Source organism: Bubalus bubalis, chromosome 3 (assembly GCF_019923935.1).
Source record: "Bubalus bubalis isolate 160015118507 breed Murrah chromosome 3, NDDB_SH_1, whole genome shotgun sequence".
Taxonomy (NCBI): domain Eukaryota; kingdom Metazoa; phylum Chordata; class Mammalia; order Artiodactyla; family Bovidae; genus Bubalus; species Bubalus bubalis.
The window spans coordinates 36550052-36619255 of record NC_059159.1 but is presented as its reverse complement, the minus strand read 5'-3'; the positions used below and the strand labels follow the sequence as shown (position 1 = coordinate 36619255).

Here is a 69204-nt window from a genome sequence, read left to right as displayed (position 1 = left end):
GATGGTTAATTTCATTAATATGTATCACTTTGGCTAGGACTCACCATTCATTACCATTTTGTCTCATTTGCTTTCTCACTTTGTCTCTCTCTGTTTTTTTCCTGAACCATTCGAGAGTAAGTTACAGACATCACATCTTTTCCCTCCAATATTTCAACATATTTCCTAAAAAGCAAGGACATTTTCTTACCTAACTGTAGTATAGTTATTAATTTCAAGAATTTAATATTGATACAATACCATTATCCAACTCATGGTTCATATTCCCATTTTGCCATCTATCTGAAAAGTGTCCTTTATAGCTTTTTTCCCCCAGTTGAGGATCCAATGCAGGACTGTATCTCTTTAATTTCCTTTAGTTCCTTAACCTGTCTTTATTTTTCATGACTTCGACATTTTTGAAAACCGTCATCCAGTAATTACACAGGATATCCCTCAATTATGTAGATATTTCTTCGGGTTAGCTGATGTTTCTCATGATTGGATTTGGGTTGTTTCCTGGCAGGAATATTAGATGAGCAATGTGTCTTTCTCAGTATATCATATCGGGAGATATACTATGTCAATTTGATCCATTACTGGTGATGTTAAAACCTCCTGTGTTTGGTTAAGGGGAATCTACCCATTCTCTCCATTCTCATGATACTATTTTTCAGGACTTCCCTGGAGGGCCAGTGGTTAAGACTCCGAGCTTCCACTGCAGGAGCTGGTTCAATCCCTGGCCAGGGAACTAAGATCCCACATGCCTTGCAGCCAAAAAAAAAAAAAAAAAAAAAAAAGGATACTATTATTCCTTTTGTAACTAAGAAGCAGTTTTGTAGGGAGGTACTTTGATAGCATGTGAATATCCTGTTCCCAAACTTAAGCCACAATCATCCATTGATGATTTTTGCACAAACCAATTGTGGCCAGGAAGGTTGAGAAACTTTTTTTTTTAATTTTTTTAGGTGCTTTAACTGTATTCCTTTTTGATTGTAATCAAAAGACCCCGACTACAACAAAAATTAGAATCAGAAGTGGGGTTCTCATGGACCTGAACCTAAGTATCAGCAGGTGGAATGGAATGTTTCTATGTAGTATGTGTATGGTAAAGCCACTAGCTGGGCCAGTCCCTGGGGCCTCTTGGACTCTAAGCATGAGCACTCCGTCGGGAAGGTTGTCATGGTTTGGTGGCTCTAGCTCTGAACCTCTTCTGGGAAGGATGAGTATTTGTTCTTTGAGCTCCCTAGACTGGATTAGTTACTGTGTATAAGTTCTGCACAATCCTGCCAAAGCTGTGGTGATACTTTGTTTCAGTGTTTGTCTACCCCTCTAGATGGCGAGCTTTGGGATAGAAGGCACTCAGAAACATAGCCTCTACCTCTAAGAGGTAGAAACTGTTGTATAGATTGACCACATCAAATAAGACACTGCCTTGGCTTCTGTGTCTCATACCTACCTTTTATATGCTTCCTCTGGTGTCTTTTTATTATAGTCTTAAGGATTCTGCCAAAATTATTATGATATGTTTTACTACCTAGCAGGGTGATTCTCTCTTTTCTTCTCTTTTTCAAAGCTGATGTAACTATCCATATACCTCTGTACTGTCATACACATTCTGGAATAGGTTTGTCAAGTTCTGGAAAATTTAACTTATATATTATTTTAGGGAGGATTAACATCTTTATGGGCTTCCCTGGTAGCTTAGATGGTAAAGAATTTGCCTGCAGTGCGGGAGACCTAGGTTCAACACCTGGGTTGGGAAGATCCCCTGAAGGACGGCATGGCAACCCACTCCAGTATTCTTGCCTGGAGACTCCGCATGGACCGAAGAACCTGGCAGGTTACAGTCCATGGGGTTGCAAAGAGTTGGACACAACTGAGCAACTAAGCGCAACATCTTTATAATATTGACTTGACTCATCCAAACAAATTGTTGATCTTTCCATTTATACCAAAATTTCATATCTTTTTAACAGTTTTAATTTTTTTCCATAAAGGCTTTACATAAATGAAAAGAACATTCTTAATCAAGTTCTGAATACTTTATATATTGTATTACTATTGTGAATGATGTTTTGCTTTCTGTAATTCCTAATGGAGAGCTATTAGCATTAAATTTCTCTTGTAGTGATCGAAGTCCCTGACTCTCCTTTTGGTTCTAGTAGTTTGCTTATCGTTTCTGGTAGATTGTCTACATAGGTGATCATATCATCACAGGTAACAATGGGTGTATCTTCTCCTTTCATGTCTGTGTACTGCTTATTACATTTTCTTATCTTAGCACATTGGTCAGGACCCCCAATATTGTGGTAGTGGCAATTCTGTCTTGTATCCATGTTAACCAGGAGGGCATCATTAAATACATTAGTTATGGGATTGTTTTGTTTGCTTTGTTTTCTTTTTTGTTGTTATTGTTTGCGGTGCTGGGTCTTTGTTGCTGCTGGAGGGCTTTCTCTAGTTGCCTTTCTCTAGAAGCCTGGTTGGCTTCTCTTGTTGTAGAGCACAGTATCTATGGCACTCAGGCTCAGTAGCTGTGGCGCATGGGCTTAGCTGCTTTGAGGCAGGTGGGATTTTCCCAGACCAGGAATTGAACCCATGTCCCCTGCATTGGCAGGTGGATTCTTAACCACTGGACCACCAGGGAATTCCCTTGGAAGTTTTATAGATTAAAATTAGGCATTGCACCCTGACCATCTCCTATTACAAAACACAATCGTGTGCTCTTCCTCCTTTAGTCCACTAATGCAGTGAATAATGGTGGTAGATTTTCTGATAATAAACCATTTGAACTGGTAGATATGGTCTCCGCTGCGTGTAACAGAATACCAGCAGTTGTACCTTAAATATCTAAGGGCAGTAACTTTTTTTTTTAAAGTTTATTAATTAACTTATTTATTTATTTTGGCCATACATTGTGGCTTGAGGGATCATCTTAGTTTCCAACTAGGAACCAAACCCATGCCTCCTGCAGTGAAAGCATGGAGTCCTAACCACTGGACCACCAGGGAATTCTCAAAGGACAGTAACTACTTAACGAGCAGGCTGGAGAGGGTCCATCTCAGGTTAATCCAGCACTTGATGGTGTCCTCCAGTCAAGAGTCTCTTTCTGTCTTGCCGTCCTCAGCACACTGGCTTTTTGTCCTCACGGCACCCTCAGGGGTGCAAGCTGACTGCTGCATCCAAAGACACAAATCTGGTGATGAACGGGAGGGAGGGACAACAGAAGTGCTAAACTGCTTTACATCAGTGACTCTCCTTTCACCAGCCAAGGTTAGACTTCCACCGACACCGCCTCCCCCAGTCAACTTGTCCTGGTGTCATAAGTCAGAAATGGATCTTGGTGCTTCTGACTACAAGGGAGGTTTGCATTCTGAGTGTCTGGCAGGGAGCAGGGCATGGCTGTGACTAATCGTGACTCATCCCTCAGGGCTGGGGCACGCGCACTGCCTCCAACAAGCTGGGGTTCTGTCAGGAAGGAAGAATGTGGGGTGGCAAACCATCCTCACACCCCCAGGGCAAACTTGACCTCATTAGATTGGAAGATTCCTTTTCAGTAAACTTCTGGATTCTGTTGGCCCATATTTCCTTTGGGGTTTTCACATTTATGTTCATAAATGAGTGAAGCCTATACTTTTATTTTCTTGTCCATCCTTAGCTGGAGTAAAATCTTCATAAACCTAGTTGGCTTGACTTCTTTTGTTTTCAGCAACAGATTATACAAAATACAGGTGATCCATTCCTTGAAAGTTTGGTAGAACTCATTCATAAAGCTACCTGGTGTGGGTTTGCTGGGAGGGGAGATCTTTCATTACCATTTCATCACTAGCTATTCTTTATCACTGCTCCTTTCTGCTTCAGTTTACTGATATTTCCCCCTTATTTGGGTAAATACAGTCAGCCCTCTGTTTCCATGGCTTCTGGGTCCACATGTACAGAATGCCAACTGTATTTAAAATTAACTTTAAAAATTATAAAACTGAGTTGTATGCTCTATTAATAGTCCTCTATTGAGCATTTAAACAATGTCTTACTTTTAAAAAATGCATTTTATTTTATTTATTTGGCTGCACCAAGTCTTACTTACAGCATGTAGGATCTTTAGTTGCAGCCTGTGGGATCTAATTCCCTGACCTGGGATCAAACCCCCTGCATTGGGAGCATAGAATCTTAGCCACAGGACCACCAGGGAAGTCCCAACAATGTCTTACTTTAATTTTTTTAACTAATAAGCTTTTTTTGTTTGTTTTAAATCTGTGCCAGGTGGCTTATGGGATCTTAGTTCCCCAGGCCCTTGGCAGTAAAAACACCGAGTCCTCCCCACTGGACTGCCAGGGAATTCCCTAAAAACCTTTTACATTGAGCAATAACTTATACACAGAGAAATGCACAGATCTGAGGTGTACAGTTCTATGAGTTTTGAGAAATATGTCCATCCATGTAATCACCACCGCTATTAGTATAGACATTTTCATTCATTCCCTTGTGCCCCTTCTGGTCAGTCCTCTCAGCCAAGCAACTGTTGCTCTGGTTTGTGTGCAGATCTTTTACAAACATAAGTTTTTCTCTTTCTTGGATAAATTCCTAGGACTGGAATTCCTGGGTCAGATAGGAAACATACGCTTTTAATTTTGTAAGAAACTGCCAAGTTCCCAAAGTGGTAGTCTATTTTACACCTGACTTTAAAAAAATTGAGCTCCACTTATTTTTAATATTAAGAGCGTAAATATTAAGAGTGTTAGGAGTCAAAAAAAGAGTTTAGGAGTATGAATCACTGGATATAACCCACTTCATTTTTTAAAAATATTTATTTGTATTTATTTATTTGGTTGTGTCGCGTCTTCGTTGCAGCAGGTAGAATCTTCCATTGTGGGCATGTGGGATCTAGTTCCCTGACCAGGGATGGAACTCTGGCTGCCTTCATTGGGAGCAGAGTCTTAGCTGCTGGACCACCAGGGAAGTCCCTAACCCACTTCATTTTATAATTGCCTTTTGCCTCCTACTTGCTTGAGGAATTCCACTTCATCGGGCTAGTAGGAACTGGGAGTTCTTAGCAGTTTTTCTCTGACTCAGTAATTTTTTCCCTGGACCTTCAGCATCTGTGAAATCCCAGGGATGCATCTACAGTCAGATCACCTTCTCTGAGGCCAAGCCCATGAGGTCGTAGAAACTTGCTGTTAAGGTGCTCCCAGTTCTTGACTGATACTGAGACTTCTCTTCATGATTCGTTTTCTAGTCTTCTGTCCTGAAGTGAAGTTGATTGGAGATCCCCTTTAACAAGATGACTAGTATGGACTTTCTTTCCTGTACTGGTAAGTCCCAAGGACTTGTTTATCCAAGATGGGACAGACAGCAATGCCTGGGGAGAGTGAGTCCTTCACCCTGGACCTCTGGGAGCCCCTGGATCCCCTAGGGTGCCCCATGGGACAGCTTCGCTCCCTCCTTCCTCTTCCTGTGTCTCTCCCTTTCTTTCCCCTCCCCCTCTTTTTTAGCCACATTGCTGGGCTAAAACTAAGATGTGAGATCTTAGATGAAACACACACCCTCTTCATTGCAAGCGTGGAGTCTTAACCACTGAAACAGCAGGGAAATCCCCTAGTTTTCAACATCAATATAATATTTTATCTTCATTGTATTGCAGATTCTCATATATTGGAACAGATATTATTTTGTTCCACTGAAATGAATAGGCAGTTTTCAAAAAAAGAGAAAGAAAGAAGAGATACACATAGATGGATAAACTATCTGCTTAAAAAAAAATCTCAATTTTCTTCATCAAGACATGTAAATTGGACTTCCCTGGTATCCAGTGGTTTAGAATCTGTTTGCCAATGCAGGGGCCATGCGTTCGATCCCTGGTCAGGGAACTAGATCCCACATGCTGTGGAGCAACCAAGCCTGTGTGCTGTAACTACTGAGCCTTTGAGACTAGAGCCCGAGCTTGCTGCAACTAGAGAAAGCCCATGTGCAACAGTGAAGATCCAGTGCAGCCAAAAGTAAATAAATACATTTGTAAAAAGACATGTTCATCAAAATAATGAGACAGCAGTGTTCATCTCTTGGTTTGGCAAAAAGTCTTAAATTTGATAATAGGCTGCCTGGGGAGGGTATGAGGAAACAGGTATTCTTGTGATGTGTTGGAGTGAATGTAAGTGTGCGCATGCTTTTTGGAGAACAACATGACAATAGGCATCAATAGTTGTTTTTTCTAATAAACTCTTTGCCCTGGCAATTTCACTGCTAGAAATTTACCTTATGGATCATTTGCAAAGGTCCAGGAAAGTTAAATGCATACATAGAGTTGCATAGTATGTGATCACAAAACCCAAAATTGTTAGCTTCTTCAATGTCTGTACACTGGGCAATGCGTTATCTATGACTTACATGCATGCAGTGGAGCACTGCAGCGAGAAGGAGACTGGGGAAGACTCGTGTGTGATGATACGAGCCAATCTCTACAATATGCTGAGGGAGAAAAAGCTACCAAATAGTAAACATATTCTGATGCTTCTTTGTATGCCTGCATGCTCAGTCCCTTCAGTGGTATCCAACTCTTTGCGACCCCATGGACTGTAACCCACCAGGCTCCTCTATCCATGGGATTCTCCAGGCAAGAGTACTGGAGTGGGTGCCATTTCCTTCTCCAGAGGATCTTCCCGACCAGGAATCGAACCTGGGTCTCTTGCATTGCGGGCAGATTCTTTACCCTTTGAGCCACCAGGGAAGGTTATATGTGTATATACATACATACATTCACACACACATATGCCAGACTTTGGTCTAAGAGAATTTAATTTACAGGGAGCTGTTAACCTTTAGGAAGAGGAAAGTTTTTGATTTTCACTGTGTCTTTCTGGACTCTTCCATTTTTCTGGTGATGGCAGGTATTGCTTTTTTATTGTCAGAGGCGTTTTCCCGGGCATTATGTTATGGGACATTTTTGTTTTCTTTGTATCACTTTATTTTTCTTACATCTTAAAATTTTTAAGCCAAGGAAAGGGAGATGTGCTGGTAAGGTACTGTAGTACCTCATTCAATCAAAGGAATCACTGGGCAACTAGGCTGCAGGAGGAGACAAGCACAGCTGGGCCTCAGGAATTTGTGGAGCCAGGGGCTGGGCGGCTGGAGGCCTTTTCTTGTCTTTACTCATCTTTGTATATCAGCCGCATTCTCTCTCACTCCATGGAAAATGCGAGGAATGAATGTGGCTGTCTCGTGCAGCAGAGAGACTGACCCTGAGTTCCTGTTTAACAGAATTCTCAGGAAAAACTTTCTTTGGCCTGGCTTGGGTCAGGTGTCCTCCCCTTGGCCCATCAACTCTGGCCAGGGTTGTGGAGGTTGGGGGGGGGCATCTTTAAGGAGCTGGTAGCTCCTCTGTGGTTAGGTGATTGGACAGGAGTACTTCTCAGTAGAAGGGAGGGTGCTGGGAAGATACACATTCATTTGTTCTTACTTATTCATCCAGTAAACACTTATGGAGCCTGTTATGTCCTGGGCTCTGGGCCATGTGCCGTGAACAAGGAACCCAGCAAGGTTTCAGCCATCCAAGGGTTTAGGTTCCAGAGCCAGAGACAGGCTAGAAATCAGTGTCTGCCACACCCCTGCCCCATCCTGGCTCAGTCAGACCCATTCTCCAGGTCCATCAAAAAAGAGGAGCCCCTCGGTTGCCAGTGGCGGGGCCTCAGCCTGGGGATGTTGCCCACATGGGGTGCTGATGGCTGAGGAGCAGAGCTGGCTGCCTGGGCAGCGCAGCTGTTCTGAGTTGCCAGCCAAAAGCCAAGAGCCTGGAGGTGAAGGGAGTGGCTTCCTGTTGAGCTGAGATCTTTGGCTCCAGCTTGGAAGTCAAGGCGTCTCCAGAAACTGCCAGGCAGCCCACTGAGCTTCTGTGGAATTTTTAGTTGTCCTTTTTATGGACAAAACCAGCAACTTGCCTGGAGGTCCAGTTGTTAAGACTCTGCACTTCCACTGCAGGGTCCAGGGTTCGATCTCTAGTCCGGGAACCAAAATCCCAGACGTGCCTCATGGCGAAGCCAAAAAAAGTACAAAATCCAGGCCTGGATCAGGTGCCTGACTCCAAATCGGCCTCTCCATCCTTCAGGCGATGTTCATCCAGAGCAAACACTGGAAAGATGCTGGCTCAGCTCTGGGCTGGCACTGGCGGGTGGGGTGGGGCAGGGGTGAGCGAGGGTGAGAGCCCCTCCTGGGGACTCCCCCAGGGAAGGATTTTCTGATGTGCTGACTCTGCAGGAGATGCCCCTGGGATTCACTGGTGTTAGCAAGATCTCCACCCGTTAAGTTACCACCCCGCTGAGACTCTGCAGTAAAGCCCTCTCCTGGAGAACATGAGAGATGTCTGGGGCCAGCGACCCAGGCTTCAGTCCCAGGTTTGGGATTACGATTCCTCCTCACTGTCCCTCCACCCCAGGCTACTCTCCTACATGCAGGTTGTTGGTCCAAGTGTGGGTTTGCCCCTTTATGTGTCTTACATGACGTCTGTGTGTGTGTGTGTGAGAGAGAGCTGTATTGTTTATACATGATGTAGTGCTGGTGCTTAAACTGAGGAGTTAGTCCATCGTTTGGAAAACGGACAGAAACCACACCTGGAGGAGGTTGAATGTAAACCTGAGGACACTGGACTCTGAGGTTGAGAGCTTTTTCAAAGGGCCCTTGTCACCATCAGTCTTGGAAGTGAGACGTTTCAATCCTGGCTGGAAGGGTGTGATGCATCTTCAATTGTGGCTGTGAGAATGGACTCATGACAGGGTGTCCTGGTAACTAGATATGTAGGAGGCAGGCTGGGTTGGTAAGTGATGGATGGCACTGGTCGTGTGGCCATGCCCACCACCCTGGGTAAAGGGGGGCGTCTTTGGCCCATCCCACCACCTTTCTGTGCCTGCACCCACAGCATCATGGCATCAGGCAGCAAAGCCTGAACTGGCTGCCTCTGGAGAGAGGTCAAGGCTGATGTGGGGCCAAGACTAGGGGTGAGATGCGGTGGAAGACACAAGAGAGCAGAGACCACACAGTAGGAAGAGGACGTACGAGAAAGAAAAAGCAGGCGTGAGAGGAGCCCAGAGCAAAGGCAGCAGTGGCCAGTTCCCAGGGCTGCCTTGAGCACTGACAGTGGTCCAGGCTGTCCCAGTCTATGTGGAAACCTACAGGGGACCTCGCTCGTGAATCTGACTCTTGCAATGCAATGAAGCTAAGTGACACGGGACCCTACCCACACCTTCTGCTCGTCACCTGTAAAATCTCTTCCTCCTCCTTGGGGCCGTGGGTTATTCATCTCTCTAATCAGAGCATCTGGCCCTGTGCAGGGAAACTTGTAGGTGCCTATTAATGTTTGAATAAATAGCTGCATTTATCACAACAGTCCTTGGCCCAGCCTTTGCCCAGAGGCTGTGGAATGAGCAGCAGTGCAGATTTTAGACCCAATACCCATATCAGCCATGTGCAAGGAGGTGAGCTGGGCCAATGAGATTCTTTCTGGACGACTGAAGTCTAAAATGAGCAATGAAAAGCATTACCAGGAGGAGCTGAGGTTTCAAGGGTGTGTGGGGAAATGGAAAAGCTGTGTGGACCCTCAGTGTAAGGTTATGAAGGACCTTACAGGGCAAGGAAGGAGACCCCACAATGGTGGACGTGAAATGGTTCTGTGGCCTGTAAAACGAACACAGGTGTCCATGATCGATAAAGCTGACTGTAAGTCTCAGGCGTCGTTGCCAATCTACTTGTGTGACTATAAAAGGGAGAAGAACCTTTGTTTTCTTTTACAAGTTAATCACTAAAGGGATGTTGCCTATAAGCTTAAATTACACATAATGGCCCATTTCCGGGACACTTGTCACCCAGGTAATGAACACTAAGCTAAAATACCTTTGTTTAGCTCACGAGGAAGCATCTTCCGGACCAGGCCCATCTGTGACAGACTGAAGGCAGGAAGAAATTCCTCCAGGAGTCTGGCCAGAACCAGGACTTTACTCCCTCCTTTTAGTGTTACAAGAAGCCTGAATTCTAACTCAAGGAAGATGGTTCATAAGGACACAAGTCCGCCATCTTCTCAGGCTGCTGGCTTTCTGAATAAAGCATTATTCCTTGCCCCAACAACTTGTCACTTGATTTATTGACCTATTATATGGCAAAGCAGTATGAGCAGCCAGTCTTGCTGCTTGTGGGGGATTTTGGGGGTAAGGACCTAGCAGCTGCCCAGACCACTCATCCTGAGGATCTTCCCCTTAAAATTCCCTGAAGCTGCTCTGGCTGCCCCAGCTCTTAGCAGGTGGAGCAAGGAATCAACAGCTCATGCAGTAGGTAAGTCACTCCATGTAACAAATGGAGATTTTATTTCTTCTCCATTTGGGGCTTCTTTCCTTTAGAATAAGCCAATTTGTATTTGAGTGGAGTGTGTGTGTGTGCGCTCAGTCGCTCAGTCGTGTCTGACTCTGAGTGACCCCATGGACTGCAGAGCCCACCTTGTAGAGCCCACTGTAGGCTCCTCTTGTCCATGGAAATTTTCAGGCAAGAATACTGGAGTGGGTTGCCATTTCCTACTCCAGGGGATCTTCCTGACCCAGGGACTGAACCCCTCGTCTCTTGCATCTCCTGCATTGGCAGGCAGATTCTTTACCACTAGCACCACCTGGGAAGCACATTTGAGTAGGGCACCATGTTGGAAAGAGGATAAGAGGACATAGTTAACGGACTTTTACGCAATTTGTGTGAATTGGTTTGTTTATTTGGATGCTGGCATTTGCGTGTGCTGTTTGTCTTGTATTTATGTCTTTTTAAAAAATGGGGAATGGGGGGTTCCATGGTGATCTAGTGGTTAGGATTTGATATTTTCACTGCTGTGGCCCAGTTCAGTCCCTTGTTGAGGAGCTGAGATCCTGAAAGCCATGTAGTGTGGCCAAAAAAAAAAAGGGGGGGAGAATATTTCAATTATGCCTGAAGAAAGTCCTCAGAGGCATATTTTGGATAAGTGGTCTGATTACAGCTATGAAACCATGACTAAGAAGTTGAAAATGTGTGGCCCAGTACCTGCTGGGATCTCCACAAGGGGTTCATTATGCAGGGTTATCCTGGACCCCGTGTACCATGTACTGCTGTCCTTGCTTTGTTAATTACATCACGTGTGGTCTCCCATGTCATTGGTATCTGTTAAACCCCAAGACCAGACTTGAGGGTTTATTTAGGATTTTTGGTTTACCCTTTAGGTTTTTGGTTTCATATTGTTTTGGTAGCATTTCTCCAGTTACAGCCAAAACAGTTTTATGATATTTGAAACCCCTACTGATGTTGAATGGAGGAAAGGAATAGAAAAAGTCTGTTCTTGTCTAAAAGTGGGACATTCCCAGGGCGAAGAGAAAGATTCCACTTGGTTCCTAAAAATCAACAAAAGCCCTGCCCCAGAATTCAGTCTGGTTGGTTGATGCTAAGGCAAAAAAGCATCCTTTGTATTGTTAGAGATGACCAAATGCTATATGGTTTTATAGCAGTTTTTGAATGGCTCCATAGTTATTCTGTGAAGAAGCAAGGGAAAATGATGAAATCCTCCTATGGTGTGTGGCTCAGTGGTAAAGAATTTGCCTGCCAATGCAGGAGACTTGGGTTCAATCCCTGGGTTGGGAAGATCCCCTGGAGAAGGAAATGGCAACCCACTCCGTTCCTCTTATATGCAAGCTCTTGGCAAGCTCTTGTGCTACTGCATCAGGGTGGGTGGGAAAATGTCAGACAGCTGTTCAGTTACTAGGTCATGTCAGAAACCCAAGGGTGGGACTTCCCTGTGGTTCAGTGGTTAAGACTGTGCTCCCAATGCAGGGGCCTTAAGCTCAGTCCCTGGTCAGGATGCTAGATCCTGTACGCTGCAACTAAGAGTTCAAATGCCCCAACTAAGACTCGGTGCAGCCAAATAAATATTTTTTAAAAAAGAAACCAACCCAAGGGCAGGGTGAGGGAATGTTGCTCCAACCTTTGGTCCAGCTGGCTGTCCCAGCTGCTTCACTGTTATGCCACTATATACACCCCTTCCACCATTTCTTGCTCCTATTTGGCCCCAATTCTAATTCCTGACTCTGGGGCTCAGAAAGTGGTCAGACTGGCTCCTTTTCCTTATAGGGATCAATTGGAAAATCCTCTGTTAGTTCCTGAGGCACAGGGACCTGGTCTGGTATCAACAGCTAAGACTCAGCAGGGAACCCAATTTGGGCCAAATGCCACTCCCTGGCAGAGCAATTTGCCTTGCACGTTATCCCCCATTGACTGTGGGGAATTGTAATAAGGAAGAACCTTTTGTGTTCTATGACGTTAATCACGAAAGAAATGTTGCCTATAAGCTTAAATTATACATAATGGCCCATCTCTGGGAACTCTGTCTCTTAGGGGTTATGTCATATGCTTAGTAATGTCATTACTGAGCATTAAGCTAAAATACCTTGGTTTAGCTCACTGGAAACATCCTGACCAGGCCCACAGGTAAGTGGCTGCAGGAAGGAAGACATTAACACATACCTTATAGAGTGTGGCGGGAACCAGGACTTGGCCACCCGCCCCCCACCCCCCCAACTTAAATAGAAAAGGAATCTGACTTCTGATCCAGAGAAAATGGTTCATTGAGACACTTGTCCACCATCTTCTCCATGTGCTGGCTTTCCAAATAAAGTTGCCCAACAACTTGTCTCTCGATCTATTGGCCTGTCATGTGGCAAGCAGCAGGAGCTTGGACTCAGTAACATGACCTTGGACCTGACCTGGAGTCCTCTTTGATACGTTTAGGACAATGGCAACTGCTTTGCTGTACTGGTGTGAGGAAGAACATGTATGTGTAAAGAGTGCTTCCTACCCCATAAGGAAACACACGGGAAATTTCTTAAAGCAGATTCCTGGCCCCTCCTCTGTGTCATCTTACTAAACTGGGATTCTTTGGGAATGGAGCCAAGGAAACTGCATTTTAAACAAGTATCGCCAGTGATTGATTAGGGTGGTCCAAGAAGACTGGTGGCTCAGATGGTAAAGCGTCTGTCTACAATGCAGGAGACCTGGGTTCGATCCCTGGGTCGGGAAGATTGCCTGGAGAAGGCAATGGCAATCCACTCCAGTACTATTGCCTGGAAAATCCCATGGACAGAGGAGCCTGGCAGGCTACAGTCCATGGGGTCGAAAAGAGCCGGACACGACTGAGCAACTTCACTTCACTTCAAGAGATTTAGGAAAGACTGAAAGGTGGGTTTTGAATGCGGTGGGGCAGACAGTAACTTTCAGATGTGGCCACAAGGTGGCAACAGAGAGATGGAAAACGAGGATCTCTGTAGGTGCCCACCCAGACAGAGCTGCAGGTGGGCAGACACTGGGACTGGCTCTGGGAGGAGGTGGGCCCTGTACTGTGGCACCGTCTCTTTTGCCACGTGGAGTTTGTTATTGCAGGCTAATCCCCTGTGGCTGCCTGTCTCATTACTGGATCTTTATGGACACTCTGCTTTTGCCGAACTCTGCTGGCGGAAACTGCATTTGTGTGACCTTGGCTGGGCTATGGGTGGTGCTGAGTGTAGCAGGCAAGGGATGTAACCTGCGCAGGGCAGCTGACTCAGAGGATACCAGTGCAGTGTTGAAAGCAGGACCTTCCACACCCCCTCTGCCAGGTTTGTGGTTCCAGGTGTTCTTAAAGGACCTGCCTACCAGCATCGAGCCTGCTCCAGTCATGAGAGGATCGGGGCTGGGGCTGGACAGCTGGCCAAAGCCCAAGCAGAGAAGGCTGGGATGGGGTGGGGGCAGGGAACTCAGGATGGGGCAGCTGCCTCTGGAAGCAGCCAAGATGTCCCTGGCTGCAGTAAGGGTAGTCAGAGCCCGGAACTAACACCCTCCTCCCCCTCACTCACGCACCCTGGCCTGCCCCCGTCTGAGCCTGCCAAAGCTCAGAATAACCTGGGGGACCAGACAGCGGAATGGCAGGGGCTCTGCTCTGCGCCTTGCTCCTCTTGCAGCTCCTCGGTATGGGCCAGGGTCGGGGGAAGAGGTGGGACGCACACACACAGGACACTGACATAAAGGGACAGGACAGAGACCGACTGAGATGTAGACAGACATATTTGGTCCTCAGGCACAGTATCACTAGTTCGGCAGACAGACATGGGAAAATACACAGCCTCAGAGACATACAGAGAAGCAGAGACCTGTAGACCCGGAGGCAGAGCAGAGCGGCTCCCCAGCCTCTCCCTGTCCTGACCCTGCTGCTTGGCCCCATCCCCAGGCAGAGGTGAGGGGAAGAATGAGGAGCTGCGCCTTTACCACTACCTCTTCGACACCTATGACCCAGGACGCCGGCCAGTGCAGGAGCCCGAGGACACTGTCACCATCTCCCTCAAAGTCACCCTGACCAACCTCATCTCCCTGGTAATGTACCCGCACCGGCACCCGAGTGCCGTCTCGGAGCCTAAGATCCCACTTCTGGCCCCAAGCGCTCAACTCTCTCCTAAAGCTCTCCCCCATCATCTTCATCTCCCGCCCGCAGAACGAGAAAGAAGAGACCCTCACCACCAGCGTCTGGATTGGAATCGTGAGTCGAGGCTGGGGAACAGCGTGAGATCTGGTCTAGGGGACCCTTTTCTCCCAAAAGCCTCGAGGCGGCGCAGCACACGTCCTTCCGTCCCCTCCCCCGCCCCTAGGACTGGCAAGATTACCGACTCAACTACAGCAAGGGCGACTTTGGGGGCGTAGAAACCCTGCGGGTCCCTTCAGAACTCGTATGGCTGCCAGAGATTGTGCTGGAAAACAAGTGAGGACCGGGCCAGACTGGAGCGAAGCCGAGGTCTGGGGAGGGGTGGAGGCTGGGCTGGACCTGGTTGGGGCAGGGGTGTTGCTTGGGGGGTGAGGGAGCCGCAGATCTGGGCCAACTCTCGGTTTCCTGGAGCCCACAGTATCGACGGCCAGTTCGGGGTGGCCTACGAGGCCAATGTGCTGGTCTCCGAGGGCGGCTACATGAGCTGGTTGCCCCCGGCCATCTACCGCAGCACCTGCGCCGTGGAGGTCACCTACTTCCCTTTCGACTGGCAGAACTGCTCGCTCGTTTTCCGGTGGGAAGACTTGTTCGCAGGCCCGGACTATTGAGGGATTAAGGGGTGGGGCCAGGTGCGCGGGGGCGGGGAGACCTCTAATCCGGGGCGGGGCTTTTGTGCTGGAGGTGGAGCTAGGCATTCGAAGGCGATAGCGCGCTCTAAAGGATGAGAAGTAGGGGTGGAAACCCAGGCTTGGAGGCGGGGCTTGGTGATCGGGTGGAGCGTAATTCCCCTGCCAGAACCCAGCTTCCAGGGCGGGGCCTGAAGCCCGGGTCCCAGCCTCTGGGGTCCGGGTCGGGATCCTGGCTCCGCAGCTCCCAGACGTACAATGCCGAAGAGGTGGAGTTTGTCTTTGCGGTGGACGACGAGGGCAGGACCATCAACAAGATCGATATCGATACTGAGGCCTATACTGGTTAGGCCCCCCTCCTGCTCCGAAAAACCCGCTTCTAGACAGATCCCGAGAGGGGACTTGCACAGTGGGGTTGCCCTGGGCCCTCGATGCTGGGACTGACTTTGACAGCCCTGCTTTAACTTGAACCTTCCCTGAAATCATTCTTGATTGTCGGCCTAGTACTCCTTCCTCCCTTGTGGTGGTTCCGTAAGCTCCCTGGGAACGCCCCTTTCTGACCCAATTACCAGCCCACCTGCCCAGATGGCTTTCATCCTCTCCTCGCCTGGAATTGCAGGGCCCCCCCCCCCCCCCCACCCCCCACACACACTGTCAGATGTGGGGACGGAGAGCAGAGCAGGGCGCCACATTCCCCGAGAGCTGGCTGACCGCGCCTCCCGTCCTGCAGAGAACGGCGAGTGGGCCATCGACTTCTGCCCCGGGGTGATCCGCCGCCACGACGGTGACTCTGCGGGTGGCCCAGGGGAAACTGACGTCATCTACTCGCTCATTATTCGCCGGAAGCCGCTGTTCTACGTTATTAACATCATCGTGCCCTGCGTGCTCATCTCGGGCCTGGTGCTGCTCGCTTACTTCCTGCCCGCGCAGGGTATGGAGTCGCCCAGACCCCAAACCCGGGGCCCCTCCTGGGGGGCGGGGCCTGTCCTCACCAGGCACTCCCTCCAGCTGGCGGCCAGAAATGCACCGTTTCCATCAACGTCCTGCTCGCCCAGACCGTCTTCTTGTTCCTGATTGCCCAGAAAACCCCTGAGACATCTCTGAGCGTGCCGCTGTTGGGCAGGTGAGGGACGGAGAGGATCCCGGCGGTGGCTGCGCGGGGCGTGGCTAGCGTGAAGGGCGGGGCCAGACGAGCACGGGGCGGGACTGGGGGGGGGGTCTCAGTGGAGAGGGCAGGGCCAGTACTTAAGGACTCCCGAGTAGCCTTAACCGTACGGTCCCCACCTGGGCTTTATTTGGACGTGGGGCGGGGCTGGGATCGTGGTGGGTTCTTCGGTCCTCCGTCCTCTGCAGTGCTGCTGGACACCAACTTGAGGCCTCCGGAGTATCTCTGCTGGGGGTGGGCCGGCTCAGTGCCACCCAGCCGGGACGCCTCTGGCCCCCAGCTCTCCCCTCATCTTGAACTCACCGGTTCCCCAGGGGTTCCGAGGTCCAGCTGGCGTTGCCACTGTTGCAGGAATGAGGCGGACCCCTGCAGACCTCGTCCACACAGGCATAGCCAGGCCCCCTGGAGCAGGAGCCGGGCGCTCGCGCCTGCTGCAACCCCCACTTGCAGAGCCCCCTGCCCCGCGGCCTGGGCTACTCGGGCCAGGGCTCCACCCGGATCCCCATCGTCTGGGCCCGGACCCGGGCCGCCGTCTAGTCGCCGTAGCTCCTGCTGCACCCACAGGGCTGAGATCTGTAGTGGGGATACAGAAGTTGGTGGGGATGCAGAGGTCTCGGCTCCCCAATCCCCTTTCCCGACTCTCTCCTTTGCGCCCCGCTCCCCGGCGCCCCACCTCTAACAAGGTGGCCCCGAAGTTCACTACGCTGGCCGCGGCTTCTCTTAGCACTAGCCCCAGGGTGGGCTTCCGGGCAGGCGGGTTCTCCGGCTCTCGAGGCTCCAGGGACTTCAGTTCTCTGAACCTCTGCTCCAGATATTCATGGGCTGCGGCCGCAACGAGCTCCAGGGAAGACAAAAGCGGGGGCTGGAGGGCCACCTGGAAAGGCACAGGGGCAGCGGGGTCATCGGGACATAGGGCAGAGGTCACCGGGGGGGGGGGGTGTTTGCTGGAAACCTTCCCAGAGCGTCTCGAGGGTGTAGGCGCACCTCCGTGGAGCTGTGGAAGTGGTAGACCCACAGCAGGGTTTCCAGGGAACTGGGAGTCCCCTTCATGGTTGCCACTGGCCGTGCGAGGGCGGGGAGAAAGACCAGGCCGGGGGGCGGACCGTCTGGCCCTGCCGGGAGGAGCAGCTCCACGCCTGCGGAGAGGTGCGTTTGTGAGGTCAGAGGACCCGTGGCCGCTCTGTGGCTCATGGGCAGCGGGGAGGCTGTGACATCACGAACTCTGGGCTCCTCAGGTACCTCATTTTCGTCATGGTGGTCGCCACACTCATTGTCATGAATTGCGTCATCGTGCTCAACGTGTCATTGCGGACGCCCACCACTCACGCCATGTCCCCGCGGCTGCGCCACGTAAGCATCGGGTGGGTGGGCTTCGGGAAGGAGGTGGGGCTTCAAGCTAACCTCGCCCCGCCCCACCTCGTCCCGCCCACCCCAGGTGTTGCTGGAGCTGCTGCCCCAGCTCCTGGGCTCCGGCGCGCCCCCCGAGATCCCCCGAGCTGCCTCGCCCCCAAGGAGGGCGTCGTCCCTGGGCCTCCTGCTCCGCGCAGAGGAGCTGATACTGAAAAAGCCGCGGAGCGAACTTGTATTTGAGCAGCAGAGGCACCGGCACGGAACCTGGACCGGTGAGCGGACTGGCCCAAGTGGGCCAAGGGGGGTGCCTTCAAGGGCGAGGCTCTTGATCACACACCCCGGGTCGCCCCCACCAGCTACCCTCTGCCAGAACCTGGGCGCTGCCGCCCCCGAGATCCGCTGCTGTGTGGATGCCGTGAACTTCGTGGCTTCAAGCACGCGGGACCAGGAAGCCACTGGCGAGGTGGGACGGGAGCACCAAGGTGGGGTGAGGCGCTGGGGGCCCTCCGCCATCCCTGACTCTACAGCTTTTAGGGACTCAATTTGTGCCTACCCCTTCCCCAGGAGGTGTCCGACTGGGTGCGCATGGGGAAGGCCCTTGACAGCATCTGCTTCTGGGCTGCTCTGGTGCTCTTCCTCGTGGGCTCCAGCCTCATCTTCCTCGGGGCCTACTTCAACCGAGTGCCCCAGCTGCCCTACCCGCCATGTATGTAGACCTGAGGCCACAGCCACACCGACAAGAATTCCCACCCGTCTCCAGGAGGATATTTGAAAAACACCTTGCTACCACTGCTTTATTACTATCCTTTCCCACTGCCAATGATAAATCTGTATTCAACTTCACAAGGAGTCATGTGTGCACACATGTGTGGGTCCGGCCACCTGGCTGGCATCAGAAAGAGCTGCAGATGGTGCAGGCAGGCTCCCGCATGTCAACCCTCCAGAAAGCAAGAAAGGCTCTCACTTCAGTCTTCCTGACCTCCCAGTGTTTCTTGGGCCCCAGTCCTATGTGATCCTCTCAGAGGCTAAACAGGAGAGACCCGTTTCCAACACTTGCACGTTAAAAGGCTGAAGCCAGGCACCTCTGTGGCCTGGCCAGGCTGGAGTGGGTAGGAACCAAAGGGTCCCAGCTCAAGGTCCACAGGTTTAAGGCTGAGGAGGCCTGGGCCTTCCCTTAGTTGTTTCTTGTAGGTTCTCTTAGCCCAGCACTGCCCATCCACCCCCTCTCCACTAAGATTCAGGGATTGCAGATTCCCACCCCCTTCATCCCAGCCATGCTGGTGGGCCCTGGCTAGAACCCGGGGTTATGAGAGAAAACAGAGTAACCTAGGGCCTGAAGTGGTGGGAGCTGGTTGAATTGTCTTTATTAACAAACGAGATCTCCAAGGCCACTACATTGAGGAGGGGTGGGGGCAGGGAGGGGGCGGGCTACTTGCTGCTCACACTATATACAGATGCAAGCAAGGGGGGGGAGAGGGTGAGAGCTCCCTGCTCTCCCCTCCACCGGGGAAGGGCAGAGGCTAGAAGAGATGGGGGTTGGAAAGGGGTAAATGTTTTGGCTGCCGGGGTCCCCCCTCCATTCCCTGGGGTTTGGGGGGAGGGTAATCATTAAAGTGCTTTCAGAAAATGAGGAAATGGTCCCTGCCCCTGGAGTGGCTGGTGACCCCCCTAAAACCTAGGGCCCAGTGACCCCCCCCAGGGTCTGGTACATTCAAGGGGGGAGCCGGCTCCCCTGACGTGCAAATGATGGGGCCCAGGGCCCTGCCAAGTCAGCAGCAGTGGGGTATGGGGTCCAAGCCCCAAGCACTCTCCTTGTAAGTGGAGAAAGGGGGGTGGGGCTAGGCCCACTCAGTTCCTGGTAAGGGGAAGCTGTGCCTCTCCCTGAAAGTTGGGACAGGCACAGTTCTGGGGAGAGAACATGTTAGGGAAGAGGATGGTCACGTGATCACAAAAGCATCAGGGGTCAGAGGTCACGTTCCCAGCAGGCTCCAGTGAATCAAACCAGTAAAAGCAAAAGCCCAGGGAGGGAAAAGAAGGGCGGCCGGGGAGTCTGGCTGTGGGGGGTGAGCTGGTCCACAGAGGCCAGCCCAGCCCAGGGCCCCGTCACCAGTTCATGATGCAGTTACGGTTCAAGGTCATGAAGTAAACTTGGCTGCTGCCCCCGGAGCGGACCGAGGCGAAAAATACCTGGGTGGGGAAGACAAGAAGTCACCAGGGTGAGTGGGGCAGCCAAGGTGGAGGTACCTCAGTTAACTGGGAGGAAGGAGAAACTGCAGGATTTAGTCCCTCAGAGTGCCCCCATTCCCCTCCAAAAGGCAGGAACATGCGGCATGAAGGAGCCCAGACTTCTTTGAGACTGAAGGTGGGGGAAGGGCAGGCTGCCTCTCAGGAAGACCTATCACCACCCCTCCCCCAGCTCTGCCCAGGGGCCCAGGTAGGGGTGGGAGTAGGGGTGGGGATGGGGCCCACGCTGTGCAGGAGCCTGGGCGGCTTATTACTCCCACCTTGTCATTCCGCTCACACAGGAACTTGAGCCTCTGGGCTCGTTTGTGCATGAAGACCCCATCCAGATGGCCCGTCTCCACGGAGCGGATCTCAATGGCTTTCTCTCCCCAGCCCATGATCTGGTTGGAGCAGATGTAGGCTTGGGGGGAAGCGGAGAGGGGTGGTAAGTGGGCTACAGCCCGGCTGGCTCGGGGACACAGGCCAGGGGGGCGGGCCCCTCACTCACCCACAGAGGTGGGCATCTCTCCCCACTGCAGCACCACGTCCTTGATGATCCGGCCGTATGTGTTGACGTAGACACCCTCATCCTCATAGCACAGCAGCATCTCCATGCCGTCCGTGTTGGGGAGGAAGATGATGGCGTGGGGTGTGATCTGGCTCTGGATCTGGGGAGGAGAAAGTGGGTGGGAGGCCCCAAGGCTGGGCCCAGGCCAGGGGCCCCACTCCGCCCGCAGCCCTGCCAAGCTTACATGTACAGGGATGTAGATGTCGTAGCTGTTCCCCGAGTCCACATCCACAGCGTGGAAGCCGGCGCTGGAGCCATAGATGACCTTGAGCCGCTGGCCCTCCTCTACGGTCAGGTCCACCAGCAGAGGGCGGTGCGGGAGGTCAGCAAAGGACTGTGGGGGAAGAAGGGGCTCAAGGTATGTGGGCAGAGGAGCCAGACCTTGGACCAGTGAAGGAGGTTGAGGCTTGGGTTACCTTGAAAGCCATGAATTTGTGGTAAGGTTTGGGGGCCCAGGCATACACCTCCACAGAGTTCTTCAGGGCGATGACCAGGAACTTGATGCGTTCATATTTCACTAGGGACAGGAAAAAGGGGGGATGCAGACTCTTCCCTGCTTGGGCTGCAGCCCCTCCCCTGGGTCTGTCTACATCCCCAACTGCAGGCCCCCCCACCATCTCTGGCCTTCAAGGCTTTCTCAGCCCAGGACCCCATCTCTTTATCTCTTCTCATAAACAAATGTGCCCTGGCCGCTGTGTTGTGACCTCCTCACCCACGCGGTAGTGCCCGCAGCCCTCCATGTCCCCCACAGTGGTCCAGCCTTGCTTCTTCTCCACTTCCGGGTCATTGTGCAGAATCTTGTTCCGGAGCCAGGACAGGTAATACACTCGCAGTTTGTTCCTTTTCCCTGAGGGACAGAGAACCCTCGCTGAAGGCCCAGCTTCCACCTCCTCACCACCCTGCGTGGACCTCGAGGGGTGTGAAAGTGGGGCCCCCATCTTCCAGTTCTGTCCTGAGGAACAGGACTGAGCCCTCCCCCCAGGCACTGAGCCCTCCTCCTGGCCACCGCCTCCCCCCAACCTGAGATGGTGATGAGCAAGTTGAGTCCCTCTAGCACGTCCATTTGCTGGAAGCGCCGCCGCCCGATGAGTCCATACACCTTGCCCTGCCCGCTGCGGTCCAGCAGCATCAGGCCGTTCTCCGTGCCCACCAGCAGGTTGACCCCTGCAAGAGGAGCCCTTGGGCAGATGAGAGGCAGAGCCAGACCCTCGCCTGACCGGGAGCACGGGGGCACACCAGGCCCCTCTTTTCCTTCCCCACCCTGGCTTACCCCAAAGGGCCGCACAGAGGATCTCGGAATTGAATCGCTTCTTGTACTTCCGAATCTCGGGGGTTTCGCTGTGGGCCCGGGTGTTGGTGGGGTTCACGTTGACTACAGAGCCTTTCCTCACGTCGTACTGTAGCTGATCCAGCCGGCTGCCCTCTCCACCCACCAGGGCTGCAGGAGGAGGAGAGGAGAAGGGAGTGGGCTGAATCCTGTCACTCTGTCTCACTATATCCTATGCTCCAGGATACTCCGAACCAAAGGGAAAGACTAGGGAATGGACCAGGTGCCTGGAGGAGTCTACACAGGGCCAGAAGGCCTGGCAAAGCCCTCGCTCCCTCATGCAGGTCCCTGGGTCACCTCTGAGCATTCTGCCCCGCCTTGGGTCAAGGCGGCCCCAGAAGCCCTTACTGCCTTCATGCCAGGGCAGGTGCGGGCCACAGGGGAGGCTGTGACCACTCAGTGAAGCCTGTCATCAGAGGCCACCCGACCCCTCCCCAGGCCTCCTGTCTCACCTGTAATGGGAATGGTGTCCCCACTGCCTCCGGGCTGGTAGATCCCCAGGTCCACAAACATCGTGAACGAGCTCTTGCCGGGGGCTTTTACCAGCCCACGAGACTGGTACTGTGGGGTGGGGGTGGCAGTGAGGCAAATATGCCAGACCCTAGACCGGGCCCACCCCTCCTGTTGCACCCTGGCCAACCAGCTCCTCAGGGCTCCCCCTTGCCAACCACAGTGCCCCAGCGCCCCTGCGTCTCCTGTCCATGGCCAGTGACCTCTTCTCGCCCCGTGGAGCCACCTCCACCCACTTACGTCACTGCCTCCGTCCTTCAAGGGGGGGCTTTGACCTTTGCTGCTCTCAGTGGGCGAGTGGCTGGGCTGGACCACGTCTGGCAGGTTTGTGTAGCCGTTGCTGTCAGCATGCAACAGGCTGCGCTCCTCCTCGGGGGTCTAAAGGAACAAATGGAAGGGGGCCAGTGCTGGGGCCGAGGAGGGGCAGGGCAAGCTGGGGCAGAATGGGGGAGAAGGGGCACTCACTCGCTGGACCACCATAGTGCCACCCCCGTAGGGGGTCTGGGGCCCGGCTATCTCCTCCACGTCGTGGACCACCATGGTGCTGACGCTGTCTGTGTCTCCATCGCTGCTATGGAGAGAGGAAGGTCAGGAGGCCCTCCGGGCCCTGCCTGCCACCCAAGTGCCACCTGAGTGCCACAGGGAGCAGATGAGAGCTGGGGCACAGGCACCTGCAGTGTCTGCTGGCACCCAGCAGCCCCTGCCCCACACTGGGGGAGCGCTGGCTGTCCTGAAGAGGCGCTCATCTCACAGGACAGTGAAGGACAGCGGGGGACACCAGCCCCCAGGCCTGAATACCATGCTCTAGGGAAGGGTAGGAAGAACGGTCCGGCAATGACAGCCGAGGCCCCACTCGGGGGAAAAAGGGAACTGCTTTCCCTCAAACTTGACCCAACAACCCCTCCTCTAGCACCTGTTTTTCAGGCGCCTCTGGCAGGGACGTGCCCCTGCCCAGGGCGCCCCCATACCGGGCCCCAGGGGCGTCTCTGCTCCCCTCTGACGGCTCGCCATTGCTCTCCTCCTCCTCGTCCTCGCTGCTCTCCACCTCCTCGCTGGACGACGAGTAGTCCATCGCCTTCTTGGGAGGGCGGGGGGCCTCGTCCAGGGTCCGCTCTTTCAGCAAGACGAAATCCTGCGGAGGAGGAGCTGCGTGAGGTGGGGAGGGAGGGGTGCCGCGGAGGCCTGAGAAAGGCAGGGAACAGGAGGGGCTGCCCACAGCCCTGCTCACTAACCTCGCCAATGGCTCGCTTATAGCTCTGGGAAGGGCCGCAGGGGAAGAAGGGCAGCCAAGAGGAGGCAGGAAAGAGGTTAAGAAAGGTTAGTAACTGGGAAGGGCCACCCTGTTAGCCCACAGACCCTCCAGCCTCAGATTAATGATGGCCCTGCCCCTGGCGCCCAGCTCTATGGGGCTCCAGAGGCTCCACAGTGGCCCCCAGGTCACAAACCATGAGAAGATGGGAGGGGGCCATGTGATGACTTACTGCGGGCCGTCCTGGCCGCGAGCGGTGGTCATCAGGCTTGGCTTTGTTTCCGGGGGAGAGCACAGGGGAGTTGTCCAGTTTGGAGGAGGCTAGATGTGGCAGGGTGGGGAAGAAAGGAGGTCACTGACACCGGCCCAGGGGCTGGCCTCAAGTCCAGCCTGATGCCCATGCTGCCCAGTCCAGAGCTGCCAAAGGGGGGGGGGGTCCACCCTGGGGAGACTGCCCCCGGGGCTGGGCTCACGTACCTCCCACCCGGTTCCGCTCCAGCGAGCCGGCTTGTGGGAGGTGCCCATGAGAGGCCGGGAGGACGCTGTCTGAGCGCTCCCAGCCGGGGTCGCTCCTCCTGAGGTCGGGGTTACTGTGAGAGGGGCGGAGGCAGGGTCAGGGTGATGGGGTGTCCGCGCCCCGGGAGGCTGAGCTGCACCGCAGAGGGAGCCATCACCAGGGGGGTACAGGTGGCAGAAGTGAAGGTGGGAGGGAGCAGGGGGGACAGCTCCATTACCTACAGGCGTTGGGCGGGCCGGGGGGCGGAGCGGGGGGCCCTGGAGGCTTGGGGCTGCCCCGCTCTGCCCGCCTTTGCAGATAGATTTGCCAGGCGGAGTTGCTGCGAGGTCTGTGGAGGGAGCACAGGGTGCCGGGGCGGGGCGGGGCGGGGGCTGAAGTGACTGGGGCGGGGCTCACCCACCCCTAAGTGGGCAACCTGGCACACTGCCCTCTGCCGCCCGCCCCGAGCCCTAGGCTGCCACCCGCCCCCAGCCAGGCGTTACCTAGCACGGACCGCCTGCGCTGGCCGGGACCCTCCGGCCCCACTGGTGTTAAGGGCAGTGGCGATTGATGAGGTCCTCTGAGGCACCTGAGGAGGGAAGGAAGGGGTCAGGGCTCCGTGACGGCATGGCGGACACCAGGCCCCTCTTTGAGACCCCAGAAGGGGCGCCCCCCCCCCCTTGATGGAGAAGCAGACTTAGATTGGGGAAGCTGATGACCTTTGTCCAAGGTTCCTGAGGCGGGGAGACAGCAGAGCTGGGATCTGGCCAGCAAGTCTGCCCCTGGTGCTCCCTGAACCCCGGGGGCCTCTTCTGCTCCCACACGCACCATGGAATCACCTGGACACACTCGCATGCCAGCCCGCCCCCCAGACATCAGGGTGACCCCTGCGGGATGGGCCAGGCCGGACTCCTCACCCTTCTATTCCCTCCAGACCCCCAAGCTCACGTCCACCTCGCCCGCTGACCACTCCCGCTCTATCCCCCCCATTCCTCTGCCCTCTTCTGGCTCTGCGAGGCTGCCTTACCTTTGGAGGGGCCTCATTATCAGGCCGGACCCAGGCTGGGGGGTTCGGGCTGGGGCCAGGCCCTTCGGAAGTGGGGTCTGAGTTCTGCCGGATGACGGCTCCTCGGGCACTCGGCGTGGCGGTGGGTGCGGGCACGGCAGGGTCAGGGTCGTGGGAGGCGGGGAAGGCAGCCAGGTTTCGGGTGGGTTGGTCCTGCAGGGACTGGGAGCGGGGTACAGGCGCTGCATATGGCTTCAGTGGGACCCGGTGTGCCACCAGGCTCTGCGGGGAGAGACCAGGGAGGGTGGGCCGCCTGCTCTGTGGCACGCCCCCACCTGGGAGCTGGGGCCTGGGCAGGGAAGAAGGGGCAGGTCAGGCCTCTGAGTTCCAACTATCCATCGAAAGGGGTTCCTGGAGCCCCAGAACAGGTAAGACAGAGAGACAGATGCGTGCCTGTCTCTGCCCGCATGTCCTGAGGTCTGTGGCCCCTAGCTCTGGGCATGTGCATCTGTGTGTACATGCGAGGCGCCCCCCACCCCCGTATCTGTGTGTGAAGACAGGAACAGGGAGAGACTCACCTTGTGCGGTCCCTCCTGGGGCTCCACCGGCCTCTGCATAGGAGGAGTTTGGGAAAGGGGTCCTGGGGGCCCGGGGGAGGCCTGGGGGACGGGGGGCTCAGGCCCTGTGCTGCCTGGCTTGCTCTTGGCCAAGGGAGAGTTCTGCTGTTTGTTCATCCTTGTTCTCTCTTCCACCTGTGATGCGACAGGACGCCAAGCAGGACAGCTTTTGTCCTGTTCTCCAAGTCACGTCCCGACCTCTCCAGCACCGCCCAGACGCACTGCCTGCCCTTTCCCCTCTCCGGGGCCTCCCGTGCGCAATGACCGACGGAGTCTCAGGCAGCACAGGAGGTGCTGAGTACCTCTCGGGCCCAGGCTGGCTTGTCGGCAGGGTTGACGCCCCGACTGTAGTGATACAGGGGCTTCCGGTCCCCGGGCAGGATCTGCTGCTGTTTCTGAAGCTGCTGCTGTTGCTGCTGCTGCTGCAGGGACTTGAGGTAGGCGTGCTCCTGCTGCAGCTGCCTCTGCAGGCGCTCGGACTGCCGTTGCTCCTCCAGCTGCTTCCGCTTGTATTCCTGGGCCCAAGGGTAGGGAGAGAGGGCTCAGCAGGGTAGGCCCTGGAAGCCAGAGCAGGCACGCCCTTGCTCTCCTCCAACTGCCTAGAGAGGAGAGGTCTCTTCCCTTGATGCCCGGGTGACCCCTTCCCCTGAAGTGCTCCCGTCCCACTGCGGCGGAGATGCTCTGAATGCGCGTCTTCCCGGGGGAAGCTGGGGACCCCATTACCAGCAGCAGGGCCTGTTCCTGGAGCAGCTGTTGCTGAAGGATCTCGAGCTGTCGCTGCTCCTCCTCTAGCCTGTGACGGATATACTCCTGGGGGGCGGGGTGGGGGGCAGAGGGCAGGGAGAGAGGGAGAGGCAGGGGGGTGGGGGGCGGCAGCGGCGGCGAAGGAGTTGGAGGATGGGGTCAGCGGGGTGAGGATGAGGAGGCCGGGGTGGGGGAGAGTAAGAGAGAGTCCGGGGTGGGATGAGCCCCACGGAGGCAGGGAATGAGGGGGACACCGGGGCGGAGGCCCCATGAGGGACGGTGCAGGAGGCAGGAGGCAGGGCAGGGGGCAAAGAGATGGGGAATGAAAGCACAGAGACAGGAGGAGGGCAGGGAGCCGGGGTGGGGGGTTGAAGGGTGGGAGAAAACAGAGAGAGAGAGTGAAGCTGGAAAAGATAGGAGGAATTCCAGGGGAGGGAGAGAAGGGGAAGGGGCCTGGGGAGCAGGGCAGGCAGGCAGCAGGAGCAGGAGGGGAGGCCAGGGCGGGAAGGGGTGAGTCCGGTGTGCACTGGGGGCGCTGTACCTGCTCGCGCTCGGCCTGCCGCCGCTCCTCCTCCCGCCGCAGGGCCTGCATGTCCTCCAGCCGCCGCTGCTGCTCCTTCTCCTGCAGCTTCCGCTGCTCCCGCTCCCGCCGCTGTTGCTGCAGGTGAGGGGACAGGCAGCCTGAAGGCCCGCACCAGATAGGGCAGCACTGCACGCGGAAGCAGGGGCCCACCTCAGCCCGCTTCTGTCCTTCCTGGGCTAGGCTCCATCTCACTGGGGATGGTGGTGAGAGTGGGTGGCTTCAACTTGATTCTACAAACCTACCTACCCTCACACGAGAGCCCACAGTGGCCTGGCTCGGGAGGAGCTGCTGTCTAAATGGCTGCGGGCTTGGGATGGGAGCTGCCAAGAGGAGGGGGCCTAATTGGATAAAACCGTCCCCTATCCATTCCGTCACCAAACAGACAAAACCCGGAGTCCACAACAGTGTCCCCCATATCCCAGCTACTGGCCTCTCAAATGAACCTGGACCCTAATGGCCAAAGGGAGTGGGCTGCAGTGGCAGCCTTCAGCCACAAGAGGGCACCAGGTGCCCATGCACAGAAAAGTGACCTAGCAAGCGACCCCGGACACCATCAGTAGCCCAGGTCACATGCACTTAATAACTTTCACAATGTGCCAAAAAATAAATAAATAAAGGAAGGAAAGAAAGAAAGAGCACAAGCCCTAAAGATACATCAGGCCTTCTCCAGGAAACGTAGACAGATTTTGGTTACCCTGCTACCTGAAAGCCATATTCATTAAGAATAGTTTGTACTAGGCTCTCATGAGCAGCCTTTGTTGAAAATTATTTTCATCCAATGAAGATAGGGGCCCACTTTAGGGAGCAGTACACAGGTAGTGTGGAGGCTTCCGCCTATCTCCTGCTGCTTGAAAGTGAAAGTCACTCGGTTGTGTTCGACTCTTTGTGACCCCATGGACTAAACAGTCCATGGAATTTTCCAGGCCAGAATACTGGAGTGGGTAGCCTATCCCTTCTCCAGGGGATCTTCCCGACCCACGAATTGAACCAGGGTCTCCTGCATTGCAGGTGGATTCTTTATCAACTGAGCTATCAGGGAAGCCCACTGCTTAGATAATTTTTAAATTAAGCTCCGCCCTCCATGAACTTTGGATCATGTAATTGTTTCAACAAAAATCCCATCGTTAAAGGCAAAATTTTAACCAATCTACGTCTCTTCTTCCCCACCATGCCCCCTGCAAAATAAATACCTTTATACACACAAAGTATTTTTTAAATTGGGATTTAAAAAACTGCAGCTACTTAAAAATAAGATTCTCTATTAATTAAAATTAATTTCTGCCATCCACCTCCAATTAGTGCGCTGGACAAGCTTGTAGGAAGCAAATCTAAGGCCCAACAACCATAAGTAAAAGGAGGGCCTTTTGAGGGATCTTATTCACCTACAGACTGGGCACCTGCTGGAGGGACAGGTGCCCAGGACATGGAGGGGTTTGAGCAGAAACCCTCAGCCTCCCCGGGTCTGAAGGGAAACAGAGCAGGCAAACCCCAGAGCTGAGGTTTACATATAGACACGAAGAAGGGGTGACAGTGACTTTTTAGAAAACTTCGCTCTGAAGGGACGCTGAGGGTACCACCACCCACACTAGCCTGGCGGGTGCCTTAGGGGCCCCTCAGAGAGGACAGAGCCCTTCCCTGCAAGTCTGAAGGCGGGGGGCTAGCCCCCCTCGCTCCCTCTTCTTCATGTTGCCCTAAGCACACCAGCAGACCAGCAGTGGGACCAGGACGTGGTCAGGTCAGGTCCTTCCAGGAGGGCCCGCCCCTCGACGTGCCCCGCCCCCACACCTCCTCAACCCGCCGCCGCTCCTCCTTCTGCTCCTCGATGCGCCGCTGGCGCTGGTGCAGGAGGTGTTTGATGTGCGCCTCCGGGTCTCGCTGTTGCTGCTGCTGCAGCTGCTGCTGCTGCTGCTTTAAAGCCTCCGAGTTGCTCTTGTTCTCCTGCTGGAGCCGGAGGAATTCCCGGCGGAGGGTCGACTCCCCCGGCACGTTCATGATGGAGCTGGGCAAGATGGTACACGGGAGTATCGAAGTCAGAAGTCACCCTCCCCCCTGGGAGCCCTGAACAGGTGCTTCAGCAAACCAGACGGGGGTCGCTCCCGGATGACCGAAGACCTGTCCTCCCTCTGCCCCGCCTTGGGCCCGCACTCCTTCAACACCCCAGCCTGCAGCCCTGAGTTCCCTCCAGTTCCTGCATTCGTTCCACTCCGTCTCAGCACACAGGGCCTCCGTCCCATGGGTCCACCTGTCTGTGTCCACCACCCCCAGGCTGAGTCCCCAAGCCAAGGGCCACTGTTGTCCCTCAGACAGTGACGGTCCCCCACCTCCGCCTGCCAGGCCCACCTTGGCTCCCCTTCCTCTCCGTGGCTGTTGTCCTCCTCTTCGCTGCCGCTGTACTCGTATTCCGTCTCCTCTGCAGGGGGGAGATCACTGCTGTTTCTTCACCCAGTGCCCCAGACCCCACCCTGGGCTAGGGAAACCTTGGATGGGGATAACCAGGAAGGTCTGTCTGGATGGCACGCCTCCTTGGAGCAACGGGGGTGACGGCGGGCGGGTCCCAGGTTCGGGCCTTGACAGAGATGGGGAGAGGACCCCACGGTGGGCGGGATGTGGGTAGGAGGGTCCGCGCATTCACACATGCGCATGAGCAGTTCTAGACCTCCCCAGGTAAGGTGGAAAAAGCCCTCTGGGGTTGGAAGTTTGGGAAAGGAGATCTCCTTGGACAGGGAGAGCTGGGCCTGGAAGGGGGCCTGAGGGGGAGCCAGGGCTGGTGAAGAGGAGCAGGGGCGGCGGACGTGTGTTCCAGACCCTCCACCTCCCTCCCCGCCCACTGACCTTTCTCGCCTCGCTTCTTCCGGGATCTGTCTATGTGGTCCTTGAGCTGGATGCGGACCTGCCGCTCAGTGGGCTGGTCGCGGATGAACGGGAACTTGAGCAGCTGCTCGGTGGGTGGGCGGCTCAGGTAAGCCTTGATGAGACACGTGTCAATGAAGTCAATGAACTTCTTAGACCTGGAGACGATGGTGGCTCATGTCGGAAAGGGGGTGGGTCCAGGAAGAAGGGGGGACTCATTCATCCAAAAGTCACCCACTTCCTTCCCATCTCCCCCTGTCCCCCACACCAGGCGCCCCCCCTACCCACCCCCTCTTCTGCAGTTGCAGACCCAGGCCTGGGGGTAGGGGGTAACGTGGAGGCCTTGTTTGCGGGGGCCTCCTTGCTAAACGCCAATCCCCCAAGACGTACCATTTCTTGGACTTGAGCCTGGGCGGTGGGTTCCGGGGGATGAGGAAGAGGGCTCGCATGGGGTGCATGTCACACAGAGCTGGAACACAGAAGAGGCACCATCAGCTGGTCCCACCGGCCTCCCATGACCCCACCGCCTCCCTACAGCTCCTTCTGGGCCCTCCCTTTGCTCCCAAACCCTGCACTTACGGGGGGCTCCCTCTGCCATCTCGATGGCTGTGATTCCTAGAGACCAAATGTCACTCTGCAGAGGCATGAAAAGAGGGACTGGTGAATGCTGCTGACCACTAACTCCCCTCTCCCACTATCCCCAGCCTCTCCTCCCCCGGTTGCTTCCTGGTCCATACCCTTCCTGAGGCCCCTCTGCTCCAACCCTCACGGTCCTCCAGCTCCCCCACCCTCCCTATCCGTACTTTCCTGGTCACAAACCCTTCCCCAGCCTCTCACTGCTACCACAACCCTGGGCCTTCATTTCATTCCCTGACCTGCTCAAGCTCCCAATATTTTCAACCTGCCCATTGCCCCCATCTCACTTCCTACCCTTGGCTGCCTCCCTGCCCGTACCCTGTAATCGTAGGTGGCATCAGGGTTCTCATCACAGGCGATGACCTCGGGGGCCATCCAATAGGGGGTCCCGATGAACGTGTTCCGCCTGCCCACGGTGCGGTCCAGCTGTGCGCTCACCCCGAAATCCACTGGGAGGGCAGAGGCAAAGGCCATGACGGAACACTGCACCTGCGGCCCCCTCTGGGCTGTCCTGTGTGAGCCCCACCCGGCCACCTCTTCACCCCATCAGCATCCATCCCAAAGGCCCTGAATTAGTCTTCCTGTGTCTGGGGGAGAAACCAGGGTGAAAGAACCAAGGGACAGCATTCCAGGCAGAAGCGGCCAAACAAGCCCATCTCCCCAGAGGGGCTGGCACAGTACCCGGACACACCAGGGAGGACACAAAAAGCTCCTCCAGCAGTTTTCAGCAGAAGGCGGGGAGCAAATCCCCCAGCCTGTAGACAGGTGGGCTGGAGCCACTAGAGGGAATGAACAAACGGGTCCCCAACTCCGTGCTAGAGGTCAGAAGGCATCGGCGTACCTAGCTTGACCTCAGCATTCTCTGTCAGCAGCACGTTCTGCCCCTTGATGTCTCGGTGGATCACCTTGTGGGCGTGGAGATGGGCCAGACCCTGGGGCAGGAGGGGTGGGGGGAAGTATTCTTGGTGTTAGAGGACAAGGATGTGAGTCGAGGGGCTGGAGAGGCACCTGGCTGGGCTGGGGGAGCTGTCCCTCTCCACCTGGGAGCCAGGAGCCCAAGTTAAGGCTCAGCTTTGAGAGGAGTGTCCTCAGACTGGAGGCTCTGGAGGATCCAGCTGCAGGGCCCCAAGGAAAGGGCAGAGCTGGGAAACAGAGGCGCTGGGTCCCTCTGAGGGTTGTCCACCCGCACCTGCATCAGGCCATCTGTTCCTTCAAGGGGGCACAGTTCCAGCTCCTTCCCTGTGAGTGCAGGGAAGGCCCACTTCCAGGGAGATGGGAGGAGGAGGCAGGGAGGGATCTGGCGCTCACCCGGAGAATCTCCCTGCAGATGTAGGCTATACAGTCCTCCTTCAGGGCGTTCCCTTTCGTGTTCTTCACCAAGTCCGTTACAGAACCAGCACCACAGAACTCCATCACCAGCTATGGTCCCAGGGAGGCACCGGAGGGAAAAGTATCTGTCAGGCAAGGCCTCCTTCCCATGCCGGGCCCCTGGGGGAGGACTGGAGTCCTTGGGTCAGAATTGGTATGAGCTGGAAAGCAGGGGCCATGAGACCCCTAGTAAAAGCCACAGAACTTGGTGAGATTAGGAGAGAAAGGGGAAGGAGACACAGTTGGGAGATACAGGGCAGGTGGGCTGAGGCAGGTGATGGTCTGGGTCCAGAAGAGGACCCCAGGGAATCCCTGAACTTGCAGACAGAATGACATGGGTTTGTGCATTTTCCCTGGGGCAGGGGCCAAAGCTTCCATCAGATCCTCACTGGGACCCATAAAGCCCAGAGAGTGAAGAACCACTGCTCTGGAGCAGGGGTCCGGCAATCTATGGCCAAGAGGCTGAGCATGGTTTTTACATTTTTAAATGGCTGAAATAAAAATCAAAGAATCATATGAAACTGACATCTTAGCGTCTTAAATAAAGCTCTTTGGAGTCAAGGGACATTCCTGTTTTCATCTCTGCATTGTCTATGGCTGAGCTGAGTAGTTGTTAGAAGCTTATGACCCACAGAGCCCCAAATATTTACTGTCTGGCCATTCAAAGGAAAAGCTGGCCAACCCTTGAGAGAGACAAGAAAGGGGCTCAAGTCAGCAATTTCCCAGGTCTGCTAGAGAGACAAGACAGAGCCCAGGGGCTACCAGAGAGCTGCAGAAGGGAATCTGAGGCTTCAGCACAAAGTCTGTAAACAGGCCAGGCCGAGGCTGGGAGATGAGAAGAACTCCAGCTGGCCAGCACCTCTAGGGACTCAGAACAGAGGCCAAACAAATCCTGAGGGACCAGTATGCCTGTCCTAATGTTTTCACTGTATGTTTCCCACCTCCAGGGACCCAAAGCAGAGGCCAAACAAATCCCGGGGGATCAGTACGCCCGTCCAAATGTTTTCACTGTATGTTTCCTACAAGCTGCATCCAATGCAAAAAAAAAAAAAAAGGCCGCCTGAGGTACCTGTATTTGCATGCGCCAAAGAGGTAATTTGCACATCTGGGGCGCCCCTCCCATAGCTGGAGGGGAGGATGGGGTCCACAAGGGGGCGCCGGGTCACTAGCGCTCAGCTTCTAGCCCTTAATAATCTCCCACTACACACAGCTGGTTGCCTTTCTCTATGTGTGTCTCTCCCCACCCAAAAAAGACTAAGTGCCTTGGAGGCAGGGACCACAACTCACGATTATCTGTGCAGGGTACACAGAGGGCGCTCAGTAAGTACTTGTCTAGCGACTGAGCAACTTCACTTTCACTTTCATGTATTGGAGAAGGAATTGGCAACCCACTCCAGTGTTCTTGCCTGGAGAATCCCAGGGACAGGGGAGCCTGGTGGGCTGCCATCTATGGGGTCGCACAGAGTCGGACACAATTGACGCGACTTAGCAGCAGCAACTGCTGGGAGGGAGACCTGGTCTGAGGCCCAGTCCCCCAGCCATGGCTATGTTCCCTGCTGCCCTCTCCTCCAGGCTGGGCTGAGCCCCAGAAAGGGTGAGGCCGGGGAATTAGTGGGCAACAGTGCCCAAGCCGGGAAAGGCGATGACTCTTAGGAATGTTCCGAGCCTGGAGGGAATTTGGGGGAGGCCCCAAAGAGCTAAGCGAGCTGTGGCCGAGTAATTGGAGAGTAATCATCCTGAGAGGCTTGTGCGCTGCTGGGAGGGGCCCAAGTCTTGCCACCACCACCCGCACAGATTAGATGTGCTGCTTTGCTGCTTTCCCAGGAGCTGTGCTCAGAGGCAGGAGAACAGATGCACTAACTGGGGCAGGCGAGGGGCGCTCCTCACCCAGAGCTGGTCGTCGTTCCCTGGGGGGCTCTTCTTGATGAAGGCCCCATAGTAGGTGGCGATGTTGCGGTGGTGAGAGTATTTTTTCAACATGTTTATCTCCTGTTTGATCTCTTCCTCCTCATCCTACGTGAATAGGGAGAGGTGAACCCTGAGAGTCGTCCCCCCCAGCAAGCCCCCTTCTCAACACTCCGACCCTCCCCCTGCCCTATACACGCCTTACCTCCGTGACGTCCATGACTTTGATGGCAGCCAGCTGCCCAGTCTTGACATGCCGACCCTGCAGGACGGAGAGCCAGGCATGGGTGGGGGGTCAGGTCTGCACTCGGGAGGGGCTTAATTCTGGGAGAGCCCACAATTTTTGGCTGCTTTCTTTCTTAGAAAATGCCCCTGGCTAGACACCTCAGTTTATGAGTCGGCTGTAGGAAAATCACCGCGCCTGGATTCCAAGTGCTAAGCTGGATAAAGACGAAGGGTCTCCTCTCCTGAAACACTCAAGAGGGATGAGGGAGAGACACTTGTGTTTTGTCCCAGCCTCTCTGGCTTAGACAGCCTTGTCTGAAAGTTAGAGCAGCGAGTGAGGGCTCCCTCTCCATCCTCAGATGGAGCAGCATGGAGCTGGGAGAGGCGGCTGGGGGAGGAGGGCTTTGCCTCTCCAGCATCTTCTATGCATGACAGACTGCCTGGGTCCTCTCCTGATTCACCTCTCTGGACAGGGGGCCTTTCCCAGAATCACCCCCACCCCCAGCCACATACACAGGGCTTTTTATTACTGTTAACAGGAGAGAGTAGACAGGGCTGAGATTTTAGGGAACTTGGGAGAAACACGGGAGGGCTGACTGCTGTGTGGATACCCCACCACCAGTGCGAATGGGAAGAAACTTCTTCTAGAGCGTGTCCCTGCCATTCCCCTTCTGCCCCACCTCATCCTTCCAAAATTCCTAGCAGGAGTCATCTCAGGCTCCAGTAGGAAAGTCCAAGGCTTCCTGGGGAGGAGAAAGGTGTGTGTGTGTGGGGGACTGCCAGCCCAGCGATTGTTTTTATCCCCAGCAGTTTTTCACGACCCCTAAGCCCAGAGAAGCAGAACACAGAGCTGCTATTTCCATGGCAACAACTAGGCAAGAGATGGGGTGATTGGGGTGGGGGTGCACCTGCTTTCCAAAGCTTACAGAGAAGAAGGGTAAGAGGTGGGTAGTCCCAGTGACCCAGGAAACCCTGGCCCCTGAGACACAGGAGGCTCGTGAAGAGGCTGAGTGCCATATCTAGAGCTGAAGCAGCCAGGCGTGTGCCTGGGGGCAGCATCCACCTTGAGTACCTCTCTGCTGTGGCTGCCTCCCCCGTGGAGTGTGACCGGTGGTTAGACCACGTGAAGGGCTAGACTGGCCAGACCAAAAGCCACAGTCCGTGCTCGAGGAAATGCCACTGCTGTGGAGGCAGGGGAGGGAGGCAGCCTCAAAAGCAGAAAGCCTGAGCTCCGGTCCCAGTCCTGCTGCAGGCCGGTCAGGGGGGCTCAAGAAAGTGGGTTCCCCTCTGCTGAGGGTGCCCCCTTTAGGTCCCACCAACCCCGAGTCCTAGGTCTCCTGTGGACTCAGGAGAAGCCAAACCTGCACTTCTGAGCTCAGTCACACATGTCCCCATACCCTTCCCATTGCCTTGAGTGTCCCTGTTCCTCACCCCACCCAGCTCCAGACTGTTCCTGCCACACCCAGGGCTGGTTCTAAGCTCAGAGGTAGAGGCCAGCAAAAACACCCACGTCTCGCTGCTTCCTTTCCTCCTGACTTTACCCCTTTCCTCTCCCTCCCTGGGCTCCCTCCTTTCCCAGGGCCCCTGTAATCCCTCCAGCCCCTGTCAAATCTCCAGACCACAGACCACTCCAGAGAGGCCCATGGGAGAGGGCCCCCTCCCGCCACACCCAGAGCCTCACCTTGTACACCTGTCCGTAGGTGCCATTGCCGACCACCTCTACCAGCTCGAAGATGCCTGCAGGGTCCTGAGCGGGCAGGGGGAAAGAAAGAATGAGGTATCAGCACTTCAGAACAGAAACACGAGCTAGAGGCCTCGGGGAAGGCTGTTCAACCAGGAGTGGAGAATGAGTGTGTTAATGGAGCTGCTGGGGGGCTGATGGAGAGCTGCCCTTTTCCGGGACTGGGTCAGAGTTCATGTTTGGGGAGGGTAAAGCCAGAAGAAGGGGAGAGAAAACAGGAGGCAGAGCCCCACTGGCTATTTAGACAGGCTGCTGCTTTCAGACTCAGTGACGACCTCTGAGAGCCTGTGGCCTCATCCACACGGGGGGACACCTAAGTACCCACCTCTGGGCTGGTGGCAACTTCAAATGGGGCAACGCCCACAAAATGCTTATTAGGTCGGTGAGGAAAGCTAGGAGGAGCTGGAGCACGCGAGCCACCTTCTCCCCTTTCCCAGTCCTGAGCCCAGGGCTCCCAGCATTTGGTGGGGTAGAGGGATCTGGAGCAGGATGGGGGATGCAGAGCAGGGAGAGGTGGTGTGAAGGGAGAACTTTCAGTTCCCCTTGTTTGGAGCCAAGTGGAACCAGGAGAGGAGGGGCGAGGGCCCGCAGGGCTCAGACAAACGCCTCCAAAGAGGCTCATGGCCTGCTGGGCTGAGCAGCGCAGCTGCAGGGAGGCCACCGGCACCCTCTGGGCAGGGCTCCTTTCTGAGAGAGAGAGATTGAGAGGTGGGGTTGGAAGCCAAGGCCGGCCAGGGGTGCCTGGGGTCACAGGCAGGCTCTCCCCAACCTGCAGGATGGAGGGGAGGCACATGCCCTCAGGAAACAAACTCCCCAGCCAACACCTGTGCCTCGTTGCCCACAATCCTCAAAGTATATCATATAAAGCTCCTTTCTCTCTGGTTTTGAAAACCAAGATAGGATTTCTGTAAAAACAACCAAAGAAACTCCCCAAACCAAACAAACCAAAAGAACGCCTCCTCCTTCACCCACTGCAGCCAGGGGACGTGGAAGGTAACCTGGATGGGCTGGAGACCAGGGAGACCCCCGCCTCAGGAACGTCCTGGGAGGACTGGAAATGTGGCCTGGTTCCCGGACATCCTCGTCAGAGCTCGTGCCTCCACACGCCATAACTATGCACCGACTTGTCTGTAAATCCCGGAAGGAAGGGACTGAATCCTCCCTGCTTACTTGCCTGTCCAGTACCTAGCTCCGGGCTTTGCAAGCAGCAGCCTGAAAGAACATTCCAGAACTGGCCAGGTTTGCGGGAGCCTTGACAGAAGCTGCAGAGAGACTCCTTCCACCTGCTCTGAAGGGGCCTGAGCTGGCCAGACCAAGAATTTCCTGGTTCTATGTTCAACTGCTGCTGCTAAGTCGCTTCAGTCATGTCCGACTCTGTGTGACCCCATAGATGGCAGCCCACAAGGCTCCCCCGTCCCTGGGATTCTGCAGGCAAGAACACTGGAGTGGGTTGCCATTTCCTTCTCCAATGCATGGAAGTGAAAAGTGAAGTCGCTCAGTCGCTCAGTCGCGTCCGACTCTTAGCAACCCCATGGACTGCAGCCTACCAGGCTCCTCCATCCATGGGATTTTCCAGGCAAGAGTACTGGAGTGGGGTGCCATCGCCTTCTCCCTGTGTTCGATTACTTAGCTCCAACTTGTTACTAAATAAAACAAAACAAAACCCTTGAATAGGTCTAAAAATCAGCAGGCCCCACAGGAAAGGGAGAGGGGCTGACAAGAGGTCTGCTTGAACCTGAGAGCTGCAAGGGACCTAGAAGAAGTTATCTTATCCACCTGCGAGTCTAGACTACAGAGGCTTGAAGGGAACTCACTTCCCTAAAAAATCTCTTCCAGAGAATGGCCTTATCCATCCTGGGGCCTCTAAACTCTTAACCATTGGGAAGTCCTTTCTTGCATTTTAATTCTTTCTGAAATGGATGGAGACAGGAGAAAGAACGCATGGACTTGATTTTCTGATGTTCCTAATCTAAGAGGGGGATAAGAGCGGCCTGGCAGAGTCACAATGACACAGCATCATCACCTCGGATCAACACAAACAGAGGTTGTAACCTGAGCTCCCAGCCTGCCTCCTTAGGCTCCTGTTCAGGAGGCACCAAGGGATGAAAAGGACAGCCTGTGAGGTCAGACACTCACTTTCAGACATGGATTTAATGGTCTCAAGCCTGTTTCCTGACCCCCAGCCAGGCTGACCACACTTACTTGAAAGGGTTATTCTGAGAATTAAGTTGATTGTACGTGTGACACAGGAGTCCTGGTCCGAAACATCCTCTGGGGAACATGCTCCATGGAGGCCTGGCCCCACTCTGCTCAACAACAGCACCACCCTCACCCAAGCCCCACCTTGGCAGCATCCTCTCCCCAGTTCCTTCTCCTTTCAAGATGCCTGTGTGTCTCCTCCTCTCCATTCCCGAAGCTGCTACTCCAGGCCCATCCCTCCACCCCCTCCCTCCTGGAGCGCCTGCCTCGCCACCCTGCCTTCTGCTGCTGCCTTCTGCTTCACCCTGCCTTCCTGAGTTTGCTCCTCTGCCCAGAAGGGAGTCCAAACACCTCAGCCAGATACTTAAAGTTGCCCCATCATCAGACAACCACTAAATACTGCCTGAGTGTCTACATTGGCCCTGCCCTGGGCCCTAATCTGGGGAGATCTGCCAGGTGACTTTGTCTTCTTCCATTTATCCATTAAATATTTATCTGACTATGTGACAAGTTCTCAGTGAGGCACAATGGGGATCTCAACCGTGCTGTATGAGAACCACGGACAGCCCCTCAAGGGCCATGTGATTTTCCAGATAGGCCAAGCACCCCAGCGTGGGCACGTGGACACCCGGTGGTCATGCGCCATGAGAGCAATGGAAGGCACTCCAGTCTGGAGTAGAGGAAAGAGCGCTGGAGAGTGATTTCTAGGGGGACATAGCTATGTGTCCCTGAGCAAGTATTTAACTGTCCAGGGCCTGTCTTCCTCACACAGCTAAGAGGAAGCTGGACTGGGTAATAAGCCAGCTCTGCGGTTTCAGGGGACAGAATTTGCCTCAGGGTGGGAATCTCAGGCAGGCTCCCTGGAAGAGGTAGTGTCTGAGTGGTGACAAGAACTGAAGAGCAGGGAAGCCCAGGCCCTGCTGAGGGACAGCAGCTTGGGTTTGGATGTTAAGTTTGAGATGTCTGGGGATGCACAGAAGTCAATGTCTACCAGGCAGCTAGAAACAAGGGTCTGAGGGGAAAGATTTAAAGACCGTTTGTGAGTGTGGGAAATGGTGTTCAGGGTGGGTGCACAGGGAATGAGGACTAGAAGGGCCAAGGCCAGCCCCTGAGGAAGGGCCACGTGCTGCACACGGGCGAGCAAAGGAACAGACACCAGAGGGGAGGTGGTCAGAGGGGACTGAGAAAAGTGTCACTGGCCTTAGCGCCAAGGGCCCCACTGGGCATCCCCGTGCAGACCATAGTGGTGAGAGCAGATGGCGGGGGCTGGGGGGAGGTGGGGTGATGAGGAAGTGAAGGCTCTGGGGGCAGCACCCTTGCTGGAGAAGTCCGACTTGGAGAGGAAGGGGAAAAGCAGATGACGGCTAGAGGAGGGAGCAAAGTCAGACAAGAGGGTTTTCAAAATAGGGAAGATCTCAAATACTTAAGGGAAGAAGACTAAAAAGTGACTGCTGATGCCTGATAACTTGCTGTTTAATGATATATATGGGTGCATATGTATCTATTTGTATGTAAACTGCATCAGTGGATTACAGCACTGATCAAATACAACAGGGCCATACTCAAGGATTCAGAATGCCCAGAAATATATAATACACAGTTCAAATATGATTTAATGCATTGATCTGGCTTCAGATGTGGGCCCTTCATGTATCTGCCTGTCTGCATGCATGGCCACCCTCTTCGATGGTGATCTAGAAGGGGCATCCCCAAAGGGAAATGCTCTGCTCCTGGGAACCCACCAGGCGGTTCTGGCCTGCCCGTCTGCACAAGGGCATAGCTCTGGAGCCTCCTCCAGCTCTTTGCCTTGGTGCTCAGACTCTGTTCTCAGCAGCCTGGTTCTTGTTCAGCCAGCTGCTGGCAGGTGGAAAGGGACGGGGTCAAGGGTACAGGTAACTAAATGAAGGAGGGTGAGAGAAGGACAGGAAGAAACAAGACGTGAAGAGTCGCTGCTCTGTCGAGATTAAAGACAAAGGAAGATGGGGGAGCTCCATGAATTCCCAGTGACTCTGACTTAGGTGATTACATCAGAGGGAAGATCATTTGCTAAGCGGGAGCCTGGGGCCTGCATAAGGCTGGAAAAGCTTGGGAACGGAAGCTAGACAGGGTGCTTTAGGATATGTGAGAATCCTAGATCCTGTTCCAGAGATTCCTATTTAGCATTGCAGGTCTGGGGTGAGGAGGGGAATCTGTATGTTTAACAGATCCCCTGGGTGATTCCAATGTGGAGGTCAGTGGCCCCTTTCGGAGAGGCTGTGCTGCTTTGGGGAGTTACTAACAGGTGAAAGGAAGCATCAGGGATCTGAAAGGAGGCACAGTGGTGGAGAGCTACTGTTCTTCTACAAGGGCGCCTCAGCACCCGCATCTGCACTGACTCAACTCATGCCCCTTTTATCTACGGCAGGGGCCAACCCCGCCAAAAGATGAGCTCTCCTGTCAGCCAAGCCAAATCCCAAGTGGTGGTGATGTTTTTTGTTTTTTTCTCCAGGAAATCACTAGCCATTCTAGCCCAGCACAAGCTATCCAACCCATGAATTTCAACCTCAACTTCACACATTGATCTTATCTATTAAACTCATTGACAAGTTCAACAAGGTTGCTGGATACAAGATCAATATATGAAAACCAACTCTTATTTCTGTATACTACAATTAATGATCCAGAAAGGAAATTCCGAAAGCAATTCCACTTATAAGAGTATCAGAAAGAATAAACCAAACCAAAGAAGTGTGAGACATGTACACTGAAAACTGTAAAACACTGTTCAAAGAAATGAAAGAAGACCTATGTAAATGGAAAAACATCCTGCATTTATGGACCAGAAGATTTAGTACTATTAAGATCCACACATTCAGTGTACTTTTATAAAAAACCCAGGTGGCTTTTTTGGACAGAAATTGACAAGTTTCACCTAAAAGTCATATGAAAATGCAAAGGATCCAAGAGACAACATGTCTTTAAAAGGAAGAATGAAGTTAGAGGACTTGCACTGCTCAACTTGGAAACTTACTACAAAGCTACAGCAATCAGGACCACGTGATACTGGCACAATGGCAGACACAGATCAATAGACTGGAACTGAGAATCCAAAAATAAACTCTTCAATCTGTGGTCAATTGATTTTCAACAAAGGTACCAAGATCATTCAACATTCTTTTCAACAAACTGGATATCCATATTTAAAAGAATGAATTTGGACCCTTATGTCATACCATACACAAAAAATTAACCCAAAATTGATCATGGCTCTAAAAAGGTAAGAGCTAAAACAATAAAAAATCAAAAGACAACACAGGAGTAAGTCTTCATGATCTTGGATCAGGGAATGGTTTATGTATGGTACTGAAAGCGTAAGTAACAAAAGACAAAAAAAAAAGGCAAATTGGACTTCATCAAAGCCTAGAACTGTGTGTTTCACAGAACAGCATCAAGAAAGTAAAAGGACAACCCACAGGATTGGAAAAAAACGTCTGCAAATTATATATCAGAGATAAGGGACATGTAGATAAAGGATTTATACCTGACAAGGGACTTGTATACAGAATACTAAAAAAACTTGAGAATAAAATAACTCCACAATAAAAAGACAAATAATTTTAAAATGAGCAAAGGATCTGAATAGACATTTCTCCAAAAGAGATACACAGTGGCCACTAAGCAGGTGAAAAGACACTCTGTGAGTCACTAGGGGGGAAGTAAGAATCAAAACCACAACTAGACACCACTGCACACCCACGAAGACAGCTTTAACCGAAACGACGGGCAACGACAAGCACTCAAGAGGACCCGGAGAACTCAGAACCCTCGTGCACTGCTGGTGGGAAGGCAAAATGGGGCTGCCACTCTGGAAAATGGTTTAGCAGTTTCTCAGGTACCACATGACCCAGCAATTTGACTCCTAGGTAGATACCCAATGCAACTGAAAACATACGAACACACAGAAATCTGTACATAAGATGTTCACAGCAGCTTTATTCGTAACAGCCCAAAAGCACAAACAGCCCAATGTCCATCACTTGATGAATGAACATGATGTATCTATTTATGGATATTCCAATAATGGAATATTCTTTGGCAACAAAAAGGTATGAAGTAATAATAATACATGCTACAGCAATGGATGAACCTTGAACACATTACACTAAATGAAAGAAGGCAGTAAAAAAAAAAAAAAACTTCACATATTTACAGCTCCATAAAATTTATGTTTAACGTCTGTAATAGGCAAATCCTTAGAGACAGAAAGCAGATCGATTAGTCCTCCTCCAGGGGCTGGGAGGAAGGAATTATAGTGACTGCTAATGGGTACTGGGTTTTATTTAGGGCTGAAGAAAACGTTCTGAAATTAGACAGTGGTGATAGCAAGTCTGTAAATACACCAAAAACCACTTTAAAATTCTGTGAAAGGTTGAATTTTGTGCTATGTGAATTACACATCAATAGAACTGTTGTTAAAAATAATAACCCTAAAGCCCCTCTCATACTACTCCATAAATTATTGCTGACAGTGAAAATTGCCACCCTAAGAAAGTTAATCTACTCACATGGAAGGGACCCCTCAAAGTGCTAATAACACATGTGAAAAAGTCCTAAGACAAACACAGACAATGATAAAATATAAGTACTTATATAATTTAGAATTAGACAACCTGGTTTCTTTTCTTGGCTCTGCTGCTAACAGGCTGTATGTTTGTGGGCAAGTCACTTAACCTCTCTGGGTTCCCTTTCAATGAGAAAACTTTCTGGTTCTGTCTTTATTTATTTTTTTTTTGGCCGTGCCATGCAGCATTAAGATCTTAGTTCCCCGACCAGAGATTGAACCCGCATGCCCTGCACTGGAAGCATGGAGTCTTAATGGCTGGACTGACAGGGAAGTCCCCATAACCATATGATTTTAAATGCTCAGGTCCACATTCCACAAAGCTGCCAACCTGATGACTATGTATTACTTCTTTACCATGTGCCAGGAGTTGTGTTAGGCTCTGGAAGAAAGTTGAGTAAAATGGGGCAGTCCCTGCTGTAACAGTGTTCTGATGGGGAAGGCAGACACCAAACAACTCTCCAGTTCTGTGGTTGCTCTCTTGTGATCCCCCAGACTTGGGCAATCAGGCAAGGGCAACAATAAGGATGACAGATGGGGTCTAACAGCCTTCCCAGGACTCTCTGAGCAAGGATGCTCTTATCTGTCCCATCCCTGTGCCTCTTACCTTGACCACCTCATGAGACATCTCCCACATTTTCTGTCTCAGAGCTCTCTCTCATTGCCTACCCTCCCCACATCCCTGTAATAATTAAACAGCTAGCAGGTTCTCAGCGTTTTCTTTGGTCCTGGTACTGCTGAGTGCTTGAGAAGTATAATCTCATAGCAAACTGTAAGGTAGATGTTATTGGCATATTTATTTTACAGGGAAGGAATATTAGAGCAATTAAATGACATGCCCAGGGTTACACACAGCCAGGAAGCAGAGGAGCCCAGGTCTGCCCTCAAAATTCAACTTCCAGGCCTAATCAAAGTTCCTGTTGCCTAAGGGACCCTGTTTTCAACCATGTGGTTCCTTTTTTACCCCAATCGTAGCTCATGAGTCCAAAAGATGGGCTCCTGATCCAAGGGTAGCCAGCCTCAAACCAAGAGAAAAGATGAATGAGGGCAAATTTCCCTCTAGGCCATTCCAACTAAAACACAGAGGGAAGACACCAGGAAGGTACCTGGAGAGTCAGGGTGGCAGAGGTTGTTGTGAGCAGAGAGGCCGGCTGAGAACAGAACCGAGTGGAGGGCGAGGGAAGTGGGGGGACAGGGGACTAACTGGTGCTCGCTGTGCCTGGTTTTACCACGACTCAGAATCACCCTACAGTTCCAGCTCCAAGGAACTGGCTGTGCTGCACGCTGTTCATGTGCTCAGACTGCAGTGAGATTCGGAAACTTCAAGTAAATCAAAATCAACATGATAGCACTACTACCAATTAATCCCACAAAACTCCACGACACTGATACTACTGTGATTCCCACTTTACACATGAGGAAACAGAGGCTTGGTGAAGGTAAATAACTTGCCCAAAGTCAAATGGCTAATGAAGTGGCAGCGCCAGCATTTGAATGCACATAGCCTGGCTCCAGAGTCTCTGCTACAACTTCTTGTATCCAGCCTCACTTGAGAGGTTCCTTGTAACTAAATAAACCGGACCATAACCTCATTATTTAACTTTTCGCACGATTATGTCTCATCTCCTGAAGTAGAAGAGTTGCTCTTTCAGGGCAGGAACCACACTCAGGTGGTACCCGGTTGCCACCTGGTATGAGAGCTCTACAGACTTGCACAGATATGGGCGCCCAAATGTTTTATTACCTGGGCAGCTCTCTGTGTCATACACAAAATCACTTTTGTTGAATCATGAGCATGTGGAGTAAGTCTGTGGCTACTTTCACTCACAAGGGTTTATGTTACTAAGCATTTCCTGAAAGTGAAAGTGCAAGTCAGTTTCTCAGTCGTGTCCACCTCTGAGACCCCGTGGACTGTAGCCCGCCAGATTCCTCTATCCATGGAATTCTCCAGACAAGAACACTGGAGGGGGTTGCCATTCCCTTCTCCAGGGGATCTTCCTGATCCAGGGACTGAACCTGGCTCTCCTGCATTGTAGGCAGGTTCTTTACCATCTGAGCCGCCAGGTCTTCAGTTGGTGGAGAGGTTGTGGAAGGCAGCAAAGTGTTCGGATTAGTTACTGAAGAGTGGGGCTGTGAGACACCTGACAGACCCCCTCATCCAGGTCAAAAACTGCCAGGGAGACATCACATGGCACTGGACTTCATGCCGCATGATGTCATCTGTGATTTATAACTGTATGTGTTTGGGTATGAAGAGACAGCAGTGATGTTATCTGCAGTAACTGCAGGTAGATGTGCCTCCAGGTGCAATTCAAGGGATGGCGTTCCACATGCCACCTTTCATCCCGACCCACACGTGTGCTCACGTAGTGACATGTCGCTCACGCAGGACACTGCCCTCACACGATTCGGGCATCAGCTGGCGCTGATTCCTGTTTTTCTCACAGCACCAGGTATGTTTCTAAGCACCCGTGAGGTGCTCAGATGCTTGCTGATTTAACCTTTAAATGCCAGCAGAGCAAGGAGGAGGTGGGTTTGGTCAAGGAGAGCTTTCTGGAAGAAGTGGATGATAAGAGCTGGAGGGGCTGGGGAGAGGGAAGAGGCACCAAGCTGGATGGATAGACAGGAGACCCCTGGGGTAGGCAGGGGGACAGCAGGAGTTGGGCCATCCCTTCAGACTCCTGTCTTCAGTTCCCCTCTCATGATTTCCCGTGTGTCAGTCTGCCTAGCTGTAGCCCAAGACTTCCTGAAGGCACTGCCTTGTGCTTCAGAGTCTCCTCGGCATTTGGCACAGGCTGTGTGCTCGATAAAAGTTAGCTAAATGAGGACTGGGCACAGGGCCCTGATCCTTCCCAAGGTGCCTACCTGCACCTTCACTGGGGGCTCTGCTCACTGCTGGGACTGGTCAGGAGAGCACTGGGCACAAACTGTCTTGGGGGCTTTCTCCCTTGCTCTGCTGATCCTCAAGAGGCTCCCTGGACTGACCTCGCCCCCACCCCCAGCTCACATCTGGAGAAAGGATAAGGGGAAGATGGTGACAGAGCTCTCACAAATAGCAAGGCAGTTACTCTGAGGCCTGGGGACCAGTACTGATTGGCATTCTCCTCTTCCTTCTCTGAAAACCAAGGAATCGTTTGGTGAAAAATGAAGGCGGTGACTATTTCCCAAGAGAAAATGCAGAAGAGCTTATGCATCCATGTTTGAGGCCTAGCTGGGATGGGGTGGCAGGCAGCAAGAACTGAAGCTCAAGGATGAAGGAGAAGTGAGGCTCGGCTGCAAGACACAGGAGGAGAGAAGGAGCGCCCCAACTGCTCCCTCACAGTTGGCGTGCAGGTGCCCAGAAATCCATAGGAGAGGTCTGGAGTCACAGGGGAATCCAGGATGAAGGGCAGGTGACAGAAAGGTAAAAGCAGGCCAGCCCCTCAGGTTTGGGGTCAACATTTCCTGAAGTGGCCCAGAGCTGGCAGGTTGACCCCTGGCCTTGGTGCTGCTCTGACCACGTGCCTCCCTGTGCTGTTGCTTCAAGATCATCCACCTCCAAGCGGGGAGTCATGTGTGTGGTGTCTGCTCTGCATGGAGATGAAATCCCCAAGGGGGACAGGGGTTTCCGAAGTACTTTAATAAATGCAAACTGTTAGCGTCAATATTTGCAGCATCTTTTTAAACTGCCTGCCAAAGACTGCCTTCTTAAACCTTGGCTCTACCTTCGAGGAGCTTATAAATCAAGACGCCAGAATGGAGAATTAACATGCTGAGAAGAGTTACATACACTGAAGTCTCAGGGATAATGCTGCTTGTGAGGCAGCTGCCGGAGAAGCAGGTGGGAGTGGCAAATCTGACCCCCACTTTTTTGCTGACCCACGAATCGGACAGAATTTTCAGAGCTGGAAGGGTCTGTCCTTTCCAGGAGATTCTAGGAGGCTGCTGGAATGGTAGAAAGAACCAGAACTCTGAAGTTTGGGGAGGGCTGAGAATCCTTGGGAAAGACACCAGGGAAGGTCTGGTCTCTCCTGCACTTCAGGCCCCGCTGTGATTATTCACTGGGATATGCCCTGGCAGGTCCTCCTGCTGCAACTGGTGTGGCTCCCTAACCTAGGCGAGGTGCCATCCCACCCACCCCTCCAAGGGGAAGCAGTGCCAGGAGGCGGGGTTGCCCCCGGGCTGGGGGACAGGAGGACAAGTGTGGGCCTCAGCCCCACCTCCCCTGTCACCAAGCACACCAGGACTCCACAGAGGACCAGAGGCTCAGAGAACCTGTGATGTCGATAGAGGATGAGGAAAAGAACTGCAGGGCCACTCAGGAAAGAGAATGGGAACTTGCGGTCCACAGAGGGGACCGACAAAAGCTGGCGTGATGGAGGCTGCGGCCAAACCACCCTCTTGCCTGGAAGAGCAGGGCTGCCAGGGCCTGTGGAGTCTCTGTTTATCTGGTGCTGAGACTAGGCTGGGCTGGGAGGGCCTCCCACCCTCTCTCCCTGAAGAAAACAATAGGCCTGTTTTCCTGAGCTCTTCCTGTGACCCAGCAGGCCCTCAGGAAAAGGAAGAGGGGGGCACAGGCAGGGCTGGCACCAAGGCACAGCCTGGAGGAGGGGGCCTTCAGTCTCCTAGCAGCTCACCAAGGCCTTGAAGCCACCCCTACATGCCAACCATCCAAGCACTAAACCACTGACTGCCGTGCAAATGCAGCTTCAAACCCTGTCCCTCGTACCACGACCAACCAGATCACTAACCCTAAGCCCCTGCTATCGGAGCCCCCACCGGGAAGGGGCCAGGCGGCGGGGTGGGGGTCAGACAGGTTTCCCCGGCAGTTTGAGGCCCACAGGGATGCAGGCAGTCGGTGCTGGCAGGGGCTTGGGCAGGGGGCACCGTCCTGGTGGAGAGATGTCCTTCAGTTAGCTGTAAGCAACCAAAGGACACATGTGCATGTTCGCCTATGAGAAGAGATACAGGAGGGTGTGTGTTTGGGGAAAGGATGGGTGTAAGAGGAGGCGAATGGGAGTGGATGTGTGGGCTGCGGTGGGGGTGGGGGAGTGGCAGGAGGTTTCCTCAGGTTCCCTCTTCCTTCGTCCCCAAGCACAGAAAGCAGACACAGCCCCAAGGACCCAGCAGGTCCAGACGCCTGCCTGTGTCAACAGGAGGAGGCCCTCCGAGGCCTGAGTCAGTCTCATCCCGCCCCCCACCCGCCAATGACCCAGGGAGTGTGTTGTGTTACCCCCATTCCTACACCAAGGGCTCAGTGTGGAAAGTGGGCCCAAGGCCAAAGCATGAGACAGACAGACACTCCCGTGGGAGAAAGGAAGTCGGCCGGAGTCGGCGGGGGGTTGGGGGGGGGGAGGAACCGTCAAGGCACCTCCTCACAGAGCCAACAAACAGGAGAGAAGAGAGCTCGAAAGGAAGGTTAAAACCCTCCACAACTCCCCGTCATCCACAACGTCCAGTAATGAACCAGACGGCCTTCAGAAGACTCCCTTCCTAGTCTTCATTCCTCTCTGCAGCTGACGCTCCTCTCTGCTGTGGATAAGCCTACCCCACACTGCGGAACTGAAGTGCATCCTTTTATTCTGGTTCCACACCGTGAAGTACTCACCCTCTGCTTGTCGGCAGCTTTGAAGCATTTTTTTGGAAAAGGAGTACAGGAGGAGGAGGAACGGAGTGTGCCCTGGAGCGGAGGGGCAGGAGAGAAACCAGGAAGGATGCTTATGTGCGGGCAGAGGGTAGTTTTTAAGTCACTCTTTCTGGGTCCCTATGCCAGAAGGACACACGCGATCATGAACACACACACACAGATACACAAAGAGGCAGAAGCAAGTCCAGACCTGACACACACACATGAACACAAATACCATTCTGATCAGAAACCAGTCAGAGCGGACAGGGGCCCTGCCTGCGCCAGGCTGGGAGCTGTGCCCTCCATGCCTCAGCGCCCAGGTTCCCCACAGACCTGGCTGCCCGGACGCCCTCGGCTGGGGGCTTTATCCAGACCCGAGGGTTTTCCTGGATGGAGAGCCCCACAGGAGGTGGGCAGCTGACCCGTGCAGGGAGCCAAAGGAGAGACACGCAGTGCGGGAGGGAGGGGAGGAGGAGAGGGGACCAGAATTCGAGCAGCAGCCTGGTGCTGGTTCTAAAATGGCCGCAGGCGAGGCCAGGGACAGATGGTCTCTTTCTGATGCTGAGCTGGAGAAGTGGGGAAAGGGAAAAGGAAAAAATAAATACCGTCACAGTCAGAAATGTAAAAATAAACCAAAAAACCTACAAGATAAACAGCTTGCTTCTGAGGTTCCGCCTGGCTCCAGCAGCTAAAGGAAAACAGAGAACTACAGGCCTGGGGTGACAACTCCCAGCCTCAGAAGGGAGGTCATTCTAGCCATCCCCCTGCTCAGAGCTGGAAGGTCTTGCAAAGTCTTCCAGGCAGCTGAGGGTGGTGTCTTCCCTTTACTTCTCTAATACTCACTTCCCAAGTCTCAAGTTTTTAAAGCCTTTGCGAATAAAATGCTATAAGCTGTCAGAGTTTGATCTTGTCTCTGCCATAATGAACACGGAGACTGTCTGTGGCCAACAGCATCAACTTCATCACCTCCCAGCTGCTGCCTCTGCTGCCATCATCCAACCACCCAGCTCTTCACAATTTACAAGGTGTTTCCACAGTCATTATCTCATTTGTGCCTCTGACCTGGAGGGAAGCCAGGCAGGAATTATTACTCCACTTCACAGATAAGGAAACCAAGGCTCCAAGACGTTGTGTTTTCAAAGTGGAGCCTGGTTCGTCTTCTGATGGCAAATCCAAGGAGGCCTCCCATGGCACACATGCCCCAGAGCTCTGTCCACTGGATTCCATTGGCCTTCTGTGGGCCAGAGAGGCTCTTCCTTAGGCTCAGATCTAACTGCCTTACAGCTAATGATCCAAAGGATGGTTTACCTGGAGCCCCACCCATTCCCATCCTGTGGCGGGGGTGGGGGGGTGGTAGGGGGAGAAGGACAAGGCAAGGAGTTCTTGGTTCTTTTAATACGCCACGCCCCTTTTCACCTCTGGGCACATGCTGTCCACTCTTCCAACTCCATCTCTCCCCTCCCTTTGACCTGGATGCCCTGTGCACATCCTTCCAGACTTCAACACAGACTCCATCTCCTCCAGGAAGTTTCCCTGACTGTGGTCCTGCTCCCACGGCACTCTGCACGGCCCCTTTCGTGGCCCCAACTTCATTTTTGTGACTGATTCTTTAATTGTTTGTCCTCTGCAAGACAAAGTCTTAAGAAGTCAAAGTGTCAGTCACTCAGTTGTGTCTGACTCTTTGCAACCCCATGGTCGCCATGCTCCTCTGTCCATGGGATTTTTCAGGCAGGAATACTGCTGTGGGTTGCCATTTCCTTCTTGAGGGGTCAAACCCAGGTCTCCTGCATTGCAAAAGTTCTTTACTGACTGAACCACCAGAGAAGCCCAAGGCCACGTTCAACACCCTTCTGTTGAATGGATATAAAAACAGAAGAAAGTAGGTGCTATCTAGATAAAACATCCCCTTTCCCTAGTGCTCTGGTTTCTAACACTAGCTTTGGGTTTAATCTCCATTTTTTTCCAAAATAATCCACAGTCACTTAAAAGCAATGAACAAGGGCAGCTACTGAAAGTGAATCCTCTTTTGTTATGTGAATCAGTGCCCCATAATTTATATGTTGGGTAAACATATATTACTAGAAAGCGGACTTTCCTATAGCAGGAACTCCTATATCACTGCCTAAAATCAAAGGGAAACATTAACAAGGACCCAAAGGCTGTAAGAAGCAACAGGGAAAGAATAGAGAACGGGGAAGGTTCCTGAGGGAGAAGAGAGCCAAGCTTTCTGGAAAGGAAAAAGAAGGGGGCAGAGGCTGGGTTAGGTGAAGGGCAGAGGAAGGTCGCATCTTAGACAACTTAAAGGAAGGTTCCAAAGTAGGAGCGGATGACTCGGAGACATGTTTCCTTAGCTGAAGCAGCAAGGCAACCAGGAGGCTAGTAAGACGGAATGACAGGGAATGGTTTAGACTTCACTGAGAATCAGAAGGCCTGGGCACTGGTTCTGATTCTTTCATATCATGAAGGCAAATCAGCAAATCACTTAAGCTTGCAGAGCCTCTTTTCCTTACCAACCCAACCCCAGCTCACAAGGGTTCATGGATGTACAAACATTTTGATACCTACAAAGTGCTACAAATTTGCAGAGTCATTATGAAGAGACTTGCCTCCCATAGAGCCAAGGAAAAACTGTCAGAAGGTGATTTTCCTGGGATTTAGAGTGAAGAGTGGCAGCTTGGGAGAAAATAGACAAGACAAAAAAGTAGAACTGTGAGGAGGGCAGGCAAGAGAGAAGGGAGGAAAAAAAGGACTACAGCCTTGGAGGCAGGGCTGAAAGGCGCAGGGGGCGGTAGCGGGGGTGGGGGGGGGGGTGGTCCCTGGCAAGCAGACAACAGGAGAGAAAGGGCAGAGCTTAGAAGCAAGGAGGCAGGAGGGGGGCAGACATCAAGGGCATTCATTAGACTTCATTGCCAACTGCCTCCTGTGGGAGTCAGGTGTCCACGAACACCAGGCAAGAGGCTGGGGAGGGTTCATGACCAAGAAAGCCTAGGTCTTGTCTGACCCCTGTGTGGCTTCTACTTCCAGATGGGGAAGACCCGGCCAGATGCCATCAGAGAGGACACAGGGAGGAAGGCTATGACAGACAGGGGACTATGAGAAGACACTCTGGAAGGAAGGGTAGAGGGCGCCAAGCTGAGTCAGTTGAGAGAAGAGCAGGTGGAGGGTGGGGCCCACAGGGAGGGGAAGGAAGGACTGTCTGAATCAGACTTAGAAAGGGTTACTCTCCGAAGGGTGGAGACCAGAAATTCTCTGGCCCCACCAAGGACCAACTCAGAATAAATTACAGCCCAAGGGGTACATAGGTGAGACAGAGGGAGGAATTTCCTGACCAGCAAGATGGAGCAAACATGCTCATCCAACTATTCACCAGGCCCACCTCTCCTCTTTTATCCTGAGAAAGCTTTCCTGGCTACATTTCTGCCAATTTTAGGGCCCTGTGACCAGGTCGTGCAGTCCTTCAACAAACGTCGAGTGCCTGGCAGAGAACAGAACGTGGCAATGAATGAAACAGAAACAGACCCTTCCTTTGTGGAGCTTACAGGAAGCAAACATTAAAGACACAATTACACAACTACACACACTGAACTGTGATAGGCAGTAAGAAAAAGTACAGGGCCTCCCTGGTGGTCCAGCAGTTAAGAATCCGCCTTGCAACGCAGGGGACACTGGTTCGTTTCCTGGTAGGGGAAGATCCCACATGCTGTGGAGCAACTAAACCAAGGCACCACAATCACTTACCCTGTGCTCTCAAACCCTCAAACCACAACTACCGAAGCCTGTGCGCCCTGGAGCCCGTGCTCCCTAACTAGAGAAGCCACCACAATGAGAAGCCCGCACGCCACAGCCAGAGAGCAGTCCCCGCTCACCACAACTAGACAAAAGCGCACGCGCAGCAACAAGACCCAGCGTGGTCAAAAATAATACAAATTAATAAACGCATAAAATTTTAAAAAGTACACACAATACTTTTTGAAAGATTAAAGGAAGGTTATGATAGGGGTTGGGGCAGTAAAGGGCTGATGGGGAAGTGATATTTAGTCTGAGACCAAAAAGACAAGTCAGTTAACTCAGCGAAGGTCAGAGGTGGGGAAGGCCCAAGGTCCTGAAGGAGAAAGAGCCTTAAGTCTCCAGGCAAGGCCATCGAGGATCCAAGTAGCCTTTTCATAAAGCACTTTACACATTTTGGTGTAAAGTCCTGTCTCTCACATCTGAATGAAGCGGTTTATCCCCATCAGAATGTCCCTGAGGGTGAGGTGCAGGTCTACCCCCACCCCCAGCTGAGCCCGCAGCCTCTACACTCAAGGGCATGTGGGGCTGGAATTCCTGACTCAGGGGGCAGGACAAACAGGAGTTTCAAGTTGAGACATTAGATTTTGAAGTTGCTCTTTTTCCCACTGGAAGAGGGTAGAATGCTCTACGGTAGAGAAGGGAAAGCCAGACCCACACCTAGGGGCTGAGTGACTCACTCACGGACAGCCATTAAGATTGAACTCAAGACACTGGGTGGTTTTCTCTTTCCCCAAACAAAATGTGAAGAAGAGGAATGTTAACAGAACCCCAGGAGACATCCTTTCTGGGGGCTTTCATAGGAGAAATCATGCAGCTACCACCTATCTAACGAGCAGTTACCAGGCCAAGTACTTATACACTTCTGTTTAACCCTCGAAACAGCCCTGTTAGGTGGGTCTTTGACAAATGGCAAAAATGAGGCATGGGGGTAATTATGACCTTGCCAGAGGTCACACAGTAGGTGACAGAACTGGAGTTTGGATTCAAATCCCTATCTAACACCTGTGAAGATGGGAAAGGCCCTGATATCCAGGTCCCTCCCTATCTCCAAAGAGCAAGTAAAGATGTCCTGTCTTCCCAGGTCAGTCCTCACCAGGTCTGCCTCCTCTTCCCTCAGCTCTAACAGACTCAGGGGAGCCTAAGAAGGAGAAGGGAACAACAGAGGACGGGATGGTTGGATGGCATCACCGACTCAACGGACACAGGTTTGAGCAAACTTTGGAAGATGGACAAGGACAGGGAAGCATGGTATGTTGCAGTCCATGGGGTTGCCAAGAGTTGGACGCTACTGAGCAACTGAACAACAAGGAGCGCACCCATACTGATGTTCTTACTTCAAATGGTCCTTCAGATCTTTCTGAACCTTCCCTTTCTTTGGTATCCTTCCTGGATGCCCTGCCCCACGTCCCAACTTGGTGCTCAAAGATTTTTAGCAATGAAGAGAGAAAGAAGGGAGGAGAGGCCTCTTGGGTCTGGGGGCGCCTTAAGGATTATCTGGTCCAGTGGTTCTCAAAGGGAATCTGCTCACCTGGGAAAACACACATACCAAGGCCCTGCCCTGGGAAGACTGAATCACCTGGCGAGGAGGGGCAGGGTCTGGGTAAAACGTGGGTTAAAGAAGCTACCCAGGTGACTCTGAGCATGCCTCTGATTAAGAGCCTCTATTCTTATCCCTTTGTTTTCCTAAGTGAGGAAACCCAAGTCCCAGAGAGATGACGCTCATCCTGTAAGCCAGAGGAACTGAAACAGGAGCCAGGTCTCCGGGCTCCTGATTCCATGCCGGCTCCATATATCACATTGCCTCAACTCTGACAGCCCTCTGTCAGCAGGCCTCCGCCAGGGAGCTCTCTGCAGACGTCACTCCTGCTCCACCTGGGCAGGTTTCAAGGATGGGGCGGGGGATGCGGGCAGCAGTGGGTACGTTAATCACTGACTTGCGACACACACCTCATCTGCACAGAATGCACCTTGAACTCCAGACTGACCAAACACACGGGAGCCCTCTGTTTCTGCTGGGGCCTGGGCACTGCAGCAGAGCAGCAGGAGCCTCTGAGTTCATGTCTAACCAGCTCTGGGACCCTGGCCCGCTGCTGGCACCTTTAAAAATGTCACATGGTCCATGGAGGCTCTGCTTTAAACATGGACACTTAAGCCACTCTGTGCTTTTATCGGTGGTGGTGATAACAACCATATCCAGGCAGGCACAATGCCAGACGCCAGGGTAATACCTAGGGAAGGCTGTGTTCCCATGAGTGAGGAGTGGCGTGCTCCTCCATTCACACTATGAGCACCAGGGGTGAGTGAACCAGGCTCAGCCCAAGAAAAACCATCAATCCATTTATAGTTGACTCAGTCTAAGAAAGAAACAGGCTTTAGATCGGAGTGAGAGGGGCTGTGGTGAGGAGGGCCATGGGGCTAGACCCTGGAAGGTGGTGGTGAACACGTGGAACCTCCTGTAAGGTTGTGCGTAGGAAACAGTAAAGACCGAGTCCTCAGGCCCTGGGACCTGACACCAGGGTGGGTGATCCAGGGAAACAGCCCCGAACAGGGGATCCTAAGCTGCCCCCCAAAGCTCCAACTAGAGGCCCTGTGGCCTGGATCTTGACCTGTAAGAAAGGCCTCTCCACCACACAGGGCTCCCCTGCCCTCCTCTCTTCCTGGGTGACTTAATTGCCAAGCCTGCCTCTCCTTCCTTTATACTTCCTTCCCCACGAAGGTCAATGAAAAAACTGTAAATGGTGTGAACAAAGGGAGGAGGCTAGGCAGGCCATGGAATTGGTGACCTGTATTCTAAGAAATCCAACTTAATTCTAGGTCATGCTTTGGGTCTGTCCACGGGTGTGGACACCACAGAGGAATACAGCCTGACCAGGCTCCATATTCTGCAGGCCTGGAGACCCAGGAAGGTGACATCAAAGGGACCTCAAAGGCTGCCCTCGATTTCCCCATGACAGCTTTCAGAGCAGACCACTCCTTCCTCCCCGTGAGAATCTAGGCCTTTGCTGTGGCCTGTCATTCCACAGGAAACAAGCTCCTGAGCTCAGACTGCCTGATTTTAAACAACTACCTCCTTCTACTTGATGTCACCTTTCTGCTCCTCATGATACATGAATACATGTCTGTCAAATAAGCTGCCAGCCAGAGTTACACCACTGGCCACCCCTTGGGAAAGGGGAAACACAGAAAAGACAGAGACCCTCCTCTGGGTACAATGTACTCATCTAAGGATGGCTTTCTTCTACTTCCAGGGAGAAGCCCTCTCTGTTAACACAGGAACCCCTCACACACAGAGATATGCTTTTCATTTTATTAGCTTCGTCCCCTGCATGGTCTCCTTCCCACCTTCCTCTGTAGCTACCCACCACACCCCCAGGATGAGAAGTAAGGGCTAAGAGTAAACAAAATGACGCATATAAGTACAACAGAACCAGAAAGCAAAGCCCAGCTGGGAGATGGCAAGAGGAGCTGAACACGGAAAAGAAACCCTCAACTTCTCTTTCCGTTCCTGAATCTTTTGTGATTCCATGTGGCCATTTCACTGAAAACCCCCTCGGAGGCCTGCTGCCTTGCGCTGGAGCCAGGAGGAAGGGGAGTGGCCCGGGCTGGCTGATGACACACACGGACTTCTGAAACAGGTCGCCTCACCTGACTCGACAAATAGTAAGTATCCGCCATGTCAGCCCTCTGCTTAGCTCTGCACACACAAAGGGAGGAGACACAGATGGGTGGTTGCCAGAGGCTGGGGGTGGGGAGTTGGGTGTTTCATGGGGACAGCGTTTCAGTTGGGGAAGATGAAAACGTTCTGGAGGGGACGGCAGTGACGGTTGCACAACAACAAGAATGTACTTGATGTCACCAAATTGTGCACTTAAAAACGGCTAAGATGGTCAATTTTATGTTGTGTATATTTATTAATAACTACAATTAAAAAAAAAATTTTAAGGTGGGAGGGATGAGCCAGTCTTTTTCTCCTCCCTCTGAAGAACAGGGCTTCTTCTGAATCATTAATGCTCTTTCCTCCAGAATAAATCTGAATTCTTGCACACCCTTTTCGCTCCCATCATCAGAGAATGCCGCCTGGCAGCCTGACATCCAGAAATCTCCACCAGTTCTGGACACAGGCCCCTGGATCTTTGTATTCTCAGCGTGTGCCCATCAACAGCAACCCACCAGCAGTTCCAATGGCTCAGGCTAAGCTCATTTGCTATGTTTTTACTTCCCTGATGGTCCAGTAGTTACCCATCTGCCTGCGAATGCAGGGGACACACGTTCGATGCCTGGTCGGGGAGCTAAGATCCCATATGCGGAGCAACTAAGTCCCTGTGCCACAACTACACTCCACGTAAGCAACGAAAGAGCCCACATGACGCAACGGAGATCCTGAGCGCCACAACTCAGACCCGCTGCAGCCAAACAACTAAATATTAAAAAAAATTTTAAGTCATTTACTAAATAAATAAGTAGAGTCATCCTCTCTTCTCAAAAAATGCTCCCATGTGATTAAAACCTGTCCACTGCCAAGACAGATATAAACGGTGACCTCTTAGAGGCCGTGACCACTGCTCTTACAGGCTGCCTCCAAACCATGAAACAGGCCATGTTTCAAAGTTTCCTAATACAATTCTTCACCACAGATGTTTTACGGACAGTGTTGTATTGTCCCGAGTGAGCCCACAAAGCCTGTTTCCCACAGGCCACATGTCCATGATTAAAGCAAGTGCAAGACAACACTGCTCGAGGCACACAGTCCAGAGTGTCAGCGGCAGGCGCCCTCCCTCAACACGCCCCAGAGATGCCTGCCGCCTGGGCGCAGGCCTCCAGCAGCGCAGGGGCGCGCGGGCTCAGGTTCTGGGTTGAGTCCGACCTGAGCCCGACTCTGCAACCTGCTGCTTAGTGGCTGTCCTCAGGCACGTTATTTAATTTCCAAGTTCTGTAAGCCTTGGTCTCTTCACCTTGAAACATGAGGAAAATATCCCACTTCAAAGGGTTACTGTGAGGAATAATGAGATTATACAAGGAGGGAATGCTCTGCATAGCAAGTATTCATTATTTTCCCTATTCCACTCCAGAACCCCTTCTGAAATGAATCTACATTAAAATATAAATGACTTGTATCAGAGCAGTTTTTGTTCCAAACTGAAGAAAGAGAGAAAAAGAGGGCTTCCTAGAGGTCTGAAGGGATACAGGGACTGGCCAACTTCTGAACCACATGTTGTCTGTCCTCCCCAACCCTGCTCTCTGGGATTGAAGGTAGTTTCCATGGTGAAGAAGGACACTGTGAAGGTGAGAGGGACTTTCCCCAACTTCTCCAAACCTTAGCTAGACTAGACCAAGAGCCCATCAGTCTTGCCCCCTCGAGTCGGATACGGAGAGCAAGAAGTGATGGTGGCCGTGCGACATTCATGCATTCCCACCAGCCACTCTGCTCCCAGCCACTCACTCACCCCCAGAGCTCTGTCCTTCTCCAAAGGAGACACTAGCCAAGTGGTCTTCCCTCTAGTCAGTCCCCTGCAGACTGAGCAACGACACTCCCTCAGCACACCTCTGGCTTCATGGGGCCAACCTCAGGATGCAAAGACTGGAGAGAAAAGACCACTGCACCAGCCTCTGCTCTCACACTGGGACCTCACACCTACTTCCTCCTCTCGCCTCCCTGCTGCTCAGAATTTTAGGGCACCCCATGTCCAACAGTTCTGTTTCAATAGAAGTAGAGCCGAGTTACAAAATTATGTCAATTTCTGGCTTACAGCAGCAGAGTGATTCAATTATATATATATATATATATATATATTTTTTTTTTTAAGATTATTTTCCATTACAGGTTATTACAAGACAAAGTCTGTCTGAATCTTTTCTTGAAGACTCTTTCCGAAGCTGCTCAGAACTGAAGACCAAGTATGACATGCTTTTCAGCCACTCTCTTACAAATGTGCCTTGAAAGAGAGAGTGGGTAGGCGGTGAAGAAAGAACATGAAAATCATCTTCCTTGCAGTCTGGCTTTGGAGCTGGCCCATTTTACCTCCAGAGGTGTGCTGGCAGACAGATCCGAGCTGCGAGAAGAGCTTCGTGCCATGCGCACGAGTAGTTTACAGCCTATATTCCTCTCTCCGCCCGGAAAGAAGGAAAGGAGGGAGCTTAGGATCGACTTCTGACTTCTCGGGAGAAACTTGTCCAGTCCTTCCCCTGACCTTTTCCACATCCGTAAGAGGTTCACAAGAGGCCCTATCAGCAAGGTGGCTGGGAAAATAATTCTTCAGTGTGCTTTCCGGTCATCGCCGGGTGCTTCACAGCCCTGACCCCCACATATTAATATTTAAGGTTGTTAGTGCTTCTGAGACAAACTGGCAATGAAACCTCCCTCCCCAACATTTTCAAACACCCCCAGGAGGGCAGTGTCCCCCTGGGTTGGGAAGCACTTAAGTCAGGAACGATGCTCTTTTTTGTCACATGGTGCCCAGCACATACGAGGCACTCCGGTGGGAAAGTGACAAGAATGCCTGGCTCCTGATGGCTTATCAAGGGAATAAGTACTGAACCCTGCTGTGTAGTCTGCATGCACTGTGAGGCTCAACAAGAAGTGTGGATTATGGTTCCTATAGTTAAGGAAGTGAAAGGGAAAACAAGACGATGAAATATGATTTTAGTAGGGGTGATACATATTCAAATGCTAAATTACAAGGTCTGTGAAAAGGTGACCAGTGAGGGCTGGCACGGTCAGGGGAGGTTTTGTGGAGACAGTGGACACTGAGATGACTGGAAGGAGGTGGCAACTTCCTCACTCGGCCCTACTGGTCCTCAGTGTGTCCCTGCAGAGACCACTGCTGAAAGAAAATTCCTCCAAGCCTGTGGTCTAGGACCAACTTGGCAAGTCCGGCCCTTCAGATCCTATCCTGGATGGTTTTGGTGGAAGAGGGTGGGAGAAGATTCCCCTTTTCCCTCAGAAGACCCGCTGCCATGGGCCTGCTTTCAAGAGGCGCTTCTCCTCCGAAAGGCAGAGCAGATTCACCACCACAGGCACAGACTTAGTCACAGGCTCTGAGAGGGGCAGTTCCTGGCTGTGACTACCGAAGCTTCACCTGTCACCCTTGGCTGCAAAGACTCTCCCACTGTGAGGACACACACTTTCCTCCTCAGTCCAAGGTCTTCTCGGCTGCTCCCTTACCAACCTGCAGCATTCCCCTTGCTGCAGGCAGAGTCTCCATGACCTCCACGCATCCCTCTCTCCACACCACAGGCTGGGCCACCACACACTTCTGGCAGCCCGCCCCACCCTCCTGACATTTCAGCCGCTCCTGGAGTCTGGCTCCTCCAAGAAACCCAAGACTGTGGTTCTCTGTGCAAAATTGGTAACACTTCCCGACACACCCCACTCATCCTTGACTGGTACAGTGTAAATTGAGAGAGACCTGTTTATACATACAGTATCCACCTAGCCTTAGGCAGAATCCCACTGACCATGGACGCTAACTCCAAGGCTGGGCCTGCTCGTGCTTATTCCTGTGAGATTTACCTACCTTCCAACCCTACCCACTACTTGGGGCCAAAGACATCAAGTCACACACACACACACACACACACACACACACACACGTAAGGAGATGAAAATGTTAATTAGCTTGACTGCAGTTATCATTTCACTATGCCTATGTCTATCAAAACATGTTGTGTACCTTACATACATAAATATGATACAAAACAGCAGTCCCCAACCTTTTTGGAACGAGGGACCGGTTTTGTGGCAGACAACTTTCCCAAGGACTGGTAAGTGGGGGGTGGTTTCAGGATGATTCAAGTGCATTACATTTATTGTGCGCTTTATTTCTACTATTATTACATCAGGTCCATATTAGATCATGAGGCAGGAGATCCCGGAGGTTGGGCACCCCGATATAAAACATCTAGTGGTACACCAGCTCCCTCATACACCCACTTAAGACAACAAGCACACGCAGTCACCCTCTGCAGAGCGACATGTGAACTCGCACACACCCAGTACTGAGACCTTCCCCCCACTAAATAAAAATAAGAGTCACATGCTCTTTCCACATACATACCCTTACCCTTTGAAAGAGACAAACTTTTTTTCTTCTCTCATAGGAAGATTCAGAAGAAATCCTTTTGGAAATGAAGCCTGGACTTTCCCCCCCATCCTCAAGCTCCTATCCCTTGGTTAACTGTTGACCTAAAGCCCCACCCTAAGAATGGCCCCATTCCAGGGTTTCCGAGTTCGGGTCATCACCACATTCTACCCGTTGGCTCACCTCTAGCTCCACTTTCTGTGGCATTGTCAGCTTGGTTTTCTGACAGGCGATTTCTCTCTCAATCAACCAACCAAATATTTCTGTCTTGTAAAAAGTAAAAACAATTCTTGTTATGTGCTCTCACGGCTTGCTAAAGTTTTCTGCTACAGTCCTTATCATGGCTTGCAATTTTCTGCATATGTGATTATACATAGAGAGATATACATATGATTGTTTTATGAATGTCTCTCCCTACTACTAGAACGTAGGAAAACCGTGTCTATCTTGTGTGTCATTGTATCTTCTGTGCCTAGTTCTAGTTCTTTTCTCAAGGAGAACAGGAAATCCTACCTTTAGCAAGTACATCCTTGGCTGTCTGGTCACTGGGCAAAATCTCCAGGGGCTTCCTGGTCACCATAATTCCATCCCTTTATTTTCTCCTCCCTCTACCATCTCCTCCCCATATTAAGAACAAAAAACCTCAAGCATCTTTTCAATTACCCTCTTGGGGAGTGTCCCGTTAGATGGAAGAATCCCAGACTGAAGTCAAGAACTGGCTAGTTAGGAGGAAAAGGCCAGGGAGAATAAGAGAGAGAAAAGAATGAATGTGGGCTTCTCCCAAGTCATATTTTTGTATCTTCCTATATTCTCTGGGCATTTGAGAAATGCTTTGAGACTTGACTTATTAACTTGATCGCTTTCTGTTCTATTTCTTCAGCCCTACTGAAGAAAAAACTGAGGGAGTTGTGGGTGTAAAGTGAGTGCTGGAGGAGGGGGAAAGACTGGATATCAGATTTCAAGAAGACTGACCACTACAGACAGAAAATGAGTATGAGTCACAGCAATCAGAGTTAACAAAAACTTCCTGACCCTGAGGGTTCTAAGATAGAGGAAGACAGAAACAGTTTAAAATTTGCAGGGGGTAGGTGATATGTGTGAGGGGGTTGGGGGGAGCCTCAGCCTGCAAAGGCATTGCTTAGGTGGAAGCTCCCAGAGCTCTGATTAAATGGCTTAGAATGGTATCATCACATTATTACATCCTTCCTGTAGTATCTAGAACCCGATTCTCAATATAGGAGACCAACAATGCTTGCTGACTGACTGATGCAGAAAAGGATGTTACAGGTAACTCTCTCTGGTACAACTTCGGAGACAGAGAGATCAGTCGGGCAGACTCTCAAACGGCTTCTGGAGATGCTCTGCAGTCCCAGAACTGTTTTATGTTCCTGGGTTGAGAGGTCACCACATTCCTTATTTATTAACCAAGGCCAAAGTACAAGCTCGTAAAGGGCGGCTGTACACTTCCTGCTATCTTGTCTCCAGGATGACGGGCAAGGACACTCAACCTACCCAAGCTGTTGTTCCGTTTTAGGCACACAGTTCAGAGTGGAAAGGAATGGAGGCCAGATATGAAATTAGAATTTTATTGTTAACTGAGCTCCTGGGAGAAGCTGGAAGCTGGTGGTGGTAGGCAGGCCAGCTCTCTTGCTGACCCTCTTACTGTTCTCTTAACTGTGAAAACCTCGCTTCTCCAAAGACCCTCCCCTCTGCGGATCACAAAGGGCAAGGGCTCTGTCCTACCCGGGGCACAAAAGGTGGCGATGTCTCCTTCCTAGCTTGGAAGATGGGTGAACATCTCCTTCTAGCAAAGTTCTCTGCTACCTTCCTTCCAGCCTCTGGCCAAAGCAGCTTTTCACTTCACTCCAAGTGCCACTAGTTCCCCCAAGAGCCCCACCCTCACCTGCAGTTCTCTAGGGAAAAAGTCCCCACTCAAAGCCCCTGCTTCTGCTGCAGATCAGCCTGTCCAGCCCTGGCCTGAGGCATCTGTCATCAACATTTGGACAGCCAGCACATCAGAGTGCAGCGGTTGCTCAGCGGCCTAGAAACACACGCCCAGAACTGCCAGCCCTCCAAGTGGTGCTGGTTCCACAGCCTCGCGAAGAGAAAAGGAAGGGGAAGAGGCTTCTCCAGAGAAGAGCCACAACACCACAAGACTGTTAGAGCAAGAACATCTCTGTCAGCACGACTGCCCGGCAACGAGTCCCTCCTGCCTGTGCGCCATGGTGTTATTTCCATACACACTGAGCGCAGCCCCCCGGTTCCAAGGACACTGCAGTCTAAAACTTCCAGCTGGCCAGACAGTAAAGAGAAGCTGCTCGGTTTGTGAAGCGGGTCAACCACGAGGAGCAACACAAAAGGAAAGAGGTCAGCCCAGGGCCTGCTCCCTCCTTGTCCCATCCACTTCCACTGATACTTCTGCTCTGTGAGAAGCCAGGAGTTCCCAGTCAGAAGATTCTTCTGGAATATAACCAAACTTGGACACAGAAAGGGTCTGAAATAAGAGGCCCATTTTTTTTCTCTTGGAAGATCCTAACTTTACTTCAAGTCTCAGATGGAGGCTTCCAGAGCTCTGTTTACCACCAGACGAGGTCTCATTCCAAAAAACTCAGAAAAGATATATTCTTAATTGTGTGTATACAAAAGGCAAGAGAAAGCCTAACCAGCATGATGTTTATTGAATGATGCTTTCTTTTAGCAGAGCTTAGAGCTAAGAGCTTTCACTTGTTAGGACATGCCTTTATTCAACAGTTGAGAGCACCCCCCACCACGTGCAAAACACTGTTATAGGCCCTGGGGATGCAAAACTGAACAGAAGAGTCAAAATCCTAGCTTTCACTGAACTTATATTTTAGTCAGGGTTGATAAGTACATGTCAGCTGGTGATAAAGACTACAAAATAAAACAAAGCAGACTGAGGGGTGCTATATAAAAATTTATATAAAAATGAAGCAGGGGCGGGAGTGCTATTTTAGATACACTTGTGCCGGAAGCCTTCTCTGATTGTCATCTGATAACAATTAACAATAAGGGCAATCATATGGTCATGATGTGCCAGGAACTGGACTAAGTACTTAATATGCAGTATTTCACCCAGTCCTCAGTAACTCTGAGTTCAGTACCATCACCACTATACAGATGAGCAAACGGAGAATGAGAAGGTGAGGCTCTTGGCAGAATCTGCAGCCAACCCGGGAAGAAGGGGGAGCAAGGCCATGGTTACTCATAAGTGAGAAAGCGGGGACCTGAACTTAGGAACACAACCCCACACTACTGGGCCAGAAGACAGAGCCTTAAAGAGGTCAAGCGTGCCTGTGGTCACAAAGTGGCAGGTCTACCTGCCTCCCCACCCATGGCTAAGAGATAGTGCCATTCAATCTTTCCTAATATCAGCCTATTACTCTCATCACCACCTGAAAGCTAAGCCTTATCTTGAAACAAGAGAATAAAAACAACTTGGACTCTGTGAGGCTGGCTAATAAATGCTGAATATGCTCCTCTCCAATCCCCCTCCCCAGTTTAGAGAAACACTTTTCTGCTAATTCTCCAGGTTGCCATTTCTCGACAGACAAGAACAGAATAAGAGATGACTGAGCCCAGCTGTTACACAGGGGCTCTCTGAGGTGGGGCAGAGGGGACAGGTCCTTCCCTGAGAAAAGTCCAACAGGCCTTCTGCAGTCCTATTTCAAAAGAAGTGCTCCCCCCCACCTCAAGCCCTGGAGTACTGGGGGGGTGGTAGGGGAAGAGGGATGCTTTCTTAAAATGCCTGAGGCAGGAAAGACCATAAGCACTGGGAGCAGGTCAAGGGCCTCTCTGGAGGGAAGGAGAGGAGAACAGGGCAGGAGATGATTGAGGAAAGAGGCTAACACTGCTTCAAAAGTAGAGAAGTTAAGAAGGGAAATACCACATCCAAGGTCATAGGGTGTCTGCAGAACTGCTGGAAATCCCAGGCCGAGGATCCAGGCCAAACTAGCAGAAGAGGCTAAAGGAAAAGAGAAGCCCAAGCAGAGCCCCACAAGGTTTAAGCCAAAGATCATGGTTTGGACCCACCTGTTTTTATTATATTTAAGTCACCTCAGCAACAGGAACCTGCAGCGAGAGTTAATCAACAACCAAGGTAGGAAGGGAAGGTGGGGACTCATGCTATAGATAGTACACTAAGGGGAGCCTGGATTTCCATCTTATACCCCAGCTGGCCTGACTTGAGAGTCACAGTTTAAACCGATTAAGACTCTCCTTCCTAAAGCCTTCAGACCCTCTTCCCCTAAACACACATACACAGAGAGAGAGAAATTCAATGTTCCATCTCCCTCCTCAGCAACTCATCACCTTATCTGAAGCAAGTCAGGTGTCCTAGCCCAACGTTGCACCAAACAAATTATGACCTGAATGGCAAGAAAAACTGTGTCACCTAGAGAAACCCAATTAACGACATGACTCTGCTCTCTTCAATTCCCCTCTCCCCTCCAGTCATATCCGGGGCACCTGTGTGGCTGACCGCCTTTTCCTGCTACTGGCCACATTCCCTGACCAACTCAAAAGCCAGAAGACATTTCAATAGGGGCCTCCGGAGCACCCAACCCAGAGATGGGAAACCCTGCTCTCCCCAAACACCCTGGCCCGTTGAGAGAGCCTGAAGGACACAGGACAAAAACACCCCCTGGGGGACAGGCTGGAGTCTTCACCTTGAAATCACTCAGTGGCCCCTTAAGCCAGGGCTCCCTGCTGAAGAAAAACAGGTAAATGCTGCTGAAAGCTCCCAAATGAGGACATGCAAGGGCCCCAGGAGAGACAACGAATAGGTATTTCCAAGAAATTCCTGCTGCAGTTGTTCCCCTCTGATCTCTTTTCTAATGAGCCCCTCCCTGGAGAGATCTCCATCGCCTCCCCCGCCTTCCAGCAAAGCCATGAATACTCAAGCTTTTCCAAACCCGAAGGACCACATGCTGCATGTGTTTGTGTGTGTATAGACCTGTAAACATCCTCTTCCCAGCCCAGGCCAGAGTTTCTGAAGACCAGAAACGCGTCCCCTCCTCCCCCGGTGCACTTGACTTTCCTCCCAGCCCCACTGCTCTGCTGCAGAGTTGGTAATGTAATATGCGGGGGACCCTGAGACCGGAAATGCCTGGTGCTGGACTGCTGCACCTGAAACGCGAACGAAGGCACCGGGGCGGGCGGCAGCCGAGCAGCGGGGTGAGGGCGGCGGTAGGAGGTGTGCGGCCCGAGAGGGGAGGCTGAAGTGCCGGCCGGCGAAGAGATGCAATTCAGGGCTGGGCGAGGAGGAGAGAGGGTGATGAGGGGGAGGCTGGCGAGGCAGTGGCAAAGTCAAAATTCGAGGAGCCGGGAAACAGGAGGCGGGGGGAGGAGCAACGGGAGGAAAAGAGGCCCCAAAGGGGATCAAGGGCCAGGAACGGGCACCACGGTAAAGATACTGCAGGTTCAGGGGAACTGGAAGGTGACCCGCAAACACCTGGGAGGAAGGGGTCCGGAAGCTGAGTAAAGGTAGAGGAGGAGAGAGGAATGGGGGCGGGGCACTCCAGGGCGGGGACCGAGCTGGCTCCCAGAATCTGCAGCGCGTGGAGAGCGAAGGGGAGCGGAGGGCGGGGGCCAGGGAGAGGGGCGGGGGTCGCCGCGGGGGACCCGGCGCCCGGGAAGCGCGCGAGGCGTGCGGCCACCCGCTCTCCAGCGGCGGGGACGGGAACCAGGAGAGGCTGGGGGCGGGGGGCGGCGCGCTCACCCGCAGGGCGGACAGGTCGATGTCGTCCAGGCTGCGGGCGGGGGCTGGGTCGCCCATGGCCTCCACCGGGAACGGGGCCCCGGGGCCGCTCACGCTCCGGCTCGGTTATTCCGCTGCCGCCGTCGCCGCTTCTCCCCCATCGGGGGATCCTGGGGGCGGGCTCCACCGCGCCTCCCCCGTAGAACGGGGAGGGGGAGGGCCGGCGGGAGGACCGACCCACCGACTGACAGGAGCTCTCGCCCCAGAGCCTGCAACCCGAGCCTCCCGCCTCTCCTGCGCAGGCGCGGAGTGGCCGCGCACCGGGAGGGTGGAAGAGGGAACGTGACGCGGGCGCGCCGGGTTCCCCCTCCCCCTCGGCGCAGACACCTGCGCGCAGGCGCAGGAGAGAGAGCGAAAGGCGCGCGCGAGGACTGAGGGACCGCGCGAGCCTGGCGTGAAAGAAGTGGGCGGCGGCCGAGGCGGCCGCGGAGCGCGCCCACCAGCTGGCGCGCGTGCGCACACGCATTTCCTTCCCTTCCCCTGTTTTTTGCCCTTTCTCTCCCCCATTTCCTTCTGAGCTCTCCTTTGACGCCTTTCCTTCCTTTTCCCTCCTCTTTCGTGTGCCCAGCTGCCAATCAAACCACCCACCTCTCTATTTGCGGGGGAAGGGGGGTGGGACCCAACCCCCTCTATTACTAGGGGGGTTGTTATGGTAACTCCCCACGCGAGGGCTGGGTGGCCTCTAGATAGGATGGGCTGTCCACCCACCTAATTGCCATAGCAACAGTGGAGCCGCTGAGGGAGGGGCCTCTTCATGAGAACTTGGCTGGAGAAACCGTCTGGGGGCTGGGGAGTGAAGGGGGGACTGGCTGCCTCGTGACTGCCCCTTACCCCTTCCCCGACTGCAGTGGGAAGTGTTGAGAAGATCTCAGATCTTCCTATCCTAACATCTGAGGATAGGAAATCCTACTGCAGGCCTTTGTCTCTGCACCTCTTGTTTGGCACAACAGAACTGCTTCCACAATTATTCATTGACTGATCTCTGGAGCTGTGCGTGGAGGAGGGGTGGCAGGGAGAGGTGGAGGGGAGCAGTAAGAATCTATGTCGACCCCCTTCAAATCTTGCCTGGGTCACCTTAGGTCTAGGCATGTTGGCATAGAATCCCCCAGCCATTAGCCTCACTGGAGGCTGGGTAATGCTATATAAAGAACAAGGAGTCATGTTCTGCCACTGACATGCTGTGTGACCTTGAGCAAGTTGCTTTGCTTCTCTGGGCCTTTCTTTCTTTGCAAATTTGAAAGAGAAGGCTGCTTGATCTTTGAGATCACTTGTAACAGTGATAATATTTCTGCAAGACCCCACCTCTAGCCTTAATGTAAACATTACTTTGTTGTTGTCATCGTTGTTTAATCTCTCAGTCGTGTCCAACTCTTTGCGAACCGGTAGACTGTAGCCTGCCAAGCTCCTCTAACAATGGGATTTCCCAAGCAAGAATACTAGAGTGGGTTGCCATTTTCTTCTCCAGGGGATCTTTCTGTCCCAGGGGTCAAACCGGTGTCTCTTGCATTGCCGGCACATTCTTTACTGCTGAGCCACCTGGGAAGCATATAAACATCATTTAGGAGAGTTTAGGGCTTCCCTGGTGGCTTAGACAGTGAAGACTCTTTCTGCAATGCAGGAGACCTGAGTTTGACCCCTGAGTCGGGAATCTCCCCTGGAGAAGGGAATGGCTTCAGTGTTCTTGCCTGGAGAATTATTCCATGTACAGAGGAGCCTGGCAGGCTACAAGTCCATGGGGTCACAAGGACTGAGCTACTACAATTGAGCGACTAACACTTTCACTTTTCACTGCTGCTGCTGCTGCTAAGTCACTTCAATCGTGTCTGACTCTGTGCAACCCCATAGATGGCAGCCCACCAGGATCCCCCGTCCCTGGGATTCTCCAGGCAAGAACACTGGAGTGGGTTGCCATTTCCTTCTCCAATGCATGAAAGTGAAGAGTGAAAGTGAAGTTGCTTAGTCGTGTCCGACCCTCAGTGACCCATGGACTGCAGCCTTCCAGGCTCCTCCATCCATGGGATTTTCCAGGCAAGAGTACTGGAGTGAGGTGCCATTGCCTTCTCTGAGGGTTTAAATGAGAAGTCCTTGGAAAGGGACAGACACTCTCCTTTTGGATCCTTCTTTTCACATTCAAATGCACATCCAGTCTTGCTCCCCCACTCTCCTCCTCTTCTGTTTAACTTGCATTTGTCCTTGTCCAAGCCACAGTCATCACTCACCTTCAATACTCTTATTAGCCTTCTACTTGATCTTCTTGCCTGACCTCTTTAAAGTCAATTCTCTATGCTCATAGTGCCTGGTTTTTCTAAAACTCACTCAAATCTGATGTCACTCTTCTGTTAAGATCCTTCACTGACTCCCACTGTCTTTTGAGTCTAAAGTGTGGCAATCATGACCCTTCAAGATTCTGCCTGCTTCTCCAGCCCTCTTTTTCAGTACTCTACCATTCAGCATCACACACTCTAGCCATATGGAAATCCTCTCCATGCAGTTTCCAGAACTCAACAGACCCTCCTCCAGCCTTTGCACTTGCCACTTCTTCTCTCTGGAATATTCTGACCATGCCCATTGTCACTGCCTTTTGCTTTGCCCTTCATGTCTAAATTACTTCCTCCATGAAGCCTTCCTTGACCCCCTGAGACTAAGTTTGGCTCTTCTGTTTTAGCCACCAGGCTTCAACCCATGGTAACTTTTAATACCTTGAATTGTAAAATGTTGAATCTCCTTAAAGGTAAGAATTATGTCAGCCTTGTTCAACACAGGGCCTGGCACCCACTAGAGGTTTAGTAACATGTATGTGAATGAAGCCTATGTATCTGGTAGGCACTGGGTAGTAACTCAAAGACAAGACCATGGGATAGTAGGAAAAAACACAGAATTTAACGTTAGTCCTTTGTGCAAGTCATTCATCCCTCAGAGGCTCAATTCTATCACTGTAAAATAGGGATAATAACAGGGAGGTTAGAATAAAATAAAATTAAATGTGTGAAGCACTTGGTATGTATGAAACTCTCAATAAATTTACTAATGCCTAAGAGTAAGACATTAGTAAATTGAGCCTCAGAGAGATTAATGACTTTCACAAAGCACTAACTTTAAATTCTGTGTTTTTCCCCTGTTACCCCATGGTCTTATTCTGGTGGCTCAGACAGTAAAGAATCTGCTTGCAGTGCAGGAGACCTAGGTTCAGCCTCTGGGTTGGGAAGATCCCCTGCAGAAGGGAATGGCAACCCACTCCAGTATTTTTGCCTAGAGAATCTCTTGGACAGAAGAGCCTGGGAGGCAATAGTCTGTGGGATCGCAGAGTCAGATATGACTGAACAACTAACACTTTCACTTTACTCTTAGGCTGTGTTTAATAAAGAGATACTTAATCAGTGAATGACCAAATGAAGATCACAGTATGGGGGGAGGAGGATAGGCTACATGGCCAGCCAAACCTCAAGAGGCAATGGAATCTGGGCCTGGGGAAGACAGCATTGTCTGGAGAAGACT

The 69204-nt window shown here is 52.6% G+C and overlaps 2 protein-coding genes across 17 annotated transcripts; one reads left to right on the top strand and one right to left on the bottom strand.

Moving 5' to 3' along the window:
• The first annotated feature begins 13423 nt into the window (after positions 1–13423).
• On the top strand, positions 13424–18454 carry CHRNE (cholinergic receptor nicotinic epsilon subunit). Of its 4 annotated transcripts, XM_025280749.2 has the most exons (13): positions 13701–13962; positions 14222–14364; positions 14483–14527; positions 14637–14746; positions 14889–15044; positions 15341–15441; positions 15827–16027; positions 16105–16219; positions 17291–17407; positions 17497–17611; positions 17697–17883; positions 17968–18074; positions 18176–18454. In XM_025280749.2, exons 1-13 carry the CDS (start codon positions 13917–13919, stop codon positions 18323–18325), a joined length of 1593 nt encoding a protein of 530 aa, XP_025136534.1. In that variant the 5' UTR covers positions 13701–13916; the 3' UTR covers positions 18326–18454. The 4 variants fall into 4 exon arrangements, with proteins under 4 accessions (XP_025136533.1, XP_025136534.1, XP_006060140.1 ...); XM_025280748.2 differs by lacking the exons at positions 13701–13962; positions 17291–17407 and adding an exon at positions 13424–13613; XM_006060078.3 differs by lacking the exon at positions 17291–17407 and having other exon boundaries at positions 13712–13962.
• A 496-nt stretch (positions 18455–18950) lies between these two features.
• On the bottom strand, positions 18951–66070 carry MINK1 (misshapen like kinase 1). Of its 13 annotated transcripts, none has more exons than XM_025280745.3 (34): positions 65671–66055; positions 35600–35665; positions 33899–33955; positions 33676–33801; positions 31729–31839; positions 31262–31352; positions 30739–30869; positions 30364–30418; positions 30175–30253; positions 29767–29942; positions 29275–29344; positions 28720–28933; positions 26893–27009; positions 26331–26417; positions 25910–26122; positions 25569–25742; positions 25012–25212; positions 24488–24573; positions 24223–24333; positions 23966–24078; positions 23721–23809; positions 23472–23495; positions 23208–23371; positions 22705–22810; positions 22480–22617; positions 22182–22290; positions 21673–21840; positions 21423–21566; positions 21115–21249; positions 20819–20919; positions 20587–20736; positions 20343–20502; positions 20116–20255; positions 18951–19798 (listed from the first exon to the last, which is right to left on the bottom strand). In XM_025280745.3, exons 1-34 carry the CDS (start codon positions 65725–65727, stop codon positions 19715–19717), a joined length of 4047 nt encoding a protein of 1348 aa, XP_025136530.2. In that variant the 5' UTR covers positions 65728–66055; the 3' UTR covers positions 18951–19714. The 13 variants fall into 13 exon arrangements, 12 of the variants coding, with proteins under 12 accessions (XP_025136530.2, XP_025136528.2, XP_025136529.2 ...); XM_025280743.3 differs by having other exon boundaries at positions 25012–25272; positions 65671–66054; XM_025280744.3 differs by having other exon boundaries at positions 22705–22807; positions 25012–25272; positions 65671–66054.
• Positions 66071–69204: the final 3134 nt, after the last annotated feature.

What these genes read in the sequence shown, in the direction of transcription:
- CHRNE (XM_025280748.2), top strand. Translation starts at nt 13,439, where the DNA reads ATGGACACTCTGCTTTTGCCGAACTCTGCTGGCGGAAACTGCATTTGT. An exon ending in AACTGCTCGCTCGTTTTCCG is followed by an intron (nt 15,045 to 15,340) that starts GTGGGAAGACTT and finishes CTGGCTCCGCAG; the next exon opens with CTCCCAGACGTACAATGCCG. An exon ending in TTACTTCCTGCCCGCGCAGG is followed by an intron (nt 16,028 to 16,104) that starts GTATGGAGTCGC and finishes CACTCCCTCCAG; the next exon opens with CTGGCGGCCAGAAATGCACC.
- MINK1 (XM_025280743.3), bottom strand. Translation starts at nt 65,727, where the DNA reads ATGGGCGACCCAGCCCCCGCCCGCAGCCTGGACGACATCGACCTGTCC. An exon ending in TCTGCAGGGAGATTCTCCGG is followed by an intron (nt 31,353 to 31,728) that starts GTGAGCGCCAGA and finishes CTCCTGCCCCAG; the next exon opens with GGTCTGGCCCATCTCCACGC. An exon ending in CCCAGGAGGGACCGCACAAG is followed by an intron (nt 25,273 to 25,568) that starts GTGAGTCTCTCC and finishes CTCTCCCCGCAG; the next exon opens with AGCCTGGTGGCACACCGGGT.